Raw genomic sequence first — 70551 nt, 5'->3', positions numbered from 1 at the left:
ACGCAAATATGAACGCGACCTCTCTCGGCGGAAGTGGCATGCGTGGTACGAACAATTTTCTGCAAAATCCTCGAATTTCTCTCTCTGGCGAACATTCCGTACAATGGAACGCGGTCGCCGTTCGACTGACGCAGCGGCAACCGCATGTTTCGCGGCTAACTTGTCGCCAGATGATTTCGCCAAAGAAGCAGCGCGAAAGTTTTTCCCGAAATACGATGCTGTTCCTTCTTCAGCCGCTAGTTTAAATATGGCAGGCATCCAAGCGCATGTATATCAAATGCTGTCTGATGTCGACGTAGATGGAATTGCATGTCCATTCTCTATGCCTGAGTTACTGGCTGCAATAGATGATGCGAAACGGAAAACAGCGCTCGGGCCGGGCAATATTCAGTACGAGGTGTCAAGAACCTGAGTAGCGCTGCACTACCTCAATTACTTGACACCATAAACAAAGTATGGTTGGATGGCGTAGTGCCCGAGAACTGGAAATCCGCTGTCGTGATTCCTATCCCGAAACCAGGAAAGCCTCCGACGGACCTCGCCAACTTGCGACCTATCTCCTTAACTCCTACGTTGTGCAAGCTGGCGGAGAGAAATGCTAGCCACACGATTATCATGGTGGCTAGAGAAGCACGGTTTTTATCACCCAGTACAAATCGGCTTTCGTCCATATATTGGTACAGAGGACGGGTTCGCTGTCTTAGCATCTGCAGTTTTGTCATCTACCCGCCGCCGCAATGTGCGTACTGTTTTAGCAATGGACGTTGAAAAGGCATATGATAACATCAGTCATGCAGCCATTCTGAACGCCATTGGCATGCTTCATCTCTCTCTGAGAGTGCGTAGTTTTGTCCAATCATTTTTGGAAGGCAGAAAATTTGCAATACGCCTCAGCGGCGAAGCGGTCGGATCATTTGTTCCTCTCTGCGGCGTGCCCCAGGGATCAGTATTGTCGCCGACGTTATTTAATATTGCTTTCATCCCGCTGGCTTGGCGCTTACATGACATCCGTGACATAAAATTTCTTCAGTACGCTGACGTCATCACGGTGTGGAGTACTCGCCAAGATCTCCGTACTCAGGAGGCTGCCCTTCAATCTGCCTTGGATGTTACCTGTAATTACGCATCATCCATTGGACTTCAGCTATCCGTGCATAAAACAACATACACATCAGACGCCAACCGCTGGGGACGCCGTACACTTGCTGCAAGTCCAATCCGCCTTTGTCTATCAGGAACCCCACTACAGGAAAGTCCGAGTGTAAAAATCCTTGGCTTAATGATTCACAATCAGGATCAGCGACTGCATGGCTTTCTCAGGCAAAAAGGCAAGCTATTCAGACTTTGGGTTTGATTAGAAGAATTGCCCCTAAAACTGGTGGCGCAGGCTCGTTCGTTGCACAGCAATTGGTGAGGGCAGTTCTGCAGCCACGTATTGTTTATCAAGCCCAGTTTTAACATCTTACAAAAGCCCAATGGGATCGCCTTGAAGCCGTGAACCGAGAGGCTATGAGGACCATTACGTGCCTTCCACGCATCACACCGGTCATAGCTTTACAAGAGAATGCGCAGCTCAATACCATTGATGAGCTGGTGCAGCAGTGCCGTGAAGCGCGCAGCCTTAAGGCCAGTCTATCGCACTCCACGCATGAACTGAGGACTTATGCAACGTCCCACTCCATTCTTCAGCCGCCAACGCCAGCTCTTCCCCCATGGAAGTTTGTACAGCTCAGCGACAACAAGCCAACAGATAATCGCCGGTCGACATCTGCTCATTCGGCATCATTGCTTCGCCAGAAATTTCAGGAACAAGATGTTTGCCTGCCTCAAGGATCCATTGTCGTCTACGTAGACGCAAGCGTACAAGACTGCAAAGCAACAACAGCTATCTACTGCCCGTGCAGACCTTCCCTGAATCAAACCTCTTTGTTTCAGTTTACGGAACCCCCTTCGTCCTTTGTGCTGAGCTCGTTGCCGTTCAAGAAGCACTCTGCTCTGTGGCCGACATAAATATGCTCCCTGCGGCCCGCGTTGTCATCCGCACTGACGCCCTTCAAGTTGTCTGGTTGCTACGACGTGTTAGCCGGTGTCCAACGATATGTCAGGACATCCACCGGCTCGCGGCACGCATCCCGCAGCCAGTACGTATTGAGTGGGTCCCACGGGATCTGCTGACCTGTCAAGGGCAGGCAGATTTAGCGACCCGCATTGCGAATCCCAAATAATCACCGCCTCGGCTCCTTCATTTGGACAATTTTACCCTCCTTTCATCAAGAAAGGAACTCCTCCGGCGCCGCACACGTGCTCTCATCCCTCCGTGTGCGGTAATTCTCCCCCGCGGTCTTACCCGTGCAGAGGGGGTTGCGCTTAGGAGGATCTGGGTCGGGGTTGCCCTCACACCAGCCATCACTCGCAAGTGGCCTCAGTACCGAGAATTGTTTCCTCGGCCAGGGTGTCCGATATGTAAACACGAGGACATTAAGGCCGACATTCGTCACTTACTGTGGGACTGTCCAGCTCTTAAGCCTACAAGGATCCGGCACCTGATGGTATAGTAGGATACAAATTAAAAAAACAGCAGTTGTCAGCACTGTGCCACGGTTCGCGGCGTCTTGTGTTACTCCGCTAGTCAATCACAACAGTAAACGAAATCAGCTTTTTAATGTTTGACTTTATTAAAAGAGCCAGCTATCAAAACTTTAGAACTTGCAATTTTTTCTGGTGATTTGCTTCTTGTTTAGGTAACAAGAAAAGATTTAACAACGGACTACTTTCTTGCCGTGGAGTAATTCTGTGCAGCGGCCCTGAATATGGGCGGAGCTTCACTGCAGACTTAAGTTGTATTCGACTATAGCAGGTCTTTCACCAAGCAACCCTTCTTCATACATTGCCTGGATGCAGGGACCGTACCTTCGTTCTCTACTGGACTTCATCAAATCACATAACCTTTTTCCATTCATTTAATCTCTACTATATCATTCATCACACCTTCACCCATCATTGATGCCCTGGGGCAATAAATTTTGCTTTAAAAAATGAGCATATTCTGTTATTCTACGATGTGCGAACATTCGAAACAGCAAACATGTCGTTTCTACCAAATACGCAAACAGTTCAAAAACCAGTGATTATGTGCATTCTGCAGATTGGTAACGAGTTTCAGCCATGGAATGACCCGCCTGTTCCTCAGCGACGTACTATGTTGACGCCACGCCACCACGGTGTCGTCAATGCATTGCTATTCGGTGTTTTAATCATGCGACCAACGTAGCCTATTACAGCTGCATGAAAGTGCAGTGCTTAAACAATTAGCTGATATGGAGTATTTGGTTATAAAAATCGCTGTAACTTCAGTCTTGAGAAAGGACGTCGACTCAAAATAAATCTGTCTAAATGAAGCGTTTCTCAATTTTACACACACACACACACACACACACACACACACACACACACACACACACACACACACACACACACACACACACACACACACACACACACACACACACACACACACACACACACACACACACACACACACACACACACACACACACACACACACACACACACACACACACACACACACACACACACACACACACACACACACACACACACACACACACACACACACACACACACACACACACACACACGCACGCACGCACACGCACACACACACACACACACACACACACACACACGCATATATAGAGCGAGAGCCTGAGAATTCTCAAGACTGAAGTTACAGCGATCTTCCTCCCCTTCTTGAGGAGTTGGAATTGGCACACATGTCTGCCACATGAACAGAGCAACAAGCAATCGAACCCTGGAAAGAATATGGGCACAAAAGAAAAGTACTACACAAGGGAGAAAGAGAAATAAAGAGAAAAAGAAAAACGCGCTGTAGCCCTCTGTCCGTCGAGCAGCCGTGGAGAGCGGGCAGAAAAAAAAGAGAAAGAAGAAATGGAAAACGAGGAGCGGGAGGGGAGAATAGGCACCCCTCAAGGCAGAGCGGCAGCGAGTACAGAAACAGACGGTGGCGGAATCGCGGAACAGATAAGAATTATAGATGCATGTACTCGCGCGCCGCTGGCCAAAACGAGTAAACAAATAAAGAGAATAAAACGCAGACAGGGCAGGAGACTTCCCTGGAGCCTCTTCAGCACGAATAGTCAAGGCGGAATCAGCGGCACAGTTAGCTTAACTAGAGACACGTGCACTGTCCGAGTTCGGGAAAGTGTCGTGTGAGGGGTAATTGTGAATGGCGGAGCATTTAGGCAAGGGTTCTTCAATTGCACCCCGCTCGGCAAGGTGTTCCATCGAACTGGGAAGATATGGGGGGGGGGGGGGGGGTAAAAAGCTTTGAGTAAGCGGATGGCCGGCGAATCTTGAAAAAGGTGCCGCTGGTAAGAAACGACCGAGGTTTGTCAAGCCGGCACTCCTAAACGTCAGCACTGGCCCTGCAAGGGACGGATGGAGGTCAATACACAAGACTTTCATTAATGCCGTGAGGAATTCCCTCAAATTTGTAAATAAAGTACGCGTCTCGCGTTGCTCTCTTTCTCGGGTGTTGTGGAACCCACCCTGCAGGACTGTAAACTTAATTGCATCAAATGGGTGGTTTCTGTCATTAATGTGTTTTGACAAGGGAAGGTTGGGTAGGGATAAGATATGCACGCGGTGGTTATTAAAGTGAATTCGTAGAGGGTTAACGGTCTGCCCAATGTTGTGATGACCCCCATAATGCGCAGGTCCACACGGGACGGAGAGGCAAAGAGACACCGTATGGCTCAGTTTAAACAAACAGGTATATTCAATAATTACACATGATTAAGGTTATACATCAGAGGCTGGGGCGTCCGAGCTTACGTGCCGACGACTTCATGGGGGCGATGGAGTGGCTCCGGAGTTGGGCTCAAGCGGTTGCTGGCAGAAGCTGCACGCCGTCGGGCTTCGGCGCTGAAGGCCCTCTTGGCGAACGATGTCTTCCTGAGCGTCTATGCAGTAGAATTTCAATAGTCGTCCGTTTCTTCGAGGATGGTTCACAAACCCTTCCTCTAGTGTCGTTCGGCTTGGAAGATGAACAGGAGGCGAGCTTGTAGATGATGACAGCAGAGCATATTTTACAACATACATATGCAGAGAGTTAAACTGGAAAAAGCAGAACTGAATTTACAAAAGAACAAACTTTGCACTACTTTACTCATCGACCGGGCAGGTTAGTGCCTAAGTAGCATCACATTACATGCTAAGCATGGAGCCCCAGCTCAGACTGGACTGCATCCGTTTACATGCGCTTTTAAGCACTTGATTAACAAAGGACTAAGGGCGGTCATTTCCAGTGGCCCGCCCAAAGCATCAATTCTCCAATCCAAAATAACATGCGAGATGGGGACCACCCCTTGGGTTGGGCTTAGCCTCGAACCCAGAGTCTGTTAACAATACAAACTAAATAAACAACAAAAACGCCACCACTCTCTCTCAAGTGAGAGTATACACAGGCTCTCTCTTCGGAGCTAATTCACTAGCGCCTGTCTTTCCACATTCTTGGCGAGTACTGCCTGTCCGCCATGACAGGTGTCCGTCACGGCCCTTCTGGGAATGCGCTTTTGTTCACGAGGCACGGCGGGAAGCTGTGGGTGCCTTCCCGGCGATAGCCCACGTCGAAAGGGGAAGGAGGGAAAGAATGTTGTCTTCGCGGTAGCGCATAGCGTCGGCTGTGGTACGGCGCGCTCTGGCCCGCTGACAGCTTCTTGTCCTGGAATGTGCCCGGAAATTGGGGAGGATAAAGCCTGTTTCCCCGCGGCGGCGGCGGCGGGTCCGGTTGTTCTGGTCGTCACTCAAAGAGCATGGCTGGGTAATTGATGATGCCGCTGTCACGGCGGCGGGTCCCTTCGTCTACGCCGCGCCGTCGAACGTGGATCCTCGTAGCACACACAAAGAAATACCTGGGTTTCCGTCTACGCCGCGCCGTCGAACAATGTACCTCGTAGCACACAAGGAATGTCACACTCGCTCACCCTCCAGAAGAATGTTCTCCGAACATTTGAGTCCCTGCAGCTCCCCTTGTCTTTCTGAATCGCCTCGCACAGTGCGTCCGACAAAACACTTTTCGCTGCACTCAACACCACTGCACAACACCATATGCCTCCGCTGTCATAACTGGCGTCTCCAGGGGCAGCACTGATCTTCTTTTACAGATAAACATAAAACTCAGCACCCAAGCCTCTCCTTTCTAGTCCAAACTGGACGAAATAAATTTACCACAGTTACAAAGGAGCTCCCACTTCTAGCACGATCACGGCACAGACAAAAATATAGATAACGAAAGGAAGTAGGGCAGGTTCTGCATGCGCTCCGCATGCTCTCCTGTGAAGGTGTTACTTAATGACAGAAAGGTTTAACTACCAACTCCGATAACTTAACACATAAGCACATAGCAATGTTATGAGCTGCGGCATTACACAATTCTAACCAGTTCACAACTCCGCTCTGTTTACGCCATTAGTCCGACTTAGCTTTCCGATTTCGCAGCGGATATCGGCCTTCATGAGTCATACTAAGTAAGTCTGTGCCCCTTTGTCTGCTTTGGGACTCGCGAGGGCTCGTGGCAGGAGCCTCTCCTGGCGTTATCTGCGCGGCAACCTCGCGCGCTTTTTCTTCTAGCAATGCATGAAGTAAATCCGGTGGCATTCCGGCCGTCACCTCGGGCGCCTGCCGAACAAATGCAGGAGAGGGCGTTTCTTGCGAACTATCTGCGCGCTCCGCTTCACTTCTGTCCCCATCAAAATCCGCGCTTTCCCTTTCCTCATTTCGTGAATACTGAACCGGTGCCGACTTGAGGCGATTTGCGTGTATCCTTATCAAACGCCGGTTCACGTCTCGGACTCTGAAGTTTACCGGAGAAAGCTTCTCGACAACCTCGCACGGTCCTCTCCACATCGTCTGGAACTTACGAGCTAGCCCAATCTGCCTTTGGCAGTTTTCAATGTACACGCTGTCCCCCACATCAAACGGCGCGTCTCTAGCACTGCGATCGTGCACCTCCTTCCTGCGCTTCGCCGCTTTCTTTAAGGACTCCTTTGCGATGTCCCTCGCCACTTGCAAGCGCGATTCTAGCTCAACCTTATAGTCGTCCAGTGAAGCGTATGGGACACGACGGGGGCCCTCTGGCACTTCACTAGGCTGGTCCGGGTCTCGGCCGTAGAGAAGAAAGAATGGCGATTCGCCCGTGCTCTCGTGTGCTGCGGAATTGTAGGCAAACATTGCATACGGGAGCCACAAGTCCCAGTCCCGCTGGTCGCGCGAAACAAAATGCGACAGGAACCCGGCCACGGTTTGGTTCAGTCGCTCCACCGCGCCGTTGCAAGCCGGATGGTACGGTGTTGTCTGCTTCTTAGCGATCTTAAGCAGCTCGCAAACTCTCCTCATTAGCTGCGACACGAAGTTCGTTCCCCGATCTGTGAAGAGTTGCCTCGGGGGTCCATGTCGGAGCACGATCTGTTCGACAAATGCTCTTGCAACCGTGTCTGCCTTCTGATCTGGGAGTGCTACCGCTTCCGCGTATTTTGAAAGGTGATCGACAAATACTAAAATGTACTTGTTTCCGGAAGTGGTCGTGGGCAATGGGCCCATTATGTCCATACCTGTCCGCTCGAAGGGAGCCGAAACCTCAGAGAACGGCTGAATTGGAGCTGGTCTTCGTCCCTTGGGTGTTTTTCTTTCGAGACAGGAATGACACTTCGCACAGTAGTCTCTAACATCCTGTCGCATGCCACTCCAAAAGTACAAACGCTCCACACGCCTGCGTGTCTTCGCTACGCCAAAATGACCGGCGCATGGCGCATCGTGAAACGCGCGAAGAACCCTTTCTGTCCACGACCGAGGTATGACGACTCTCTCCCAAGCGGTTTTCTCTAATCTCCCTTTCCTGGTTGGCCTCGTGCGCCGACACAGGGTGCCGTCTTTGTCAATGAAATAACCTAGCTGTTCGGGGTGAGACGGTGCGCCCTCTAAGCTTTCGATTATTCGCTTCAGGTCAGGATCTTTGCACTGCTCTGTGCGTAATTCGGCAGGGTCGACTACGGGGACAAACTCATCTATAGCTGCCACGGCAGCTGTGCGGCTGAGTGCATCAGCATTCAGATGTGTCTTTCCTGACTTGTGCTCAACTTCAAAGCAGTATTCCTGCAGGTGTAGATTCCATCTAGCGAGTCGCGAGCTAGGGTCCCTGACACTCATCACCTATTTCAGAGGATGGCAGTCTGTGACTAGCTTGAATTTGCGGCCGTAAAGGTAGCATCTGAAGTGCTTTACTGCCCAGACAACGGCGAGGCACTCCCTTTCCGTAGCTCCGTACTTTTGCTCTGTGGGGCTCAGCTGTCGGCTAGCAAAAGCAACGGGATGTTCTTTGCCCTCGATAACCTGAGATAGCACGGCACCAACTGCGAACTTTGACGCATCTGTGGCCATAACGAAGGGCAAATTAAAATCCGGGTGGCGCAACAGCGGTGCACTCATTAGCTTCCTTTTCAGGGCCCCAAAAGCATTCTCCGCGTTTTCGTCCCAGCGAAAGGCGACATTTTTGGCTGTTAAGGCGGTGAGCGGCTTAGCGAGCTTGGCGAACTCCTCTATGTGCCTTCGGTAGTAACCGATCAGGCCGAGAAACTGCCGGACCTGGCGGACGCTAGTCGGGGATGGAAAATCCGAGACACACCTTAGTTTCTCAGGGTCCGGTCGCATGCCGTCAGCTGAAACAACGTGCCCGAGGTATTTCACCTCGTTTTTGAGGAATTGGCACTTAGAGGGCTTCAGCTTGAGACCCGCTGCTCTTAGTCGCACCAAAACCTGCTCAATATCGCGCAAATGGTTCTCAAAACTGTCACTGTATATGATAATGTCATCCATATACACGAAGCACAGCCTCCCCAGAAGACCTGCCAGGATAACATCAGCGGTTCTCTGCCAGACAGCAGGGCTGTTGGCCAGACCCATCGGCATTCTTTTCCATTCATAGTGCCCTGAGGGCGTGTTGAATGCCGTTTTCTCGGCATCTGCCGGATCCATTGCTATCTGCCAGAATCCCGCCGCCATGTCCACTACCGTGAAGTACCTGGCAGAGCCCAGCTGAGAAAGCGTCTCCTGTATATTGGGGATGGGGTATGGATCGATGCAAGTTACGGCATTTAGTTTGCGGTAGTCCACTACCAATCGATACGAGCCATCTGGCTTTTCCACCAATAGTGCTGGTGCTCCCCAGGGTGACTTTGAGTGTTCGACAATGCCGCGATCAATCAGGTCCTGCACCTGCCGCTCCATCTCCTCACGTTGGGAGTAAGGAATCCTGTACGCACGCTGGTAAACGGGCGATGAAGTGCCGGTTTCTATCCTGTGCTTTATAACGCCACAGCAGCCCAAATCCAGGTTGGACGCGGCGAATACCTCCGAGTAGTCGTTCAGCAAACCAGCCAGAGCCTCCCTCTCCCTGGAGTTTACGTGAGAAAGATCGAACGACACCTTTGGAGCAGCCGAAGGACTAGCATGCTCTACAGTTGCGAGTACCGTATCGGTGGGCTCACGTTGCTCTATCGCAGAGTTGAAGAAAGCCAATGTTTTGTTCTTGGGAAGGCTCAGTGGCTGCTGGCTACAGTTAACCACCCGTAGGGGCACTCTGTGGGCGTCATTAACTGTCACGAGGCACGCGGCTGCCTTCAGGCCATTGCTGAGAGAGTCGACCGGCTCAAGCACTCCCACGGCGCCGCTCTCTACATCTGAAGGCACAAACGCGTACAAAATGTGCTCCGACCAAGGAAGGACGACCGCCTCATCGACCAGCCTGACGGCAACCCGCGAATATACCTTCTCCAATGATCCCACTGTTTGACGGGTGTCAATATCGGTAATGCGAATCTCAGCCCCTCTCCTGTTCAAAAACGGAACTTTTGAGCCGCCCGCATTAACCTCTTCCTCAGAGAATGAGACTACTACCTTCCCTTTTCTCAAAAAATCCTGCCCTAATATACCTGACACTCCGTTTGGCAGAGACACCGTGTCCGGGCATACGTAGCAGGGGTGCTCCAATGCAATTCCGCCGAGAGAAAAGTGTAACCGGTAGAGTCCACTTATGCCAAGAGGATCCCCCGTTATGCCTACAAATTTGGTTGCCATACCACCCGACGCTTCCAACACCTCGCGGTCCCCCTTCCTTCGAAGCGTGTTAAAACTGCTCTCCTTAAGCAATGTCACCTTTGACCCCGTATCTATCAACAATTCCATGCAGCAACCATTAACTTGCAACGCACAACAGGGCATGCCTCGTCGGCCACACAAACTACCACCACCTCATCATCCACTGCTCCCTCCCCACGCTCCTCAGGCTGGGGAGGACTAACTAGTTTTTTGTCTCGGTATCTGGAGCCCCGCTGTAGGCTTGCTTAGGGCGTGTCTCGCCTGCTTCTCTTTGTGGCTCCCCACGGCGCACGTTTTGGCAGAACCTGGCGATGTGTCCGCGACCCTGGCAAGCGAAGCATACGATTTCTTCAAAATCTCGCATACCGCGCCTGTTGCTTTGTGGCGGTCTCCGGTTTCCAGCGAATGGGCGCTGTTGAGCGCGCGCTTCAACCTGGCGTTCTACCTGCTGAGTTAGCAGCTGTTCCAAGCGATCTAACCGCTCTGTCAAGAGAGCAACCTCAGGGTTGAGCACCGCTCTCTCTATGACGCGTACTCTCGCTGCGGCTGTCGTTAACGCCTCATTTCGTTCCTCATCCAATGCGGCCTCCACGGCTTGGTCGAAATTGCTCGGCTTGCGCGAGAGCACGAACCGGCGCACGGGGTCTTGCAGACCAGCCACGAACAAAGCGGTCATTTCCTCTTTAAGTATATCCTCCGCGTATTTCTTCCTTAGCTGGTCTCCTTCCTCCTCCCTGCTTAACGTATCGCGTGCTAGGCGCTGAAGCCGCGACGCAAATGTTCACACGTCCTCTCCTACCATCTGTCCAGCGTCACGGAACCTCTGTACCCGCACGTGACGTGGTTCAGTGTCGAAATGCTCAAACGCGAGCTTCTTAAATTCCGCAAATGATTTTGTGGATTTTACTTTTTCGTCTCGCCAGGCAAAATCATGAGCAGCTCCTGCCATCTTACACCTCGCCATTCCCAGCATTTGAGCATCGGACCATCCCCCCATTTTCCCAATCTCTTCTAGCATGGAAAAGAAATCGCAGATTGGAACCCCTGTCTTATCTCCCGTAAACGTCGGAATGACGCTTCCTAATGCCAGCATGCTTGCTCCGAGCGACGGCTGTGGAGTGGGAGCTCCCTCAGATACAGTCATTTTTTTTTTCAAGCCCTCCAGTGCCTCAAGCCTCTCAAATGGGGGTAAAAGTCCCACAATCAGTCCCGTGATTCCCTTTTGATTACAATTTTGAAGTCATGAATGTCACAGCATTCAGAGGACATTTGCTTTTGAGACCCCACTTCTGACACCAGTGTGATGACCCCCATAATGCGCAGGTCCACACGGGACGGAGAGGCAAAGAGACACCGTATGGCTCAGTTTAAACAAACAGGTATATTCAATAATTACACAAGATTAAGGTTATACATCAGAGGCTGGGGCGTCCGAGCTTACGTGCCGACGACTTCATGGGGGCGATGGAGTGGCTCCGGAGTTGGGCTCGAGCGGTTGCTGGCAGAAGCTGCACGCCGTCGGGCTTCGGCGCTGAAGGCCCTCTTGGCGAACGATGTCTTCCTGAGCGTCTATGCAGTAGAATTTCAATAGTCGTCCGTTTCTTCGAGGATGGTTCACAAACCCTTCCTCTAGTGTCGTTCGGCTTGGAAGATGAACAGGAGGCGAGCTTGTAGATGATGACAGCAGAGCATATTTTACAACATACATATGCAGAGAGTTAAACTGGAAAAAGCAGAACTGAATTTACAAAAGAACAAACTTTGCACTACTTTACTCATCGACCGGGCAGGTTAGTGCCTAAGTAGCATCACATTACATGCTAAGCATGGAGCCCCAGCTCAGACTGGACTGCATCCGTTTACATGCGCTTTTAAGCACTTGATTAACAAAGGACTAAGGGCGGTCATTTCCAGTGGCCCGCCCAAAGCATCAATTCTCCAATCCAAAATAACATGCGAGATGGGGACCACCCCTTGGGTTGGGCTTAGCCTCGAACCCAGAGTCTGTTAACAATACAAACTAAATAAACAACAAAAACGCCACCACTCTCTCTCAAGTGAGAGTATACACAGGCTCTCTCTTCGGAGCTAATTCACTAGCGCCTGTCTTTCCACATTCTTGGCGAGTACTGCCTGTCCGCCATGACAGGTGTCCGTCACGGCCCTTCTGGGAATGCGCTTTTGTTCACGAGGCACGGCGGGAAGCTGTGGGTGCCTTCCCGGCGATAGCCCACGTCGAAAGGGGAAGGAGGGAAAGAATGTTGTCTTCGCGGTAGCGCATAGCGTCGGCTGTGGTACGGCGCGCTCTGGCCCGCTGACAGCTCCCTTGTCCTGGAATGTGCCCGGAAATTGGGGAGGATAAAGCCTGTTTCCCCGCGGCGGCGGCGGCGGGTCCGGTTGTTCTGGTCGTCACTCAAAGAGCATGGCTGGGTAATTGATGATGCCGCTTTCACGGCGGCGGGTCCCTTCGTCTACGCCGCGCCGTCGAACGTGGATCCTCGTAGCACACACAAAGAAATACCTGGGTTTCCGTCTACGCCGCGCCGTCGAACAATGTACCTCGTAGCACACAAGGAATGTCACAATGTACTGCATACTGCACACACTGCATTCTAGGAGGTATATTACGTTGCAGGAATCAATCAAAGTTGTCGTTAATTTTCCATTTGAAGCCTGAAACTGTGCACAACTTGATGTTGGTATATGTTTGCAGACCTGGTATCTACTTTTTCATAGGGTCGACACTTCAAAACTGGCTTGTTGTTTGTTTTTGAATATATTTAGAATGTTTCGAATGTTTTTGGTCTTCTGTAGACTGCAAGAGGGGGAGCAGTGAAAATTTTGTAGAGGCGCTCGCTTCGTTCGAAAATGTCGAAATGTTTTCTGAGGATTTTGATTACGTTAGGCGGGTTACTGGTGAGGGTAAGTAAGAGATTTGTCCGGCGATCTGTTTGCTCACTGTATCGATGTCCCTCCAGTATTTGCTCTCCGTTGAGTTTAGGTGCCCTTTTTATTACATCGTCGACAATGGGGGGGGGGAATTCTCGCATGCATTTGCAATTCTTACGAAGTCTTCATCTTGGGAACATATTCTTTTAAATCGATGTTCCTGAGAGTATAGTATGCTTGTTTTAGAGTGATGAGGATGGCAGCTTTGGAATTGTGTAGGCGGTGTCGACAGTTCGTCGGTTTTCTATATACACCGGTGGTAAGTGAGCCTTCGTTTACCGAAATCTCAACATCTAGGAAGTTAATTGTAGTGTGGGAGTACGTGTAAGTGAAAGATATGTTGGGGTGGACGAGGTTGAAGTTTTCAATAAAATGTATGAGTTCTTGCTCTGTGTCAGTCCAAATTAAAATGATGTCATCCAAGTAGCGTTTGTATAGGGTGGGATTAATGGGCAGGTTTCGTGAAGCTTGCGCTTCATCGTGCCGGTTTATCACTGCCCTTCTTGCTAGTGAGGCGATATTTTTTAATGTTCTCTTTATGCTCCGTTTGCCATCTGCCATTTTTGATCGTGCCATCTTCTGGGCAAGTACTATGTTTGCGATCCGAGACAGAAGCAGAAGCGATCACGACCGTAGTTATGCAAACACGCGAAACACACATACACAAAGACAAAACACGCTACAAGAGCACCACTAGCGGCACACCTGCTATAAAAGTAAATATTTACAAAAATATATTATCTCTTAGTATGCACCATTTACTTGCCGTACACACACGCAAGCAAAAAACATCACGCCATAATGAAGAAAATCGCCAAAGATAACGATAAACAAACCGGCCACCAAACTGCATCCGCCATTTTTAAAAGCCAGGGCACGCGGCACACTTCAGCGCGGCATTTAAACCGCTTTGAGCGGGCTCTCGAGGCCGCACTTCCGCAGGATTGTTCCGGATAGTGCAGTCAATTTTTCTGTGCTAAAATTCCAAATTAGATTTTTTGGGGGGCCAGGTAGTCCATCAGAGACAGTGTGCTGCCGATAGTGACCCTAAGTCCAACTGCTGTAGAGTTGGACAAGAAACCACCACGCTCGCGGGCGTGAACTTCCCACTCGCAAATGTAAGCCAAAGATGAGAGCAACTTGTCCTCAGAAGGGGAATCCGGACGCAGAACTTCAGCGGGATATCGAGACGTCACAATTTCAATAAGGTCCCTCATCACTCTGGAAGAGGCAAAACATAATATTAGAAAATGACGTGGAACATACTTAGGGAGAATAGTACCCGCAGTCGTACTTTTTTCTTACCCAAAAAAAGTCAGGACAGGCTGAATGCTTCCACAGTGGTGCTCAATCTCGCTCTTGTACAGCTGGAGGCCATTAAGAACGCTGTCACCAAAGGGCTGAAACGGATATGTTACTCTCATTTTTTCGAAGTTGTTCGGCTGTGTGTGGCGTGCAGTGATGCCTGGTATGGCCTGGAGCGTCACGTTGGAGCCATCTAGTTTTAAGGCTTCTCGAACTGGATAGATAGACACCTGAAACAAATAAGATAACAAAAATATTTCTGCTCTCTATACTGTATTGAGATAAACAAAGCGAGCAAGAATCCGATGTGGCATTGCAACAGACAACGTGCAGCATTTTAAACAGTTAAATAGCACGCACGTTCTTTCACCGACAACGAAAGTATCCAATTTTCTCTAAGCAATAAATATTTTCTTAGTGGAATGCTTGAATATGCTTGAGCACTTACATGTCCGGCTGGCGTATTGAAGGCTGAGTGCAGAAGTCCATTTCTTACGCATTTAACCAGATGCGGAAAGTCAGAGACGAAATGAAGAAACCCCTTTCCATCAACGGGATGTTGTGCTTTGCATTTTGTGCTCGATGCAGTTGCCTGAATGCCCATTACTGTCCACATCTTGCGATTTTAAGTTCCTCCATCAGAGGCAATGACGTCAACAAACAGGCCAGCATTTTCTGCCAGTATTACTGCTTCCAGCATGACTTTTGTCAAAAGATCTATTTTCGTGTTTCCCCGAGTAGCAAAACATGCAAGTATATGTGTCCACTTGCCAGCAAATGGCACAAACATTATAACCATCTCGTGGTCAGCAACATTGTGCATTTCACTTCTTGGGGTAAACTTTGACCTGTCCACAAAGCCTTGAATATGTCCTGAAGAGGAGACGCAAAGATTTTCTGATAATTTCATTTCGTCCACAATGAGTCCACCATGTCTCTTGAAGATATCCATGGTGGAAGTCTTTTGCTTCAGAATGTTCAGGACATTTTCGTTAAAGCCAAATCCTGTCCTGTATGACTTGAGATACCTCTGCAATGTCACTTTGCTTGGTAAAGTGAGGATGTTTTGCCTGCGCATGTGCTCATAGAGCCGCGGGCTTTTCATTTGCATAATAATGCATTGTAGGATCCACGCTTTTGAGTACATCATCCCTCTCCTGCTTTTTCTTTTCGATGCTTTAAACATGTGCAGAGCTGCTTCTTGCTGCTTTGTGGTTAGTGATTCAATTCTACGCTGGAATGTCGCTTCGCTTGTTTTGGAGTTTTCTTCTTTCATTGCAGTTATCTTACTTGCAAGGTTCCTCAAACGTAGACTGAGCCGTTTTGTTTTCTGACTGGTAATTCTCAGTCGCTGGGACAAATTCCTTTTCACGGTCTTGGTATTTAACTTTGACTTTCTGGTGACAAGTGCTTTTCTTAGGTATCTGCAGCTAACACAGATCCCGCCTGCAAAACAAAAGCAAAATACACAAAGTTGGTTGCTGATCCATGTACTAAATATGAAAACAGGGCCGGTATATATAAAGAATCTTTCCAGATTTCATTCCAGTTTTGAATTGCCCGCCCCTCACCATTGCTTGAAGCAGCGTTATTGAGCCAATAACGAAATGCGGATGCGGGGCATCGCTTCAGCCAGTGGCGAATGGCGGGAAATTAAAAAATGGAATGAAATTCTTTAAATAATACGCCGACATAGCACGTCTTCGATCTGCTCAAAAAAATAACTGAAACGTGCGCTTTATGATAAAAGAAGCACTTACCTTCAGCTGTGACTACACCAAGGCAGAACTTGCTAAAGATTTTGCTGTTGAGAAGATTCAGCGTGTTTTTCATCTTGAAGGTCAGCATCTCATTCAGTTCGTGATACGTCTCTGCACTCATAGCACCTGCGCAAATCCGTGCACAGTCAGCTTCTTTTAGAATATCTCCTGCCTCATAAAGGTAGGTGATTCCTCTGCATTCCTTTTCTTTTCCATTGAAATAGCATTTGGCCACAATTCCACTTGCCCCATCCGAGCTGAACCACACCACTTTTTCATGGAATACAGTAAACGGTGTCTTGCTGGCGTGTGTTGTTGCATATAGCAGAGTATCAAGATCCGCTGTGTTCAGCCTCGTGCACAACTTCGGTACTGTTACATTCTCAGCGATGAAATGAAGATCGCCTGATTGCACGACTTGCTCAGCTTGTTTGAAGTCACCGATCGAGTTGGAGCTCCTGTCCGAGTTTTCGTTTTCGTGCTCATCACAACGAGACAGCCGAGATTTCTTTCTGGGTCCTGGTGCAGCGACCTCGCGGCGCTTTCTTTCTGCCCTCGGTTTAGAAGAAGGCTTCGAGAGGTACTTAGACAGACCTGGTAGCAGTGTCGGCACCGCATCTGGAGCTAGGGCAGGCTTGCCTCGAGGAAGCCGGATTTCTTTGCCGTCAATCACATGTATGTAATCCCGAAGGATGAAATGCTCTTCAAAGTGTCTCGCAGATCGCAGACGTTTCAGCAAGAGGTTTGTGGTCGCGCTTCAAATTTCTCTCCCAAACCTTTCGACGTTCCGCATCTTTGGGTGCTGCAAATACAGAAAGCTTCCGTCCGTTTTCCACTCGATGCCTGGGATATCCAGTTTTGCAAGCCGGTGCAAAACAGCGAGTATCTGCTTTTTTCCCTTTTTTACATCGAAGAAAACGCAAAACCGAAGCACTACAACCGAAGCACGTGCACGAAGAGCAACCAACGCTACCTCCAAAGTACGTCTCTCTGCCTTATGTTCGAGATGCCAGCGAAACCACCACCCGAATCCTGAGAAAAGGGGTCTCCGGGTTGCGCACAAGCCCACAAACACTGTTGCGCTTTGCCTACATGTTCCCAAAGACCGGTCACGAGGGAAAGAGCCTTGCGGCGACTGCGACGTAAGCTACATCGTCGAAAAAAAACTGAAAGAAAGAATTCGGCAACAAAAAAACGACGTCCGCAACTTCGCAAGAGAGCGCAGTCCTGTGTACCCGGACATTCCGAAGACTCAAACCACAGAATCAACTTCGACGAAACCTCGTACGTGCGTGCCATCTTCTGAACCAAAAAAAATTCTCAAAAAACGGCTATTCCCAGAATCCTGGCACATTCCTGGGACATCGAGCGCACAAAAGGAAGCCTGCCCGCAGTATATGTGCAGGGAGCTTAATTCGCTCTGCAGTTCAAAGGAGACAAGTCGCCATTGACAGCCATTGACCGCGTCAATCCGACAACGTACCATTGTTCTGCACACCGTAATGTGAATTGCAGCCATAACCCCCACCCTGCCCGCTTCTTTCGCATCACCGCTTTTCTTTTTTCGGCCTCCTGCTGCTCTCATCCATGCATACTTAAAGACGCTAACTACTGCCCCCATTCACCCCTGAAGAAGGAGCCCAGCTGGCTCCGCAACGTTGGGTTTTAAAATTTGTTTTTGGTTGAAAATGTGCCTGAGTTTATTAAAAAGCACTAGCGTGGCCGAATAAAGAACAGGGAGAAGCCCACTATTCCACAGAACACGCGATGCAAAACAAGCCTTGTTCCAGCGATGAGAAGACAGCACGGGAGAGACACAACACGGACACACTGACGAGTGCTGGCTTTCAACTGAGCATTTATTTCCATGTAGCGAAGCAGGAGGAACGGGGAAGGCTAGAAAAAAAAAGATTGTACAAACAAGACGAACTCACCACGATTTGAAAGCTGATCAATTGTAAATTTATACACAATTTTTGAAAGCTGGTTCATTCTTTTTCCTCTTCTTCGCACCCTTTCTTTCTTGTTCTACCGCGCTTTCTCGCTGTTCCTATGTGATTTCGCAACCCCTCCCCCGCTTCATTCCACCCAACTTCTTCCCCTTCGCCCCTCTGCTACCCCTCACTTTTGTTTGTCAACTTTTGAATTCGTTGGCCGCCGAGCTTACTATGCACTGCCCTTTCTCTGTCCCATACGCTTTTTCCCTCTCTGTGCCTTTGGGCAGCAATGTTTCCTCAGGGTGTCTCGTTCAGCGTGCGTGTTCGCAGGTGGCTTTTAATGGAGCGGGGCCACATGTCTGAGGGGCGCTCTCCGAGTTTTGTTGTCTTTTTGTACATTTTTGCGTCCACCAAGGAATATTCTTATCTGCTGTTCTTACCCCAACTACTCTAAGCAGCCGAAATCGCCACTTTTTTTCCAACGGCAACGCTCAAACCCGCTCAATACAGCGACGCGGCGAAGCAGACGGCTCGCTTTTCTCCTCCCGTATTCGACGGCAGCGCCCCGAGCGGCCGACCGCTTTTTTTGCTTCAGCTCCTCCCGCCGAAACCCGCTTCGCTCTTGCCACTACAAGTACAACCTTTTAGAACACAGTAGTTATTGCACAGTCTTCTGACGTAAGGCAAAGTTTTGTGGTTTTGCGGCCTAGCAACCTTGCCCAAGGCGGATTTAAAGTGGTGGCGAAGGCTGGGCCGAAAAGTGGTTTAGCGCGACTGCAGCACAACCAGAGGATGGGGGGCAAAACACTCATATAAAGAAATGATAAAGCTACAAAATTGGAATGTAATCTGCCACTAGAAAAAAAATATATTAGCACCTTGTTTTATGAAAGAGGTAAGTCATTTTCTTAAAACCTGGCAAATTTTGTATTTTTGCAACACTCTTGACCTGCCCTCTATTCATGAGTGTGCGGTGCATTACAGCGCGTCTTTGCAGGCCTTGTTTCGATACCCCGGCTAACCCGGCCACAGTGGCGGGAGCTTACGAAGCGATTTCTTATCGCCAGCTGTCTGCGATGGCGCGCCTGGTAAAGCGTATAAATTTAGCTCGCCGGTCTCAAAATGCTCCTTTTGCGAAGTTTTCGTCGTCCTTGCACGTCGCTTCTTTGTCACCGTTCGGTAAGATTTGCACCCCGCTGCACCGCTGCGGCAGTTTTCTCGGTTTTGTCGTTTCCTTCGGCGTGCGGCCAGTGCGAAGTCTTTTTCCGTCTTTGCACGCTTCGCGCTCTTCTTTTGAAGCGCTTAGCGCTTCATTTCAAGATGAGCTTGCGGCATGTGAAGAAACGATGCTCCGTGGTACACTGCGACAGCGTGGATAGTACCATTGGTGTCACGCTACACCGATTCCCGCTGGACTTTCACAGGTGAGCTCTTGACAGTGTCGTCTGCTCTAGGTATGCGCGATAGTTTCGATATGGTTTCGCCGGGCTGTTCGCTCGTGTTTCATAGCTGTAACCCGTTCGTGCGTACTTGGCTTCATGTTTTCGGGGATATTTATGTACTACACTGCAGGGCACACACTTTCAGTGCTGAGGTGTGCGAAAGAGGCCCACATTTTTCTAATTTATAGTGAGTTTCATGCAGCTGACTATCACCAACGTGAACTTCACACCGGGCTCTCAGGAGCAACCACGTGCACGCTACTGACCGGGAGGCCCATTTAGAACAAAGTTTGCTACCTGACAGCTCTGAGTACGACATTGTTTAGTTTTGCAAAACCATGAAGCCAATTTGAGGATCCCCTCGCAGCTGGGAGTATCGAAACTCAGCCTCGTGTATGTGCGCGGCTTTGAGGAGGCTTTAACTGGATTCGCTCAGCAGGAGTTATTGCCTGCCTTGGTATTGCTGTCCTACATATACATGACTGTCAGGGTAATTTTAAACGCACTTCACTCTCGTCACTCGTTGAGCTTAGAAAAGCAGCTAGCCGCGTGGCATGAGGATGAGCGTTACCGCACTCTGGGGCGCAGAGAGCTTGGCGCGAGCATTTACTACCATAGTTCAGATGTAATGCAAGTATAATTTACTGCAGTTAGCAGTGACAGGAATAATGACGCATTGGCGTTTCGAGTATGCGTATTCCTTTTGGCGCAGTTGTATCTAACGTGCATGTTGCATCACGTCCAGGTGCCGAGCGTGGGCGCAGTTCTGCCGCAACGTCAGCCTGGAGAAGAAGGCACCGTCGCAGCTACGAGAACTCAGGATTTGCTCGAGGCACTTCGAACCATCTGTGTATCTGCCGTCAGGAAGGCTGTGACACGATGCTTTGCCTACTCGAGCAAGCATTGCCGGTAATTTTTGTTATCAAACTTTTAAGGCATTCGCCGCTCTTGAAATGTCAGGTTTTGTGAAAAGATGAAATTTTTCATTTTTGTCTTAACCGTAAACAGTCTAGCGTCTTTTGCAAAACGAATTATGTATCTGTCTTGCGGCTTTAAAAATTTCAGTAAATTTTTACCTGCACCCTGCTAAGCGAAAACGAAAATGGAAGTATCGCTTTCACGTGAGCACATATAATTATATACATATCGTATATATATATATATATATATATATATATATATATATATATATATATATATATATATATATATATATATATATATATATATATATATATATACATATATATATAAATATATATATATATATAATATTCGTTTTACGTCTCTTGTATGCACTGTACACTGTATGTGAGGTTCGTGACAAATGTCCAACATAGCATAGAATTAGGTTTGTGCTTGTGGTAAGCTAATGGCACAAGCTTAGTAGGCGAAGGGTGCTCAAGCGAATTTCTATGCACGGGTGCGGAAAAAGTACACTGACGGTGTGAATACTCTTGCCTGATATTTCCGGTAAAAAAAAAGGATAATGGAAGTGGGATATTCGGTAGTCTGGTATGGCAAAGGGCTCCAAAGGATCTTAACGTGAGTCTGTCAGTCTTCCGGTTCAGGCTGTTTGATGCCGCTAGCCACTTCAGCAACGGAAACCAGGCGACTCTACATGTTTTGCAGCAAGTGGGAGTTGAATCTTTCATATTCACCGTGAAACCTTGTCTCTTGAACGGTCCCTGTCGTGTCCAGAGGGCATTCTCGTCCTTCCTTTGATAGCTCAAAAGAAGTGAGGGGGAAAAAAGGGTGAGCCTTCCTAAATGTTTGATGAATTTTAGTACTCCAGAACTTTGCTTTCTTGTATGCAGAGCTTCTTTTTTCATCTTCAGTCTTATCAGGATGCAATCTTATGCCGACTTGGGCAAGGTACGCTTGGTGAAAAGCTTCTCGAGATATTGTGTGCTCATGTGTTATGTATCAAATCATGCACTGAACGATTATAGAAATGCACTAATAATTGTTTGTGTTGTTGCCTTTTACCTCAATATTCATGCTAGCGAAAGCCAATGTTTGTACAGGTTTTTATTTTTTGCGATAATTGCTTACGAATTCATTCTTGTTGCATCTCATTGCGTAGGCCATAGGCTGACCTGCATAAATCTGTAAACAATATGGGGCACGTTACTTGATTTGCGAGCTATCGTTGTTTGTGTGATAGGCGAATTTCGCACTCTTCAAAGTAAAACATAGCATATGAAGATTGCAAATGATTTACTGGTGCTCCACAGCTGCTGATGACATCAAACTAATGTGCCTAACGATTAAGGGTGGTAAACAGAATTTTATTTCATTGGATAAGCATTTTTCTTTCTAGAGTGATGACAATGTGAACCGCATGCTGTGGAAGCTATAGTTCTTTGGAAATTATTTACTATAAAGGTACTGAATTCTCTTTTCTCTCCGCAATAATGTTGCCATTTTTGAGACACCTCAAGCGAATGCAGCAGCGACATGGACTGTTCACAATCTCCGAGCGAAACTTCGGCATCAGTGCGCCGGGCTGGAGAACCAGGTGAGCAGGGTTGTATGCATAACTGACATAAATCTTTTGAAAATGGTGACGACTGAAAGCTCATTGGACTGCTTCCTATGATAGCTGCTGTCTCCGGTGAACCTGTTTCCAAGGGGTACGTCCAGAGTCGGTCGTCCCAGTCGCTGCTACTCTTCCAAAAAGGTGATTGTTATTTCGTATCTGCTCGAACAGCCTGAGGAGGTATGGCTCAGAAATATGCTACAATTCCTTGTCTGTGCGCTGTGCAGATGCAGATGGTGCCAGCCCTACTGGTTCTACGCTGAACCAAGCTTGTTCCCACGCCAGTGGCTTCATAATGGTTCAGTGTAAGTGTTAATTCCGCCTGTGGCGCTTAGTTATTATTTGTGCATTGTTGGGTTGCTGGCTTCCCTGTCAGAACTGTGCTGTCACTATATTTTGTTCTTTATACTCTGTGGGCGCAGCTGACCACACATATGCAGGACCAAGCACTGAAGCAAGCGCTTCATCTCTGGAACCTGGCACGGCAGGGGTGGCCGCAACACTGTCAGTGAGCGCTGATCTGTCACCAGGAGCTCCGTTCAGCAGTTCGCCTCTTTGTTGTGAAGGTTAGCAATTTTACAACGCTTTCGCAATATTGCGCACTTTTTGGAGCTACAGGATTACATGCAGCTATGACTAAACCCGACGTAGCAACTTATTGCTCTTCCGTCGACTCTGTACGTTGCAGGATCTTTCACCAGCCCCATCAATGAAAGGCGGCCACTGCAGAAACTTCGAGCCAAGCTCAGGCAGCTGTGTAACCGCAACAAGAGGCTGCAAGGACTGCTGCTTCAGCGCCGTCGCATGAAGACCACTGCCGAATTGGTAGATAGTCTGCGTGAGCATTTAACACCAGCTGTTGCTGCTTTTGTTGAAGCTCAGTTAAAGATGCACAATGTCAGCAGGTTTGGCCGTCGATGGTGCAGCCAAAACAAAACCTTTGCTTTAGGTTTATACTTCCACAGCCCAAAAGGTTAGATATTGCAGGAAACTCCTGGAACTTCCATCTGTTAGGTCACTGCAGCTGTGGCTTGCACGCGTACCATTGAGGGTTGGATTTTATCCTGATGTTTTTGATTTGATCGAGAAACGGGCAGAGTCTTTTCCACGGCAAGACAGGGCTTGCACCATAATTTTTGATGAAATGCATGTTTCAAAGGAGCTGTCGTACAATCCAGTGCCGGACAGATTTGAAGGCCTTGAAGAGTACAGTGCAGCACAAGGTCCAAATCTTGCAAACAAGGCGCTTGTGTTCATGGCCAAAGGAATATGTACCCGTGGAAGCAGCCTCTTGGCTACTTCTTTGCAGATAAGGCAGCGCCTGCAACTGTTCTGTATGACCTCCTCTTCAAATGCCACAAAATGTTGGTTGGAGCTGGATTGCAGCCTGTGGCTGTGGTTTGTGATCAGGGGAACCAAAATGTTTCTCTGTTTTCGAAACTTGTGACCCCTGAAAAGCCGTACTTAAGTGTGAGTGGTGAACCGCTTTTCTTTATTTTTGATCCACCGCATTTGCTCAAGTGCTTGCGCAATATGCTCTTCAAGTATGACTTCAGGGTAGGCAGTGACACAATTAAAAGCTCGTACATACGACAGGCTTATGAGAAGGATCGAGAAATGCAAATTCGGTCCATCCCAAAGTTGAGTGCCCGGCACTTTAATTTAACTTTTGCTTCGAAGATGTCTGTGAAACTCGCAGCACAGGTATTCAGCAATCATTGCGCTGCTGCATTGTGCACATTGGTAACATTCCAACAGTTGCCATCAGAGGCTATCCACACAGCCAGATTTGTTGAGAGGATCGATAGACTCTTTGACAGTCTAAATACTTCACAGAAGCGGGGAAAGTCTCCGTATGCATCTGCAATTTGTGCAGGATCTGTGCATGAAGAGTTTTTGGAAGAGTGTATTGCAGTTTTCGAAAACATCGAAGTTCTAGGCTGTGCGCGGCAGCCTCTTTGCATCCGTGGCTTCTGCCAAACTATGAGGGCTGTGCTGCTGTTATGGAACCACCTGGCCTCTCGCTATGGTTTGACATACCTCCTTACCGGGCACCTGAACCAGGATGCACTTGAAAACACCTTTGCTATTGTTAGGTCGAAATCTGGATCGAACAGCAACTCGTCTTGCCGGCAGTTTCAAGCAGCATTTAGGCATCTTTTAGTTAGCAACCTTTTCAAACTGTCGGAAAGCAGCAACTGTGCTGGAGACGTGTCTAGCCTTCTAGCCACTCTCCCAGTTTGTTTATCTAAGTCTGCTCCTTCTCTCTGTACATCTACCTTGCCTTGCCCGCGAATCTTCCTTTTCCTCAACGCTCACGACGGCGACTCACGACCAACGATTCAACGCATGCTGTTGTAGCGAGCCCGCCAGTCACGCAGTCCTGCTTGCGTTTTAGTTTACGCGCACAGTGAGCTTCTAGGCACACCAATCGCCATGCCTCCGGTTTCGTGCGTTGTTGACTTTTGCCTCAGCAAGTCCGACACCGAAGAGGCGTTACATAAATTTCCTCGGGATGCCGCGCAGAAACAAGCCTGGATAGATTTTGTGCGTGCAGCTGGGCGCCACTATTGGACTCCGAGCAAGTATACAGTGTTATGTGCTCGCTACACTTTGACAACAGCAGCTACGAATGCAACCTGGCATACCTCGCCGGATTCGGCATTCGAGCAAAACGTTTCCTGAGCCCTGGCGCCATGCCAGCGTTGTACTACCTCGCAGCAGCGCAGCGTCTTCTCGCTGCGGAGGGCTGACAGAGCGGACCAAGAGTGCCAAAGCATCAGGTGTGTATCGCATGCTTTCTCAATGATGTCTGTTGGTGTGCATGTTCGTGCTGCAGCGCCAGCTTGTGCAAAATTCTTGCGCAGTGCGTCGTCGATGGTGTCAGCGGGGTTCCTGACTCCTGTGAGTACGCGGGCTTAGGCGAGACTCCAGACTTCTCGTCTTCGAGCACAGGTTGGCATTTTTCGATGATCTGGTTTACTTGGGTTTTCTCATGGTGCCGGAAATTGACGTTTTGGTTGGCTGCTTATCTAAAGATCACAGTAGCCCCGAAAACGCACAAAGAGGATGCAAAATAAATGGTACTGGAACCTGGTGTGAACGCCGCAACTTGACTAGAGCTTCGTATGAAGATGACCTCGCTGTTTCTACCTCTGCCCAACCACCGGCTTCCGCTATTGTGCTGTGCACGGAACGCCGCTGCAAGCTCTACGGTTAAATAAAATGAGCCGCCCTCGAGCCCAAAAATCGGTTTTCCTCTCTCCCTCTCTCCCAAGCGTATTTTGGTAATACAGGTAGCAGGTGGTAATAAGGAGCTTAGCACTGCAATACATTCATGCAGCAGAAATTGCTCCTGACATTGTAAGCATTGTTACTGAGCTACTGTATGGTTAGTCTCCAGCACTTCTAAGTGGGTGCAATAGGAATGAATGACTGAGAGGAATTATGATAGAAAGAGTGGTGCCAGACCTTAGTTTTGAAAGTGCAGTGCCTAAGGGCAAAAGAAATAAGCCAGAAACCCGGGCAGCCTCTACCTTCTCAATATTGTACAGCACAACACATGGACGCCTTGGAGCACTGTTGGGAGTGGCTTGGCGTACTAGGAAGCTTATTAGTCGTGTAGCGCTACTTTCATTTTGTGCACTTCATAGACTAATTGTTGACTACCAAAGTGCAGAGTTGGACATTATGTCTGTGCGATGCACTCCAGTATAGATCTAGGAGGTTTTTGCTCATTATATTTGAAGCACACCAATTGCCATACCTGCAGTTTCCTTCCTTGTTGACTTATAACATAGCAAGACAGGCATTTAAGCAGCTTAAATTTGTACAAGTTTCCTGAAATGAACCGCAGTGTTGTTGGAATACCAGCATTGGGTGCTCACTGTGAAACTTAAAATGATGCTGTACAAGATGAGAAATGCAGAGTAAAATTTTGTGTGAGGAATGGTGTTATAAATCAGGTGAAAACATTGTCACTTAAGGCGTTCAGGCATCAATAAAAACAGCCTTGACTCAAAATGGAAGGAAATGAATACAAAACTAGTATGCGGTCAACTGAAACAGAAGTAAAGAACTTTAAACAGAGTCAGAAAGGAAGGCTGTGGGCTTGCATAGGAAATAGAAAAGGAAAATTGGGAAAGAATCATTCCATGATAATTCAGGATGCTGAGCCCTACTGTTTCAAATGGCAATTGCAGCTACAGAAAGATAACTAATTATGGAAATTGAGGGTAATTTAAGAAAACAAATGGTCTATCCTCCTAGGATGTGGCAGTAGTCATCCAGAATTGATACATGTACAGGCTTCAGAAGTAATGAAAGTAATGTGAAACGTCCATCGTTGGCACTATCCAGAGACAGTTGCAAGGTTGTCCGCTTAAAAGCAGTGCAATGACCTAGTGATACAAGATCAGGATTCAGATTTGGGATAACTTAAACAATAGCGAGATTTCTACCTGAAATAAAAGTTACAGAGATTGATTAGCTTAGAATTAAAAAAAATACAAAGCATATTGGCATCCACTACAACCCTGTTTCAGTGAAGGCCCTCGGAAACCATTGATTCATCCATTGTTTGCTTGTACATATCAAGTCTTGATACATGGGTTTTAGGGCAAGCACTTGACAAAGAGCCTGTATGACTGTCTAGCATAAGTTTGTCATGGCCTATCTGTATAAATGCCTGTTTGTGTACTCTGAAGCCTTGCCATTAGTTTTCATGCACAATTTTGTTCATTTTACTTCAATTTTAGCACTTACCCTTGGCCAAGCGGCACCGCTTCTCACAGTGCCAGAAAAACCTACACCTACCAAGTCTGATGCACAGGTTCAGGCACAGCCCCAGTGGCATGGAAAGCTATGCACGTGGCATTTATGCCTAAAACGAAAAGTGTTGGTGTGCAAACAGGGCATGCAACACAGGAAGCTGGTATCTGTGCAAAGGAGTACTTGTCTCCTTTTTCAAAAATAAGAAACATATTGTAATGCGTGCATTGCAATTTTCAAAGCAGTTGGTGCTGTTAACCTCTGTAACCGCAGCACTAATTATACATTATTGTGCCATTACATGTGATTTTCTATCGTAACATTCTTTTCGTTCTTGGAAAGAGTACTAAAGATGTAGTCATTAGCCCGGCTGCTGACCCGAAATACAAAGGTTCGATCCGGGCCTCAGCAGTCGCATTTCGATGTAGGCGAGATGCTAGAGGCCCATGTACTTTGCGATGTCGGTGCACATTAAGCAACCCCAGATGGTTGAAATTTTCTGGAGTCCTCCACTACGGCGTTCTTTATAGCCTGAGTTGTTTTGGGACGTCCATAAACCAAACCAGCAAGCACACTAGCGTGAGGTCTTCTTTGGAATCCTGTAACAATTATGTGAATTGTTTGTTGAGCAGCACTCTTCTCTGAGAGAAACGTCAAGGTGGTTTACTGTTGGCGAGCCAGACATAAGTTTCTTTTAAACTAGCTGTAAGTGAGCTAGTTATTCAGTTGACCATTACCAGGGAGCAGCCTCAGCAATAAAAGTTCAATGTTTTCCAGCAGTTGGAAACCATTGTACTATGCCTCAAGAAGGAGAAATCATATGCTTTTGTGGTGTAAACCTACAAGTATGCACACAATAGGCTGGTTTTTTTGCACTGAACAGTCGAGGTACACTAATGCAATGCATCTCTGATACTAGACACACGCACAGCTCATCTGTGGTACAACTCTGCCTTTCTGGCCGATTTCTTTCGCAGTGTTTGCAATTCCACATTGCTCTTAATTCTCCTCCCAATTGCTGAATCTCGGACAGACCTCACAGTTTCTGATATTATGCTGCAAGAGAACACAGCTCCGAGGTGTTCGTCGTCAAACTGGGACGGTTTGTCTGCAACATTTGAAGAGAATCCTCATGACAGCGCTTACCAAGTTTGGACACCTCAGCAGCGTAAGTGTATTAATAAGCAAGGCATAGGCACACATAAAAGCTCAGCAGCATGTAGGCATCTTCGTTAATGGCCAAATTTGCTTCAGTAGAACCTGTGTGTAACATCAACATGCAATTATTTTTGTAGTAGCACCTGATGGTGATCATTCTTTAGAGTTTATGGTAGTTGTACATTGAGCATATTGTTTGATTATTTATATGACAGTACTAAACTGCCTGCAGCTCTTCCCCTGAACCATCACCACCTCGGAGGTTCATTGTTTATGAAGACTGCTTGCTGCAACCCACCAATCTCTGCAGGAAGTGCCATCACCCAGCACAATCTTCACTGAAGGTGTGTAACTGAGTCTCACTTATCCATTGCGGCGGTGGCAGTAATCTTTTCTCAGTTGATCGTAATAAGCTAAATATGCTGTTTTATATCTTCCTACCATCATTAATTGTTTAACCTTGCCTGTGTGTGTTTTTCTAGGTCATCGGCTCTCTTGTTGTGGTGACAACGTGTCCAAATATGCCCAGCACAAAGTGGTATAGCCAGCCAACACAGAGGCGGATTGGACATGACAACGTGCTTCTGGCCGCTGCCATTTTGTTCACAAGATGCAGCCCAACAGAGCCCCTGCGACTCGTGGAGAATGCCGGCATTTGCTCCTTTTCAAAGTGCACATACGACAGAATCCAAAAGGACATCTTGTTCCCAGCTGAGTATAAGGTTTGCATGATTAAGGGGGGAGCCTGGTCTTAAAAACAAAATTTTATTAATGTAGTAATAATTATGAAATCTTCAGGAAACATGTATTTTTGCATGCTGATTCTAAATATGTAATTTAATTTCATGTAAAACAATTTCTTGGGCACTTATATAATTTTTATGCAGTTATTTTGCAAAGAGTGTGGAAGAAAATTTTCCGTAGGAAAATCGCTGAAATGTATGCCATTAGGTCTTCTTGATACTAAGGAATGCAATAAGGGTAAAATTATCATCCTGGCTAATATAGAACTTGAGTTATAGGGTATTGAAGCTGCCACTTCAGAAATGAGAGTACATACTTTTCTTCGCATTTCTGAAGCAACAATTTGAAAACCCTATAACTTAAGTTCTATGATAGGCAGGAAGACAATTTTACCCTTATTGCATTCCATAGTATCAAGAAAACCCAATGGCATACATATCAGCAAGTTTCCCACAGCAAATTTTTTCAAAGCTCTTCACAAGATACATTCATAAAAATTACATAAGTGCTCAAGGAATTGTTTTGCATGATAATAAATGTAATATTTAGAATCGCACACAAAAATACATGTTCCCTGAAGGTTTCTAAACTGTGACTTCATTAATAAAATTTTTTCAAGACCAAACTCCCTCCTTAAAAATTAATGCCTGGATTTCTGCTATTGTAAATGTGGACATTATATATTCTTTCTTTAAATATGTTTTCAAGCACTCTGTGCTGAAAATTTAGTATGTCTGTGTGGTATCTTTTAGATTCTGCTAATTTACTTGCTGCCATGAATATATTATTCACACCGCTTTACCATTCTTTTTGTATTTGTTCTAGAGTTAGTGTTTTAGCTTGAGTAGTGTTAGATGTACAGTCATGACCACAGCATGCTTTGATGATCTAACTCCTTTTACTGCATAAGAATTGTATGGCACCTAATAGATATGCATGAGGATGCCTTTTGGCTACGAAATGCAGCGCAAACCTTCCAGTGTTTCATTGACATCATTCTTTGAGGTTTTTCATTCGTATTCACACACATCGATGATGTCCTCATCGTTAGTTCCTCTCCCACCGAGCATCTCCATCATCTGCGCCTCGTCTTCGAATGTTTTGCCGACCGCGGACTCAATCTTAACACTGACAAATGTGCGTTTGGAGTTTCATCCTTGGCATTCCTCGGGCATTTCATCGACGCCCACAGTATCCAACCTCTTCCAAACAAGAACAAGGCAGTCGCGGATTCCCCACCCCCCCTCCCCCCCCCAGACTCACTGTGTCAGCTCCAGCGTTTTCGTTGGCCTCGTCAGCTACTACAGATGTTTCATTCCTGGATGTGCTGCCATTCTGCAACCGCTCAAAAGTTTACTTTAGTTGGCACCTGCTTTCACCTGGATCGAGGCTGCCAATGCTGCTTTCATTGCTGTCAAGGAGCGTCTCACCTTTACTACCCTTCTTGTTCACCTGCCACACAACGCACCCACGAGCATCACGGTCAGTTTCAGGTTCCGCTGTTGGCGGCGTCCCGGAGCTATTTCTTGACAGTGAGTGGTGTCTTCTCGGCTTTTCTCAAAGAAGCTCTCATTTCAGAGCAGCAGTACAGTGCTCTTGGCTGTGAGCTGCATGTGGCATACATCGCTGTGAAACACTTGCGTTTCTTCATGGATGGCTGAATTTTTGTAATCTTCACAGACCACTCACGAGCGCTTTCTCTTCATCCGAGACCACCTACTCACCCACGAAAACTCGACATTTAGCTTCCTGTTGGAATTTTCACTGACATCCGGCACATCAAGGGGGCCCATAACATTTCTGCCGATACCCTCAGCCACGCATCTTTCTTGCAAACACCTTCTTTTACCCTGGAAGTCCTGGCCCGTTAACAACAGCAGGACGAAGACCTTCAAGCAGTTTGTTCATCATCCTTGCACCTACGCCCTGTACATTGTCCTGATCCTGGAGTCGACATTATTTGCGACGTGAAGCCTCCACGCCGCACCCTTCCCAGTGATGTTCACCGCCTTTCTTATCTCGTTATCCGTGCCTCTCAGCATCTTGTTGCGGAGCATTTCGTCTCGCCTGGCCTCAACGCCGACGTTCACATTTGGGCTCTGGCGTGCCTTGTTGCCTGCCAGCAGTGCAAAATTTATTGTCACACTATGACCCCGCTAGGAAGTTTCCAGCCTCCGGACTCCCATTTTGCAGTTATTCACATCGATCTGGTCGGACCATTGCCATCATCGCACAGTTACCATTATATACTCACCATAATTCACTGTTTTACGCGCTGGCTGGAAGCCAGTCTTATACCGGACATCACTGTGGAAACGGATGCCTCCGCGCTCATTTCCATGTGGATTGCCTGTTTCGGTGTGCCAGCAGAGATCATCACCGACCGAGGCTGCCACTTTGAGTCCACACTTATCGCCAGTTTGACCCAGCTTCTCGGCATCATCCTCCTCAAAACTACAGCTTACCGTCCGCAAGCCAACAGTTCAGTCAGGAGGTTACATGCAGCCGAAGGCATCGCCACTTCCTTGTCAGTTGTCCTTTTAGATCTTAGTACGGCCATCAAGGGAGATCTCGAATGTGCCTCTTCTCATCTTGTCTATGGTGGATCGTTGCGTCTACCAGCTGATTTTGTGTGCCCGCCTGCCCAAAGCATTGTCTGTCCTGTCCTGGAATACTTTATATGGAACGTCTAACCTCTCTCCTGTCCCGTACCACCGCCTGTCCGACACGTGCTCACCAGTGCAAGCTGACTTTTGTCCACTGTGATCTTAGAGCCAGCGTCTATGTTTTCTTATTTGTGGATTGTGCTTGCCATCTGCTTCAGGCACCCTATACTGGACCCCATCTCGTCGTCGTGCGGGGCGAGAAAATGCCGTGTGTCATCAGTTATGACACAGTCACCCCCCTCAACTACATAAAGTTTGCCCACATCGACAACACCATGCTTCCTTCATCAGCTGCCCTCTCACTTCTCTTTCCACTTTTTCTCAACAAGACATCTCTCTGCCCTCTTTCACCTAGCCGGAAGACTGCTGGGACGACTCTGTCTCCTGAGGGGGAGGCCTTGTGGTGGCATGTTAGTGCCATGCGTTGTGAGGTGAAGAACTAAACGAAGAGATGCACAGTGGCTGGAATAAAACAGTTTGGCTGCAGCTGTTGTGGAAGCAATATCTTCTAGTGTAGCATAGCAGCCAGCCACGCTGGATCAGTGCTGTGAAGAAGACAACTGCAAAGTGCGAGGGACGCTTGCAGACTTAACATTTGGCTTGAACTGTTGTTCGAAGTTGCAGACTATGCAGTTTGAACTTGGCCAGAACTCCCTCTTACTCATTGAGTGTAAGACAGCAGAATCTTGTGCTATGCTTTTGTACATTCTATAGAGGCAGTAAAACTGCTCAGTGAGACATGTAACTTGATCCTTTAGGTGCTCAGCCTTAGCACTCCAAGGATGAGGCGTGAATATTTGCACAGAATGGTGGATGCAGGACCCAAATACACGCAAATACAAGTAGAGCACAAATACTTTCTGCAGCTGAAGCTTCACAAACATTTTCTAAAAATCAAACAGCTGTAGCAGACCTAAGAGACAAGAAAAATCGTAGCAGTAAAAAGTAGGAGGACCACAGAAAAAGTCGGTCTGAGTAGTACCGACAGAAGACCGGATGTGTTGGGGTCAGGATGAAGTAGCACTTATAAACAGTAATTTGTCTAAGCTGCATGATAGCTGCTCTCTTCATAAAAGCTGTCTTTTGCTTTCTTTTTCGTTGTAAAGTTGATTGCACAGTCACAGGCTTAGTGACATTTTGCCCCGTTTTCGTTGTGCAAATTGTTCTGTCCAATCAAAATTCCTGAAGTCTGTCATCCTTTTGGTGTGTGTTCATGTCCTTGCTTAGTATAGCCTCTGAAAGTCCCACAGGTATATGCTTTCCAAAGTAATGTCCTGCATGCGTGCTTATTGTACTGCATCAGCAGGTTCTTTTAGATTTTAGGGTGTTGGGTAAAAAGTATGTTTTTCTAACCGTTTATAATGCAGCTCAGCCCTCCAAGTAAAGGCCTGCTTCCTGCATTACATTTTTCGTATTGTGACACGTTGAATAAGTGCTACGCATCTGATGGCCAAGGCTTTTTTTTACAGACTCGAAGATGACTGGTGCTATGGAGCATGTCTTTGTGTGAAAGTTGTTTATATTTGTGCAGTGCAGAAAGTTAATGACAAAAGACAAAAAGGCAACACAAGTAGTTTCAGGTGGAGATGTTTTGGAAAAAGCAGTAAATTGTGGAAAAATATTAAATGAAGTAAACGGCCAAAATAACAATAAAAGGAGGCAAAAAAATGACAACTAAAACCAGGTGTGGAACTCTAGGCTTTAGTGTTTGCAAATGGTTAGGGAAGCCTATCTTTTTTCATCTCTTAATGCAAGGTCGGCAAGCACTTAGATCTTACTTTTTATTTATTTGGTCAGTTTGCCCCTAAAGGCTCTCTTTCGAGGGTATCACATGGGGGAGGTTAGTGTACAGGGCATATAAGGATCAAGAACAGCAACAAAAAAATATTGTTTACCTTCTGCTCTGCAAGTGCAAAAGTCAACTTGATAGTGCCACAAGAGCAACAATGGAGAAATTAATGAGTGTTTGGCACAGCTTTAAAAAATTGAAACATTCTTGCAAATACCACGTAGTGCCCTTCATGTCTGGCAGTTATATATTCTTGCACATGCGGCAGGAACTCTGCAAACAACACTCATGCAGCACTGAGTAAAATGGGCTATGCATTTGACCTGACATATTGACGTAATGGCCCCAACTGCTCACAGCTGATTTTTGTTTTATCTAGGCTAGATGATTTAGGGTGGGCTATCTTAAACAGGTATAGACTGCACAGTGCTTGATTTTCTGGTAGCTTGAAGGTTGGCTTTTTTTTTTCATACAGTGATTGAATATCTCTGATGATGCCCCAGTGCATAATCCTGCACCTGTTATAGCGAGTCTGCAGTGGGATACATCCCTGGAAAAGTTTAACACTTACCTGCTGCTCAATTTTATTGCTGGAAGGCCTGATACTGCTGCAAGAAGAAGCCCCAGAATGGATGCTTAGCGTTATTTGAAAGTAGTAACACTTTTTGTTACTCAGTATTGTTTTCGTAACTCACCTCTTACTATAAAACACTACAGGCTCCTAGTGATACTACACCCTGGCTTTCTTGAGTTTGGAAGTTCCTTTCACAGTGAAAGCTCCTTTATACACACAAACAGTTTCTGTGTAATCGTTCATAATTTCTGCCAACTATTACCAGCCCTTTCTCATTTTCTTCCTCCATCTGCTTAATTTATTTAGCTGTAATTTGTTGCTTCTTCCAAATTACCTTCATTCAATTAGCACAAGTGTCACCTTTCTGCTGTCCTTGTCCTTCAAAAATGAGCCCACTGCAACTTGTCCAACCCTCAAGTCTTCATTACTTGCACGTATTTGCTTTGTGTGAAGTGCACTCAGGTTGTTGTGCTGTATTGCTTGTACAAAACTTCATAAGTGTACTGCTGATCAGGGTAACATTTGGTTGCTTTTCCTTTCAAACAGAGGTGAGCAAATGGGAGAAAAAAAGATAATGGGAGAGGGTTTGATTCTATGAAGCTGGTTTGTCTGGATAAAATTGATATTGAGGAAATGCTGACATGATAATAATCAGTGCTTTGCAGAAGGCAAGGCATGTACCCTGACGCAGTATGTGGGCTTTATGCACTTCTCAGGAATTTGCAAAAAGTGCTTACAACTGACGAAGTCCATTGTATAGCGATGTCTGTCATTGTACCCGCATATGCTTGGCACAAACTGGCTCGGCTGGGGTCACTCTTTATGCTTGGGAGCTAATGCAGATATAGCTGTTCTGCCATTTTACTGTTGCATATGAAAATGCCTGTGTTCATTCATAGTGTTTACAGAGCAATGTGATATTTTATCACAGGTACAAGCCCTGTTTTGTGGGGTGAATTTTGGCAGTTGTATTGTTAAAGGCAGCATTTCATGCATATGTTGTATGTGTAGCTAGGCCAGCCCAAAGTATCTATATGTATATCTATACAAAGTACACATTTGTCCGTAATATCACTTCTAATAATTAAGACTAATGTACATTTTATTTTTTTTTGTTTTACCTGGAGTTCATTGTTCTGCTGTGCATTTTGATGTGAAATAAATGATTGTACACCTTGTTACCTTTAGTGGGCGCAGTTCATTTCTGACACCGATTTATTCCAGGTAGCGAAACCCACAGTATCGCTGTGCGGGGAAAGCATTTCTCATCCCACGACACAGCTTGGCAGAACTCTGCGATTCCTCCTCCCAAGGCGACGCCAAATCCAGCGCACAAACTGTCGGTACGTGTACCTGCAACGACTGCAAAAAATAGTCGCTGCGTTATGATGGTGATGTGCAAAACACAAAAAAACTGTTAGTTACAGAACCCTGAATCAGTTTTTCCATTAGTTGTTCAATATCAGTGGCAAGTGCCAGAAATTGAGGTGCCAGGCTAGGTGTACAGACAGAATAAGAGAGTATGTAGCGGTATTATGTAGGAAGATATAGTTTCATTACTTTCAGCCTTGCTGTCAGGATTGCGAAAATTTCAACCAGTCCTGAAACTTTAAAACTTGGTTCATATGAAGGTGGCTGCATTCAAACTGTATAGCTGCAAGCGAAATGGTGGCGAAGCTAGGTTTGAAGATCAAGACAAATGTGTAGTTTAATGCAAGAGACAAATATCATTGAAACATACAGCAGTGGAGCATGACAATATCGCAAGTGCCTCTCATATATGATCGAACATGCAACATCCAGTTCCTAGTGGATCCCTGGTGCATTGACAAGGGCCGGTCTGTCTTCCAGTAGTGCCAAATATGCAAGTTGCAGTGCAAGTACAAACATGTTGCTGCTGGTGATGCACAGCGCACACTTGGGGATGTGGGCAGCTACTTCAGGGATTTCACGGCAGCACATAGACTCGAGCACGGTGTCCATGGCGCGACAGCGGCCACATTCACACCTAGGATAAACGTCGTTATTATTATTATTATTACTACTACTACTACTATTGCAGCACGCAAAAATGCACTTCCAAGTCGTCGCGCCCGGAGCCGAAGGCGATTTCGGAAAGGCCGCTTTGTGCATGCATTGGCCACGTTTTTGCGAGTTTTCGAATTGGCGCACGCTCGCCGCGAAGCATGCGACAAGCGCAAGATCGTGTGTTTCACGGAGCACGAACAAAGAAATAAAAGAGACGAATAGAGGTGTGCGAATGGCTTGCTGGAGCGGCAAAATTATGACCCTCAATCACACAAAGCCTACGGCACTGTACATATACGTGGGAGAACACGTGCAAACAGTTAAGAGAGAAATGGCATCCAAACGGCGTAATGGGTGCTCGCGACAAAATATATACGCATCATTTACGCACAGCAAAGACCGAGCTACAACATGCGGGGTTGCACGTGTTAGTGGCCTCGTTTAAATTTTGTCCGCGATATGCTTGACTGGTAGTGACTGACATAATGGCAGATATCGGGCACTGCAGTTGGGACGAAAACAAAGAGCAGCAAAATAACACAACAACACTGCTTACCAGTTGACGTTGCCTACACGCTCGGCGTCCGCTGGCACAACCTGAACTGCGTCGGGCCTGACGCCTGCCTCCTCTTCGGAATCGCTGGCCAGCGGGTCAGAAATAAAGTTGTTGTTGCCTCAAATACGATGGCACATACCCACGGTGGGGCATTGGCCAGGGTTTGGTGCAGATCCAAACAGGCAAACACTCATCCAAATTTATCTCAAGCGGTGTAAAATTAAAGTGGTTGTCGGAGTTCGCAAACGCGGCGTCTTCTTCATGGTCTGTGTCGTCCTCTGATGCCTCATAATCAGTGTCCTCGCCAAAATAAAATGATTCGCCTTCTGACCCGGAGCTATTCGCCATTAATTTGCGACTTGCCCTGCTCCCGTCTCTCCGTCGTCGGCGTGTTTACGCACGTGCGTGTCAAGCAGACGACGTGCCCACTCGACGTCACGGTTTTCCGGGCCCACGTGACAGCGCATTGTCTGGTTTTTGACATCGTGTAACAACCTGGAAACTATGAACCGAAACCGAAACTCGTAGGTACAAATAGTACGATTATTAATTATGTAATACGAGTTCGTGCTTCTAACTTCGTGTACCATGCTTACAGAATCGCTACACATTATTTATAACTGAGGGGTGCAACACAAAAATGTGGTGTCTCTACCCATTTAAGACATCGAGCTTCGGTTCCCGGTGGAATCTTTACAAAAAAGTTCCAAATTGGATTGCTGGCCGCATGCAAGTCCGCCATGGTGCTCTCTGGAGTGGTCCAAGACGGCTGGGATTGATCAAATGGCGCCGCGGCAGAGACAGAGTCACCCACTAAAGGCAATCGACCACACCACCACGCTCACGAGATGCGTTTTTGCACGCCTTCCGAGTATAGTTCTGTTTTCCTGGCGTGGAAAAAAGTATTACTGAATACAAAACTGAAACTTCCGAAAACGCGTTCTCCCTGCCGCGTGTGGCTATTCGTTCGAGCCGAATACTTCGAAATTTCCGAATAACAAAAATTGAATCGAAGCGAATATCGAGTAGCGCATTATTCGTTCAACTATTCAAAATTATTGAATATTCGCACAAGCTTACTACCACCCACAGCCATAAACGCGGGAAGATCTATGTTTTTAAGCGGAAGGCTGCAAATTGTACTGCGCTCCTTCTGCGCATGCTCCGAATTCAGCTCCTATAAAACAACGCGCGGAGGGGGACTGATTATTCGTAACGCTGTGTGCGGCGGTCGGTTACGGAGGTACGCGCGGTACTGAAGAATCGTCAAAAAAAGTTTGCGGTAAGTACACCTTCTGGATTTGGTTCACGTAACATGTATTATCTCTGTCCTGCTAGCTAATGGTTCCTTAGATATTTATTATATTGGCCCCAGGAAATTTGAAATAGACTTTGGGAAAAAAATCCTGAAAAACCGTTGCGCTCAACGGATGCACCGGTCTGAGTACATTTTTTTGCAATAAAAACGTAGTTCTTAAGATGAATTTGAATATTTAACCTCCCGTAATGTCGTTATTGAAACTGGTTGCTTTTGCTGCGTGTTTCTCGCAGCATTTGCGCCGGTTGTCGTCTGAGAGAACAGGGACGCCCGCCCATGTGGTTTTTAGCATTCGAGTGTACATAGGTTTGATTCCTTGGTTCGCTAAATTAAGCATTGCTGCTGACTCTGAAAGCGTTCAGTGTGTGTCTGGCGAGCTGTGTCTCGTTCTTCCGTTGTCGTTTTTGAGCAGCGGTCAGGTTTTGTTAAATTTGTAGTTGCAGCGGACTCTATTTCGAGCGCGGTTTTCTTTGTAAGGAGCCCCTTCTAGGTGTTGTGAAATCAGCACTTGTTCTCAGTGTTCAAAATTTATCCTCGGCGAATGGAGAAACCGCTTGCGCTTGTGCTGCATCCCCAGCCTTTGCATCGATCGCCGTTTTTTTGACTGACGTTCGTCCAGGGGCTAGTAGCGTACACACGAACGTTCGTGCGTGCGTACGTTTTTTTCGTTCTCGTAGTTCATGGATCGTCGTTGGCTTGAAAACTGTCCGGACATTTTTTGCTCATTTGGTGTCGAACGCATTTCGTAAAGAAGTCACGGCGGACTTGAACTAGAGCGGGTTTAGAAGGAGCCCCCTTCTGCGTGGTAAGTGCGAACAGCGCCTGTTTTCATTGTTCATATAGCCTTCACACTGAACATAGAATTCGGCGACGAACATTCCGAATTTAATCAGATGCGCATAGTACGATGCATGTTATCGTTGATGCAATTTGTTTAGGCCGAGGCCCGACGCGAAACGCTTAATTCCGAGCAATATCATAACCCCTTCAGGTGCTGTGGCCACGTGTGAACGCGACCTAAGCCTCCTCATATTTTAGCACGGAATGCGAATTTCAGGGTGTCTGCCAACCATGAAAACTGCGAATTCTAAGGGAATCTGGATAATCTCGAACAACTCAGGGGATTTGTGCTTATATCAGGAAAAATTAGCTGCAGTTCTACATAAAATGAACTAAAGTCGCGATAATGCTGCCTCTTGTAAACAATGCAGACTGGCATCGCACGGATTGTCCAGTGCGGCGTTAGTGTGGCCGCAGTGCGATTTTCGGTCACTGCTTTCACATGCGACACCGACACAACGAATTCGGTCGGAAGAACCGGCAAGGTTCTTTGATGCGTGTATAGGCAACCTATCATTAAACGCGAGAGAAATGTCACACGGAATGTGTTGGTAATTTTATGACCAGTGTATTTTTAGATGCAGGGCAATATTTCGCATGTTTTGATTAGAATAAACAGTTTTGCTTCCACCGCGGCAACAGCTCCCACGTGACCCCACGTCGCACGCCGTCTCGGCGCTCCCCAATGGTCAGTCGCAGAGCGAACACACCGACGCTGCGACTGAATTCCAACAGGACGGAACTCGATCGCAAGCCGTCGGCGACTAGATCGACGGCCCTCCTCAGTCGCAGACCGACAGAATTCGCAGTGTCGCAGGCGAATATCGCATGCATGTGAAACGGGCCTCACGCGGCCTCTCCTCGGCGACCGCTGGCCTCCAACGTTGTGCTGTCAAGTGGAGCATCCCAGCAAGGCGGCAGAAAGCTTTTCGGCGCCGGCGGCGCTTCCAATTTCGAAGCGTGCTACGCCGAGAGCGGACACTTTACCGCGCATCCCCGACGCTGTGGCCGACGGCAGAGCGCGCGCTTCCTATGGTTCGCGCGTGCGCTGTTCGACGGCCAGCGGCCTCCCCTTGTTTTTCTGCGTTTCCGAGTGGACAACTCCAACATGGCGACAGAAAACGTTGTGAACTTGCGATGGTCCCAAATGAACTTTTCCTCCCTTCGCATCTTCTAGATGGAAGCGTCCACTTCTGCCGGAGGGGGTGCATGCAGGCGGCGCAGCTTTGGGAGAAAGGGAAATAGTTTCTCGCGCCTTTTCGTGAGCTGCCCACGCTAGTAAAGCAATGCATTTTGTCCGTACTTAGCTGCGCCGTTTTGAACCGACTTCGTATAATTATTGCTGTAGTGCTGCGGCAAGCTGTGTGCGGCGTGTCAAGCATGACGGCCTTGAAGTGCACTTTCGTTTAGGAGTGGACGAATGCGAAACTTTGCGAGTTTGCAGCCTAGATTAGGCCCGTCGAAAGTAACCCGAACACAGCGTATACTGTGCGCTATGCAGAAAGCAGTTTTTGCTCAGCAACATGGGAAGAAGAGCGGTGACAATTCACGCTGAAAGTAAGAAGCACCGGCTGGCTAGTACCGGAGCCGGGACACCCTCTGTAGGCTCGTTTTTGACATCGCCGGTCACCATTGTAACCAATGCCGGGACACCCTCTGTAGCCCCATTTTTGACTCCGCCGGCCACCGTTGTGACCAATTCCGGGACATCCTTTGTAGCCTCATTTTTGACACCGCCGACCACAGTTGTGACGAATGCCGGGTAAGTGTCGTCAGCTTCCGCGCATCCTTCAAGTGCTTCAACTACTGCGACGGACGTCCAACCCGATCGTACAGCAAAAGATATCTTGCATCGTGACTTGGAAGTCATAAATGCCTCAACGCTGTTATGAGCGCACATCACTCCGTGCTGCCTTGGCATCGGCTTCTCCGTTCCTTTTGACGTTCCCACCATCAGTTACAGCCAAGAAAATGCAGTTTGGCAAAGACAGGGTAGGACATACGGCAATGCGACCACGATTCGTACGTCTTCCGCGGGTAAATACGTCCCCAATCGCTTACTCTGCGCGACGCAGCAAAAGTGGAGGCGCAATTCGTACTTAGGGCCACGACGTCTTTCTGGTCGACCGTCGCCAGCTTCAACGCCGTCGTCAGTGGTTCATGAAGGGCTCTCTGGCTACATAAATGCGCGCAGAGTCGCGTTTTTGCTCGAAAGAAGCGCACAGAACACGCTGGACCACGATTCCAACGTGTTCCGCGCACGTAAATGCGTCCCCAATCGCTTTCTCTGCAGCGGCGCCGCTTTCGTGGGCGAGGCCGACAAAATGGATGTCCCGCGCACGCTTACGAACTCTTCTGAAACGCAATGGCGAAGTGGCCGGTCGGGCGGGAGCTCGCGATGGAGCGAAGAGCGGAAAAGCTGTGAAAGAAAAGAGAAAGAGGGGACTAGGCGAGGAGAAGAGCAGAGGAGGAGTGAAAATGGAGGAGGAGGGGCGGCGCTGGGGTGAGGGGTTTCGGAACGCCAACGAGGAAATCGCCGGATATACTATTGTCTATGGCCTCGCTCCTTTCTTCAAGGAGAACCTCATATGGGAAGTAAGGCAAGCCTCTCACCTCATCGTGGTGTTTAACGAATCGTTAACATTGCACAAAAAGAGCAAATGGACGTGTTGGTTCGCTTTTGGTTGGATGCAGAGCAGAGAGTGAAAGTGCGCTACTTGACGTCATGCTTTCTGGGGCTCACGTGGGCGGAAGAATTGGTGTCCACTTTTAAAACTTCCACAGATGGACTTCCACTTTAAAACTTCCACAGATGGTGAAACAACACTGAAGCATTGTGCACGAACTTGAGGTTGACTTTCCAGCGTTACTGTGAGGTCTGTCGCTCGGTGCCGACGTGAAGGCCGCGCATCTAAAGCCAAGTTCGGTGCTCGAAATACCGAATTTTCATCTGCCTGTCATCACAAAATGACTGCTGCTAAAGTCATGGACTACAGAATAATTCCCTGAAACGTATATTGTCACAGCTAAACATTTCCGAACATGTCTAACGATCAGTTAGGAAAGGCAAAGAAATGTATCAGTGTTTACATTCATGTATCAGCTTAAAGGTGCCATGGCCACAAATGTGGATGGGAATAAAATATGATTAAATATGAATATTTTTGCATAATTTTTTGCACAGCACTTCTCTTTAGTCTACTGATCGTCATTTATGCAAAAAAAATTTTCCTTCCAGCAGATTTAATTGGTGCCTGAAAGGGATAATTTACGTGTTGGGGACTTATTTCAACTTGCATGGTGTTGTCTTTTAGCGTGCTGAACTTGAGCCCTGCATTGCTGCTGCATCCACAGTTCGCTGCTGTGTAGTGCCCAGTTTCATAGCTTTAAAGTGTTGCACAATTGTTGCAAACTTCTATCATAATTTGCACATATGGGGGCCTTCTTCTACTAGTTGAGGGGAGTTTTAACATGCAAAGTTTTTTTAGACTATAAGCGCACACATACTTCTTTTTTTCTCTTTTAAGATGGAGTATTATCCGAAAATTGTCACACTCAGAAGGAATGGAACTGGATTCTCCGTGCTCCCACTTATAACGGGACGTTGCTCGGTTGGCGGGTATGTATATTTATTCTACAGTTGTGGTTGTTGTATAAGGGATCACATTGTCATTGTGCTCAGCCTCGAAAGGTGGTCGAATTTCGACAGAGGCGAAATTCTAGAGGCCCTTGTATTGTACGTTGTCAGTGCCCGTTAAAAACCCCCAGGTGGTCGAAATTTCCGGAGCCCTTCACTATGGTGTCCCTCATAGCCGGATCAATTTGGGACGTTAAACGCCCATAAACCAAACCATCAAAACGAAAAAAATATATATACTGCTTTTGCTAGTTGTTACCTTGGAGTCTGGCATAATTACTCTGTGAAACCTGCATCCGAGATGAATGTGCAATGACTCTGGTGCTTGGCACATTATGACCCAAGTTGCTTCTGTGCCGTTTCCCCATATACTACTACTGCAGTGAATTTCGATCGCATTCTGCCTTAATATCGATGTCATGTTTCTGGGGCTCCGAAGTGCCGCAGGAATTTCTATTATCAGCTCACTTATTCAAGTTTCACTGGCCATTTTGGGAAAGGTGTGCTTTGCATTGGTATGTACCTACTACGAGTATTTAGGGTCACTTGATAGGAAGCATATGTTAAGATACAGTTGCTGTGTAACCCTAGTGAACATACTGAAAGAGCAGAAACTGGGCAAGTTTGTATTACATTTTTAATTGCAGCACGATAAACCAAGCACGCAGGACTTTTATTGTCTTGTCTCTTCATTCACCTCAGTGCATTTTGCAACAAATGTTCTGAGCAGCAACAGTTGCGGTAAACATTTAACAGGTATTATTATCACAAATTTTGGTGCTAGTTTTACAGCACTAGCTAGCTGTTAGGGAAAGGATCCCAGGCAAAGTGTGTTGTCGTGGTCGCCAAAAAGCGTCCGTGCAGCCAAGCGTGACCAGAAGGAGGAGAGTGGGACATGCACCATGCACAGGGTGCGACATCACGGAGGCAAGATCATGCAGCGATGCTGAACACAAAGTTCATGCCTGCGCTAATTTTCTCAAAACAAACATTGCAAAGGTTCTGGGAAATGCATGTGTCTTGTTTGGAGTTATTTTGCGTCCTTGGAGCAGAGTCTGATGGGGACCCCTGGCCTGCATCGTCCTGTGCATAATGTATTATTGCATGGTATTGACACGGATTTTGCACGTTACCAGTTGTGTAATTACCATTCAATTTTTTTATTCGGTAAAAAGCAGGAAATGATGATAGTTTCTTGACCTTCAGCATTTAAAGTTGGCATTTGTTACAAATATGCCTTTAATAATGAATAATGACAACACATTAAGCTTTAAGGGAGAGCTAATAACTGCAAGCAAGGACTATTTTCAGCTGTACAGGAAGAAAGTGCATTTTCTGTTCTGTAGCTTTTGCTGCCTTGCCAGAGAAAGTTGTCCTGGAGTATACTCTCTGCACTGGTGGCATGAGCATTAGCATGTTGTGCACACAACAGGCATGCCCTGAAACTAATTCTGTCTTGGTTACTCTAGCGCTGCTGGCTGTGACATCCGCATACCGAGATCTGGTGCACACTGCTGCTTGTTCCTTGTGGGCAAAAATGAGCAGGTGATTATATGTTTCTGTTTACGAACAGTTGCTTTAATTCAATTCTGTGGAGAAACGGCAAGGATTGATTGGTGTTTTAGTTGTCCCCACAGAACTTTGTGGACTAACATTTTGAATATAGAGCTGTTTTTGTGCACCTATTTGTCATCAGTATAGACATAAGACAGCAGTTAAAAATATCTCCTTTTGCTCGCTATGGTTCCTTTTATGCTGCAGAAGAAAGCGCTCTATGTATAAAATTTCCAAGCTTTTTAAAAATTAGTACTCTTTAGCATGTCTCATTTTGATGGGACTGCAATGCTTGTAGCGAATTTGAATCACTTTAGCAACTGCTGCCGTAGTCACTCAGTGGTTATTGCTCTCAGCTGCTGGCCCAAAAGACGCGGGTTTGATCCCTGCCGTGGTGGTCGAATTTCGATGTAGGTAAAATTCTGGAGGCCCGTGTACTGTGCGATTTCAGTGCCCGTTAAAGAACCCCAAGTCATCGAACCTTCCTGAGCCCTTCACTATAGCTTCCCTCATAGCCAGAGTCACTTTGGGACGTTAGACCTCCATAAACCAAAGCACTTTTGTGACTAGAAATTGCATTAAATATAGTATAGCTGCATTCTGCATATAGTACAGCATATTCATACCAAATTTCATTTAAAATTTCAACAAGTGCAAGAATGTAATGCACAAGCCCCGAGGTAGCATGAGAATGATGAAGAAAAATGCATACCAAGTGATTTAAAGTGACACTGGTGATGCAGCTTCTGGGGGCATCAGAAACACGAGTGTAATGAGAAATATGACTCTTCAACCTGAAGTGCTGAAAACTATGCCATGCATTAGGCCCTGTGGCACTGGTAATACCTTGCATTGTATGCATTATCAATAGCAGACAGGATACTACCATGCAACGAACTGCCTCAGATGAGGTGTTTGTTGATGCTTGTCAGACCTGCTCACCTGGAGCTTCAAAATAGCAAATGATATCCATTTCTTGCTCCCTGTGCTGTGTGACGACAGTGTGCAATCACTGAGCAGTTAAGGCACTCAGCTGCTGAGCCCAAGGACGTGGGTTCAATCCCTGCCGTGGTGGCAGTGTTTGTATGGAAGAGAGAGAGAGAGAGAGAGAGATGGAGGGAAAATGCATAAGGCACTGTGTGTGAGGTCAGCGTTTGTTACAAAATCCCAGGTGGTCTAAATTAATCCAGAGCCCTGCACTATGGTGTCCCTCGACACATTTGTCACTTCAGGGCATTAAGCCCTGCAATTAACAGCTTGTATTGTGTGACTTGCTGAGTATTGGGGGAATGTGGGGTCTGTCTGATGCAATCTACGCTGATGATTGTAACAATTTTTTTTAGTGGAAAAAATCTAATCGATATTCTACCACTCGCAAGTTCAGTTTGTTTTCGGTTGCTGGAGTGGTCTGAGAATAACACCCTCTTAATAAATGAATCAAAAACAAAATGTTTTGTTCCATGCACCCGGTAAATGTGTAGAAATGCCAGAAAGCATTATCATTGGTCTATATAAAATTAATAGAGAGACATCTTTGAAAACGCTTAGAGTTGTTTTCTCTGAAGTCATGCTTTGGAGCGACCATGTCGATCATCTTTGCGCAAAGGCGCGAGAGGTAGTTGGCATTCTCAGCAGAAATTGCTATTTATTTCCTGCCAAAATTAAACAGCTTTTATATAAATCCTTGCTCCATTCCGTGCTCAGCTGCTGCATACTGGTGTGGGGAAACACCAGTGCACAAAATTTAAACAAGCTGATCTTTCTAGTAAAAAAAAGCTGTTAAGGCAAAAGAAAATGTTCCATTCAACCCGCATACTAAACCTCTGTTCTACAAATGCAAAATAGTGAAAGCCGATAACATATACAAGTACAAACTAATAAAAATTTACACTAGAGCGATACAGGGCAAGTTAGATACACTGCTCTCACTCGCTAATCTCCGCAAACAAGAATACGTATACCCTCACTGCCATAAACTGCCCTGGAAAGGTCCTGTCACGCACACAAGTTATGGCTGCCAATGCATTGAATACACGCTTCCCCACACACTCAGTGACTTCGCGAAGCAAGATATAGACATTTTGGCGCTTAACAAAGCTGACACAATGCCGTTGTTTGTTAATGACCATTAGTGTAGTTAGAGACTACTCTTCATACTTTCTTTTTCACTGTGATTTCTTTTTTTTCCCTTGTAAAATGAACAAAATATTGAACTGTTACAGTGCTGTCATTGTTCCCAGGATGGTTGGAGCTTTGTCAAGCTGCTATTGTGCAGCTTTTTCTCCTACCTCCTTTTTCGCCATGTATACATTATTTTGGTGAAAATAAATTGAATTAAATTGAAAATTGAATTGAAAATACTAGAAGATGGCAGTTGGTACCACTAAGGTGCTGTGCACTGACCTTTGCTGCATTAGCAAACCTTTAAGTTATATTGCTGGTACTCTACATTGATGTATGGTGTGCTTTGTACGGGAGCTAATTCTAAGATTTTCATGCAGGCACGTATTATAAATTGCACTGGCACTGCTGATCTGAAGCTCGATGGGAAAGATGTACACGATCATTCTGTCCTCAGCCATGGGGACATTGTTGAAATTAGTTATCGGAAGTTCCGCTTTGACTACGGGGAAAAGCGGAAGAAAGAAAATAGTTCTAAAGTTGCTGCTGCTTCTCATCAGCCAAAAGGTAAGGTACTTTACTTGACTGTGCAGAATTATACTTACTGCTTTATACAGACAGCATGCAAAAGTTTAATGGAAATGAAATTCTAGAGGCCTGTTTACTCTGTAATGTCTGTGCACATTAAAGAACCCCAGGTGGTCGAAATTTTCAGAGCCGTTCACTGCGGCGTCCCTCACGGCCTGAGTTGCTTTGGGACGTTAAACTCCATAAACCTTTACTACCTCAGTTATTTCATTTTATGCTATCATTACCATAGCATGCAATAATGACATTGATTAGTAATGGATGTTGAACTGTTAGAGTCAGGTTTGTTAGCTGCCCCTCTCACAGCTTTTATAACTGCCAGTGTAGACAGCAGGAGCTCTGCCCTCTGCCGTTGATAATGTGGTAGGTCTGAAAGGGCTAGTAGAATTGTAGCAGTCAAGTGAGTGGAGGAGAATGGATCCTGGGTGTTTGGGTGCTTCAGGTCACTTTAGTCTAAGGTTGCAGGTTTCCCATGAAGCCGGGACTGGTGGAAAATTCATATGTTGGGTGTGTGCAGAAAGTGTTCATTTGATGGAGTGTTGAGCACCTGGATATTCTTGCTAAAGTATTTCAGCGTCTTAAATTTTTGGGAGAGGAGCGCTCTTCAGTGATTTTACACTAGCATGATATGGCGGACAGTTTTCACTATGCATTTTAAGGCCGTTTAGTCTGCCATATAATTGTTGTTGGATATTGTGGTTATGCAGCACACAATTATTGTTTGAACAAAGATTTTGTGGCAGTACAGTAGTGATTTCTATTAGAGATGGGTCGCTCAGGAGTGAGCCGGATCTTCTGAGCCGCTCTTTTAAAAGAGCGGGTGAGCCGTGGCTCAGTAAAAGTGAGCGGCGGTTCTTTTGGAGATCCGGCTCACTGATCCATAGGACCGTAGTCCCGCGTAGTGATCCGTGCCGAACGGCGAACTGTCTGTTCTGTCAGAGCTGGGTCGCTGGGTCTTCTGCCGGGTGCGATTTGCGCGCCATCTGTTAGCAGTGCGAGAAAGCTGGTTTGCCGTTCAGTTAGCCATGTCGAACCGTCCGTCAGAGCTGCTGGGTGCGATTTGCGCGCCATCTATTAGCAGTGCGAGAAAGCTGGTTGAGTGAATGGGTCGCCCGCTCGCTGAACGAGAGATCCGGATCTCCAAAGGAGCCAATCGGCTCACTGAGCCGAAGACCCGGCTCTTCAAAAGATCCGGATCTTTTGAAGAGCCGGGTCTTTGGATCAGTGAGCCGTTTGGCTCCTTTGGAGATCCGGATCTTTTGAAGAGCCGGGTCTTTGGCTCAGTGAGCCATTTGGCTCTTTTGGTGAACTGCTTCTCTCGTGCAGTGAGCCGTGTGGCTGTTTTGGAGAGGCGCTTCTCTCGTTCAGTGAGCCATGCGGCTCTTTTGGAGATCCGCTTCTCTCTCGTTCAGTGAGCCGTTCGAAGAACCGTTCAATCAGAGCCGGGTCTTCTGGCAGAGAGCGTATTTCTAGGCGAGTTGGTTGAGATACATTCCGAGCAAAAGAGCGCTCGCAGAGCTTGTCCTCGCTTTGTGTTGTCCTGCGGTGTTGTGTCTTCCTTGTTGTCGTCCGTTGTCTGCGAGCGCTGTTTCGCTCAGAATGTGTCTTCTGGCAAATCATTGGCAAAGGATGGCGCCGTTCGTTGAAAGCTGTTGTTCGAGCGATGTCTCACGACTCCCACCGATCGTGCATCGTGAGCTGGTGCAACATTTCGAAGGTATTAGTAAAAATACCTATAACACGGTTATTCTACTAATGCACATATCGTTTTTTTTAAAGCCAAATAACTGAACTCTATAGCAGAGGTTACAGTGTAACCTGCTAGTTATTTGGCTTTCATGAAAACAAAACGATATATGCATCAGTAAAATAGCCGTGTAGTAAATTCAGGCATGGTCTCTTCCTTTTCTTAAGAGAGGAACAAGGCCTCTCCAGGCAGTGTTTGAAGATGGGGACGATTGTCGAATGCAGATGATGAAGAGAGGAAATATATCTACATAAAGGTACATAAATGTACAAAGGCAAACTGAGTTACAGAAACAGATCTCACACAGACGGCCGAACTAACTGTAACTAAAAAAAGGTAATTCTCACACAGAGAACATACACTACAAGACCTTACTTATCGACCCACGTGTTAAAGCCTAGGTATATTTGCAGAATTACAAGCCACTGCACGGAGCCTCTAGCTAAACTAGGCAATACCGACTTGTGATTTGTAATGCATTTGCTTGCGTTTTTGTAAGTTTTATAAACAAAGAAGTTAGAGCGGCCGTATTTCGAGGCCCGTCCTAAGTTTCGATAACCAATGAAGGTAGCCACGTCACGGGGGAGAGGGGGTTAGAGTGAGAGAATGAGGCGGGGTAGCAAGGGAGAGAAAAAAATAAAGAGCTAGAGACGCGCTTGAAGGAGCCGGTAGAATGCGGAAGGAAAAGAAAAAAAAAGTGATGGTCCCTGTGCCGCACTTGTGGAGAGAGGGAGTGGAAAGGAAAGAACCACGGCTCACTCGTTCTTTAAAGGAGTTGCTCAAAAGACCCGGCTCTTTCCTGAGCGACCCAAGTGAGCGGGCGAGCCATTCAAATGATCCGGCTCACTTCAGTGAGCGGAGCCGTTCTGAGCCGCTCACTGAAGTGAGCTGTTTTGCCCATCTCTAATTTCTATTGCTGTGGGATGTCTTTTCTGCTGAAGGACGAATCCCAACATTAGAATGTAACAACTGTATTCGATTAGCGATGGCAGTGGACGAGCATACCAATGTTACGCACGTCTCGGTAGCGGAAGGAAGAAAGGCGCTCTTCCCAGCCGGGCAGCCTGTTTTTGTAGCCACCGTCAGTGATGCATGCCTCAGGTGACTCAGCATGTGGCCGTGTTACACTGGGCCAGATAATAACAAGGCGGACGCTGCACGAAACTATGTGCAGAGTGTATCGCCACATTGCTAATGGTCTCTCATGTCATGACTGCCAATTAAGCACCAGTTCAATTCAGGGTACAGCCTCTGAAGGGATTGGGTAGATGCAAAATATTTTTTTAGAAGTAATGATTTCTGTGCAGTCAGTGTTTGTTTCTGGCAGAGTTTATAAAGAATTTAAAACATTGTTATTTGGTGTGTAAGGCAACTTTATAGGTTACACACACCTTGTGCACTTGCTTGTAATTGCTGATGAAGGACCAAGCTCTTGGTCCTTTTTGTCACTGCTTGTTGCATCTAAGATGAGCTGCTTGATATCTTTAGACAACAAGTTATTTTGTTAAGAAAAAAGAATGGTTGGCTACTAGCAAGCATGTATCATGCATCTGCGAAAACTTTTTTTTTAGCCGCAGGGGATGCTACACCTACTTCTAACAACAAAAGCAAAAAGGCAAGTACAGAGCAAGCAGGTGCAGTTGCTTGTGAGGAAGGGGATGATGAGGAAGAAGGTGTACCACTGCAATCTGCACGAGACATATCACAATCTTGTCAGGAGTCATTGGAACACATGAGCGTCGTGGCAGAATCTCCCAAGGTGACTGTCAGTAAGCAAACCTTCCAATATTCAAGCCAAATATTGGAAATCAGTCGAGAAAGTGCGCCGGAGAAGGCCACTTTGCCTACCAGGAGTGGAAGGTCAAGCCAGACGTCTTCAAATGAGGGGAAACTAAAAGTCCAAGAGAAAGAGAAGGAAGCCACAGTAGGCTCAAATCAAAAGCCTTCTTCAAAGCCTTCAAAAGCCAAGAGGACACCAGCATCAAAAAGGCCGACTGCTGCAGACGTCACCACAGAACTAGAGAAAGCTGGCATGTCAGCATCAAAGAATCTGGCTTTTGACAACACAGATGTTACAGCGGCAGCATTTGGCAGGGCCACAAGAGCTGCCAGGCCCAAGTACGTGGAAACTGACAAAAGAACTGACGTGAAGATGCCAAGACAAGAAGCAAAACGCACAGTGAGCCCCTTGATGACTTTAGAAGCTGAACAAAGGCCGGCTTCAAACAAGGAGCTTGGGGAAACGCCAAAACAGGAAGCAGCAGACACTAAGAAGTCTTCGAGAAAAATTCTGCAGGCAAAGACAGCACGGTCTACGAGGAAAATGAATGAAGGGGAAGAGGTCCCTGAGCTAGGAACTGCAGGTGTGTCCCCATCAAAATGCTCATCTGCAACCAACGTACATGTCTTAGATGAACCTGCCAGACTTACAAGAGGTTGCCGTACTCGGGGTTCAAGAAAGGACATTGTAGAGGCCCCAAAAGAAAAGAAAGTAGACCAGCCACAAAGTACAAAAGCAACCAGAGCAGAGCATACTCAGGGTTCAAGGAAAGTTTGCAAAGAAGGTGAAACACTGCAAGATGTTACTGGCAGTAGCCTGGTAATGGCCAGTACTACTCAAAGGAAGGATGTGACATTTGACAAGCATCTGCAAGGGGAGGCATCCCCAACTAAAGAGGTCTCTGTCACAAGGAACACCCGTGCCAAGCGCAAGGTTGATTTGAAGGAAGAGTCCATAGCAGAAAAGCATACTACTGCTGAAGACTTAATTGGTACTGTTGCTGAAAAAAGCGGCGGCCACCAGCAGCGTGTTGCTTCGGGCGAGTATGCACCACAGGAGAATGATGTACAATGTTCAAACAGCGCGAAACAGGTCATTAATCCAAAAATCACCAGGGATAAAGAAGTGGTTGATGATGCCCCTGCTTCCCCAAATGTTGAGGTGGCTACTGTGGAACCAGCAAGTGCCGGAGGCAAAGCATTAGCGACAACCATGGAACCGAAAAGAAGCAAGCGGACGATGGCTGCTGTGAAAGTTGATGTGGCCCAGACAGCAAATGAGGCTACTCCAAGAAAGACCCGGGGAAGACGTGCCGAAGCACTCAAGACTGCCCTTGGTAAGCATACTGTTGAAGCCTATTCTTTTATGTGCTCATCTTATTGGGGTTAGTCCTTGTGGAACAGTTCTTTGTTTTGCAGACCCGTAGGCAGATTTTGCTAGTGCTTTTTGCTTTTCAGTTCCAAGAATGCACATGCAAGTACTTGTGTGCTAGTGCTAAAATTGTTCCAAGTGTGCTATTCATGTTAATATCATGCATGATGTAATGCTGTGCATGTTTATACCTGATGATTCTTATTTTACAGGTTTATAATAAAAAAGTGACACTGATAGTCACATAGATGCTGCTTTCAGTGAGTGTATGTTGGGTTCGGAAGACTCTGGGTAACAAGGTAGTGGTCATGGTTATGGGACTAATTAGCCAAAATTTCCTAATTACTGTTGTGTCTGCATTTCATTTATTGCACAACTAAGAACATGGTACAATACTGACACACAACATGGAAGCCATGCCGCCGGCACAACACACACAGCGTCGATACGCACGCATGCAGCTTGTGTCCACAGTTGCCAACACACGCACGGTACGCCGCTGCTTTTGGCACACAACGCTTCCTCCCTTGTAATTTTTTACAAGTCCAGTTTCGATGGTGGGCGACCTGTGACAGGATCAGGGAGGCTCACGGGAACTGCTACCCGAGGAGTATTAAGTTTGTCTTCTGGTGCACTCACACATGGATCACGTTGAGGTGATGCAGATTTGTTTTCATCTGGAACACAAGCAGGTGATGTCTCGTTGTCCGGGGAGGTTTGCATACTGGGTAGGAATTCAGGTTCCGGATCCAGATGGCGTTTGTCGTCGGTGTAACCCTTGCGCAGTTGATCAGTGTGACATCTCCAGGTTGTTCCTCCAACTTCCACTTCATATGATAGAGGCCCTGTTCTGGTTGTGATTGTTCCGGGCACCCATTTACTCGTACCCCTATAGGAGCGCACAGAAACTTCTTCCCCCTCAGAAAAGGAGCGCTGAGGCTTACTTGGTTGAGATGACCCTTGTTTCTCATACGTACATCCACTGGGTTGTGGGCGTAATAGTGCCAGTCGAGTGCGTAGCTCACGCTTGAGATAAAGGTTTGCTGGTGTCTCACCAGTAGCACAGTGGTGTGTCGTACGGTATACCAAAAGGAAGTTTGTCAACTTCTCGATGATGGATCCCTCTACTTTCATGGCCTTCATACTGTGCTTGAAGGACTGCACGAACCTTTCTGCAAGACCGTTCGTAGCCGGGTGACATGGCGCGCTAAATGTGTGTCGCACACCATTCTGCATGAGAAAGGTTCGAAGCTCTTCCAATGTGAATTGAGGACCATTGTCCGTGACAATGCATTCTGGAATGCCGTGAGATGCAAACATAATGCGCAGTGCATCCACGGTGTGCTCTGCCGTAGTTGAACTCGTCACAAGTATTTCAGGCCATTTTGAGAATGAGTCAACAGCAATAAGAAACATTTTGCCCAGGAATGGCCCTGCAAAGTCTAAATGAACTTGGCGCCATGGTCAACTCGGCATTACCCACGGGTGCAGAGAGACCTTTGGTGGCATGTTGCTCTCGCTGGAGCACCGTGCACATTTCTTAGTGATGGCTTCGATATCGGTGTCAACAAATGGCCACCACACAAACGAACGTGTAAGCGCTTTCATTTTCACAGTGCCTTGATGTCCAGAGTGCAGGTCGTTGAGGACTGCTTCTCGCAATAGAGCTGGAATGACAGTTCTTATGCTCCAAACAATGATGCCGTGGTGTAAAGAGAGTTCCTCTCTACGCCTGTAGAATGGAAGGATTTCGTTGTCTTGTTTGCACGAGTCCCACCCGTTCACAACATGGTTGCGGACTCTCGATAGCAGACGGTCACGCTCTGTGGCTTGTCTGACTTGACGAGCTGTTACAGGTAGTTGCTCCATTTGATTCAGGTAGAAAAGTTCAGATTCATCTGGTTTGTCTTCAGGACTGTCTGGAAGAGGAAGGCGTGACAATGTATCTGCATTGGCATTATCCGATGACTTGCGGTACTGTATCTCGTAGTCGAGCCCAGCTAGAAACAAGGCATAACGTTGAATGCGTGCTGCTTGCATCGCAGGAACACTGCTGGTTGGGCCAAAGATATGTGTCAGAGGCTGATGATCTGTGATCAGCTTGAAGTGTCTTCCATACAGGTATGCATAGAAGTTTTCTATACCCCAGACAATGGCTAGTGCTTCTTTATCTATCTGAGAGTACTGCTTTTCCGAAGCCTTCAAGGTTCGAGATGCAAATGCGATGGGTCTTTCACTCCCATTAGGCATTTTGTGCGAAAGGACTGCTCCGAGTCTGTGGGGGCCAGCATCACATGCTAGACGTACTTCCAGGTTCGGGTTGTAGTACACAAGGACAGTTTCTGAGGCTATAATCTTCTTTGCTCGCTGAAATGCCACCTCACATTCTTTTGTCCACTTCCATGGTGATGATTTCTCCAGAAGTGCATGCAGTGGTCTGAGAAGATTAGCACTGTCTGGAATAAACTTCCCGTAATAGTTCACAGGGCCAAGGAATGACCTCAACTCAGACGTGGACTTGGGTGTAGGGGCACGTATCACTGCCTTGATCTTGTCCTCTGTCTTGTGTAACCCAGTTCCATCGAGCTTGTAACCACAGTATGTTACAGAGTCTTCAAAGAACGAACATTTCTGGAGGTTAGCTCTGAGCCCATACTCTTGCAGTCTTCTGAGCACTAGCTCTAGGTTCTTGAGATGAGAATCTTCTGACTCACCAGTGACAAGAATGTCACCTTGAGTAGCATGGCACATTGGGATTCCCTGCAGGATTTGATCTATTGTTCTCTGCCACACATCTGGCGCAGGAGAGATGCCAAAAATCATTCTGTTGTACTGATACAGCCCTTTTTCTGTGTTGATGGTCAAAGCGGCTTGGACTCATCGTCTACTTCCATTTGTAGGTAGGCTTGTCTCAGATCTATCTTTGAAAACTTCTGTCCTCCTGCTAACTTTGCACAGATGTCCTCAATGCGGGGTAAGGGATACTGGTCCACCACCAAGTGAGGGTTGATTGTGGTTTTGAAGTCTCCACGTATGCGGACAGTTCCATTTGCTTTCACTACAGGCACTATGGGCGTGGCCCAATCACTGTGATTCACTTTTGTCAGGATGCCGACTGCTTCCAACCGTTCAAGCTCAGTGTTCACTTTCTCCTTCAAGGCATAGGGCACTTGTCGTGGCCTGCAGAACTTCGGTTGCACACCACTTTGAAGACGCAGTTTCAGTTTGATGTGCTTGAGTTTTCCAATGCTATCATCAAATGCTATCATCAAAGACGTCCCTGTGTTCTGAGAGGATCTTGTTCAGTTGATATGCACGTGGCCCCAGTTGGTTGTCAATCCTCAATACACTGCTCAGCTCGAGAAGGTTGAAACGATTAATCCAGTCTCTTCCAAAGAGCGGAGGTCCTGGAGTGTTGACTACAAAGAACTGCACGCGTTGCATTGACTTCCCAAACGTGACATTGGCTGTTGCCACACAGTTAGGGCTGAAGGCTTGACCAGTCAGCGTCTTGAACCGTACTGAAGTTCTCTCCAGAGGCAGATGAGAGAGATGCGCTTCGTACGTGATTCTTGGCACAAGAGAATACTTGGATCCAGTGTCCATCTCCATTTCCAATGTGTGTCCTTCAATCTGTGGCTCCAGCCAGATCGGACTGCTTTTGTTCCCATCGTCGACATGTGCCAGAAGTTCAAATGCATCACTGTCTTGTTCAATGGCATGCACTTAACTGTTTGAAGCCTGCCTATTCTTGTAAGTAAGGCTTGACCAGCGTGGTGCTCTATTGGCGCCACTTGACTTGCTTTTACACGCGGTACTTATGTGGCCAACTTTATTGCACTTGTGGCAAACACTTGTGAGAAACTTGCATTTCGACGGTGGATGCCCCTTGCGGTCACACCTGTAACATTGTCGTGCTTCCTTCTCGACATGAGCCACGGAAGCCGGCACTTCTTCCCTGCTTTTGAATTCGGCGATTTCCTTCACGGCAAGTTCATGTGCTACTGCTTCGTCAAGGGCGTGCTCTAGCGTAACCTTTTTTGCGGTTAGCAATCTCTGCTGGACTTGCACGTAGCGAAGACCGCACACAAATTTATCCCGCAGTGCCTGGTCCAGAAATGACCCAAAATTGCGGTTCTGTGAAAGCCGCCGCAGTTCTGCCATATATTCGTTAGCAGACTCACCTTCTCTATGAAGTCTCTTGTAGAACCGATGTCGCTCAGACGTTTCAAGAGGCACAGGTGAAAAGTAGTCTCCCAGGTACTTTTTAATGTCTGCGTATGTTTTCTCTGAGGGTTTGTTCGGCGTGGTCAGCTTGCGAAGGATAGCGTAAGTTTACGCTCCCATGCTTGTAATTATAGCCGCTACCTTCTTCTCTTCTGGTAAGCTGTTGAGCGCGAAGTATTCGTCCGCCCTTTCTATATACAACGACCAGTCTTCAACAGTGTCATTGAAACTGTCGAGTTTACCGATTAGCGCTGCTTGAGCTGCCATTGTTCTGCCCAGCGTAGGGCTTGCAGAGTTAGGCCTGACACTTCGTGTTTGTCAATGCTCTTCTTGCGGCTGCCAGTTACTGTTGCTTGATATGGTGATCTTCAGGCCGTTCTTGGAGCGTTCTTGATCCTGTCCTCGTCGCCATTTGTTGTGTCTGCACTTCATTTATTGCACAACTAAGAACATGGTACAATACTGACACACAACATGGAAGCCATGCTACCGGCACAACACACACAGCGTCAATACGCACGCATGCAGCTTGTGTCCACAGTTGCCAACACACGCACCGTACACCGCTGCTTTTGGCACACAACAATTACCCTTTTAATTGTCTTAATACAGCATGGTGAAATTGCAGCCTTGAAGGCTGTTGATTCGAGGCAAATCTAATTTACAGAACTCACGGAAGTGCAAAACCCTGTATGTCAGTCAGTTTATTGTTTCCTCCCTCCCTTTTTTTTCCCTAAAGCTATGGTTCGCTGTAACCTCTCTTCCTCCGTTTTTTGTTTAATGAAATAAACACTACTACTTACTATTCGAATTGGATTTACAGACAAAATGTTGGTACAGGATTCTCTGCTATTAAGTTATTTTTATTCTTTTACATCTTTATTTGAGAGTGACAGCATAAGGTGGCATTGTGTCAGCCTCTCTTGGCATTAAACTTGTCTGTTACTGTGGGAATTCTACAAAAATTCAGACTATTTGATCATCGAGAGTAAATGTAAGTATGAAATGCCCTTCAGCAAATGCATACTGTAATTTAGGATTTAAAACTTCTAGTGAGCTGTGTGGCAGTCCTGGTGCGACCATGATCCGTGACAACATAAACTGACAGTCACGTGCTTCCTGGCGACTGAACTGTGCAATGTACATATAGTGAGTGTAAGGAAGTGGGTTGTTCGGACTAGGGGTGGAGAAGGGTGAAGGGAGAAGTCTTGACAAGGGGACAAAGGTGACAAAGGTGTGTGTCCTTCTCTTTTCTGGCTAGCTTCTCCCTGATCTCGGTGACCTCACCACAATGTGTCACGGCCGGAATCAAATAGGCACGCGGTCTGCTTCGCACCGACCATGTGCGCAGCAGTTTTGCAGCAGACGACAGCGCTCATGCTGCTTCAATATGGCCTCGCTGCCAGGGGGAGAGGCTCAGAGCCGACTACTTCTAATTACAATTTCTAGCTGAAATGCGCGCATAGAGTCCTACTTCTTTTTCAGTAATGCATAACGTCATGGCTAGTACCTGCAATGTAAAACCACAATTTGTGGGTAGACCATGTCATGACACTTTTTAGCGTACTCCGAGAAAATTTGGTGAATTTGTTAGACACCCTAGGGTGATTACTAGAATGGTACAAAGGAATGTCATGCAGCTAGCTACACCATGCAAATATGTATGAGTGCACGTGAGACTGAAATAGGAATAGCTACGTCTGATCCACTCATTTGTGTCTTTCTCATGCAGAGTGGGCAGATGACAAACCCGGTGCCTCTCGAAGGACAGCAAAAGATCGCTCCGAGGAGGTGAGAAAACAGAATTGCAGACATTTCTGAAGACATGCTTGCAAGTTTGAAATACGGTATTGTTGTCCTTATGGACAGAACAGAGTAATGCAGCATCACGTTGTAATGTTTTGCCAAACGCATTCAAGCATGGTTATACACAGGACTGGCTGAGTGCCTGCTGCTCATGAGCAGCGACAGGTGTGTCCCCACCTGGACATCGCACATGCACAGCAGGCACCCACCTTGTCTGGCATACATAGCTTGGATGGGACGTCACTTCAGCAGGCTTGCTGTTACGGCAGCCATGTTTCTGAAACACTCAGCTTTTGTGCACACTTCAGGACCCGGATAAATGAATGTGTTCTGTGCTGCGACCAGGCCCTTTTCGTTTTTCATTTGAAAATTCCTCCACTTTCGAGCGAGCAGCTGGTTGGATTGGCATGTGTTCAGTGCGAGGAAAAGTTTTGACAGTGCAACGAGCCCTCATGATGCGCTAGAGTTGGCCTGCGCCTGGATTTTGCATGGCGACATTGTTAGCTGCTTTGTGTTTTCTGTCTATTTTGGGACCATCAAATTGGTGTACTAATCGCTTTCATCGCATATTTATTTGTGCATGGGTAAAGAGCTTGTCACGAAAACAAGCCCTTCTTGGAGAGGTCAGCACACTTTTTCCTTGAGCTTTTCTGTCTGGTTGAATTTAGTTCGAGGCATCAATGCAGCATTCCCTGCCCATTTCCTTTTACTTTCTGGGTGTGAAAGCTCAGTTTATAGAAACATTGATTTCTCCACAGGAATATGGATGGTGGCAGCTATGGTGGAACAGTGCATAGCTAAATCGTTGTTTCCACCACATCAGTCTCAGCATGCTGTTTCTGGGCCTCAGCTTGCATTTTACGCTGCATCGTTTTTCACTGGGTGCTGATGGCATGTGGAATCTTCAAGCTTGGTGCTTTACTCAAGGAGGAGAAGCTGTCAGGATTTGTCTTCTCGAATTACTTGGGGGGAGGGGGGGTCTTCATTACAATGCCAACAGTAGCATTACACAGTGATGTTTTCTGTTTTGTTATCAGCATGCCATCAGCAGTCAAAATTGTGGGTTTACTTGTCATGAATTGCATGCCACAGAGTTGACATGCTTATTGCATGCTGCACGCAAGCTTCATTGTTTTTGCTGAAGGCATTAGCTCGCATTCTCACATCAGTCCTCTGTGATCTGTGAGAAGCTTGTGTCCTTTAGCATTTTAGAGGGAAAGCTGGGATACTCCGAACAAGTTCTTATGAGAGAACAGACGTTTCGGTGCCAACTCAGCATGATCTTCAGGTTTGACTTGGTGGCAGCAAGAAACACGCTTTTTCTAATCACTGCCACTATGGGTTGTTGCCGTGCAAGTCACTATAGGTCACAATGAAATTGCGGGGCTCTTTCCGTGTGAGTCACATGAGTTGGGCCATACAGTAAGTTGTTGCAAAGGCCATGTGCATACACTGATGGAAGAGAGCCTTGAGCGCAGTTTACATTTCCGGGTATGTTTTGGATGTGCCAGGATTCTATGATCTGATGCTTGAAGGGATCTGGCTTGGTGTCTACAAGTCAATGCGGTATTCCAAGTCCTTAGAATGCTCCACAATTGCACTGTGCCCTCGTTTGAAATTCTACACATCGTGTGTGCTTGCAAAGCTTTTGTAGCAAATTCTTTGTCTCACCGATGTAGCTGGCAGAATAGTCAGCACTATTGCTGCTGAAGCAATGAAGTATTGCACCCAAAGCCATGCTGAACGACAGCCTTGCAAACTGAGCAGGCGGTTCATAAACATGGCGGACCCATATCATGGGATTCCTTTCACTGATCGCAGTGCAACCTGTATATGCATCTACATGAATACTTTTCCGCTATGGTAAAATTATCCACACATCATCGACTCTGCAATCGCTAGTCGCGCTGTATGCACAAGGAGTAATGAGCATGGGCACGCGGCCCGCACATCACTGATGTCGCGATCGCCAGCCGTGCTGTACACATCGTGAGCAGTGAGCTGTGGTCATGCGACCGTAAATAATTGCTGTCAGCTGAAAACAGATCTCTGTGAGTACATTTTCCATGCTGCTTCATACTGATTTTGTTCATTTTGTATGATACAAAACTTCGGATGATATGATTTTTCTTGAGACCCCATAGGATTTGCTTCACCTAGAATGAGCTGTATGCTCAAACAGCGTAAGATCTAATACAAAGCTTCCAGTTGCAACTTGAGTTAGCCATGATTCAGCGGTAGAAATGTCAGCCAGCACATACATAGACGTCTATAAAAACCTTTGGGGAGTCCACGCCAGTTCTCATGAGAACGGGTACGTGCTACTCTGAATGTGCGGGCCAGCTCCAAATAAAGACGTGTCTTTTGTGGCATCCGTGTTACTCCATGAAACAGTGAGACAAGCTCGGTGCAATGCGTTCTCACAGGAGAGGATGCCAAAGCCGGGCAGGGGTTGCACTGCTCTCCTCCATACCACTGAGGAGAGTTTGTTCAGTGCAATACTTTTAGAGGCCTTGCTTGAGAAAGTGCAGATGCTTCCCACTGTACTTTTGGGGGTAGCTTAATCGTCGTCCACGTTTTCTGCCTCAGTGTATCACAGAATCATGCTGCGCTCAATCTTTGGATTACGGAGTACTGTAATTGGCAGTCAAGTTTTTTTCTGTAGTTGGCTTGTCTCTTTTTGCTTGTTATTTGTGCTCTGTGTTTTGCATCTGGGAATTTGAGTACAGTGAAAGCTTATTGATCTGAACTTCATGGGACTAAAAATGTTCCAATTATCTAATAAGCACCCAAAAAGTGTCAAGAACTGCTGCATCAACATATATTTATTTGTCAAAAGACTGGGCAATAGTTGCCGAATTCTAAGATAAAAATGGTGCAGTAGTGAGTGTTTTTTATGTTTCTATTAATGCTTTATTGCCTGTATATTAAAATCGTAGGGGCCCCTCACATCCTTCACGGTGTAGCACAGTGAAGTTCTACCGCATCACACCCATCATAAGCAGCGCTGCTGCGTGTGAGGAGGCTTCACTGTGTGAACACCAAGTTGTACACAATAAACATGCAGTTTTGGCACATTGGAAGAACGGAACCACACAGGTGCAAGTGAAAGAAACTGTGCTGAAGTGGTGAGAGAAAAAAGAAGTAACAGTGTAAACCGGGCTACGCCTAGAATACCCCAATGAGGGAATGCATGCGTGCTGAACCGTGTTCGTTGCCATAAAGAAAGAATGGTTTTTGAGAAAGTTTACTTTTAATTATGCGTGCGTTTTGTCCTGTTGGCCAGTAGGGCGAGTATTGACATGACAGCCGATGTAGGTTTTGTAATTCATGCTGGCCTTATGTCTCTTGTTTAAGATCTCACCTCTTGTTTCAGACGGCGATTAGCAGCGGCACTTGTGGAAGGTTCCACCGATGTCAACGCCATTGTGTCAGATCATAGCTGTACATTTAGCGAGTGAAATTTTCAAGGGGTGTGTCAGAATGTTCAATCCATGTGGCTGCTTCAAGAGGGTTCACCAGTGCGAGCTCCCACAGAGAATAATACATGAGCACTTTCAGAAACTCTAGCGCGTCCAAATTTGTCAAAATTTTTATGCGGCTTGCAGTAGCATTTTCATTTTTGATAAGGGGAGGAAATGTTGTGGACAGATTGTCGATTAAATCTTTCTCTTTTTTTTTCAAAAGAGTGGTAAACATCCAGAAAAATCTTGCTTTTAAGCATGTCGCTGTTGATTGTTGCGTACTGAAAAAAAAAATTAGTGTCAAAATTTGGTTTGCAACATTTCATCTTTTTTTTTCTTTCTGTATTGTTAAGGTGCAATTTTCCTACAATATTGAGCCTGTGTGTGCATTTGCTATGTTCTCAAAGTGTTGTGTATACATTCTGGATAAGGTAAAAATATGCACCAAGTTTGACTCTTGCGATGTGGCTCCACCTGGCACCGGGATATTTTCATAATACTATACTCTAACACCAACCTCTTCACCTGCTTCACTGTGTTCATGCACGTGAGATTTTTCGGATACAGGCTTGAATGAACTTGGCCGCATACTCTCCCTCCCTCCCCCTTTTTTTTTAGTTCCTTGGGCTGTATTGGTACATCCTTTTTTTTTCTTTTTTGTGAGTCAAAGAGCATGTGGGACCCAAGGCTAATCAGTGCTGGTGGCATTCGTTTATTGTACGCGGGTGCACAGTCTGCAAAGAAAGCTGCTTGCCCACTGTCTAATTTTGATAATCACGTTTCACGCATTTTGTGCGGTTATGAAATGACAGTAGAGACTTTTAGAATAGGGGGACCCTATCAGTTAGGGGAAAGGGGAATAGAGGGGTGCCAGTGCGCATGCTCAGAACAATGACTTGAGGGGTGTTCGTGTCCTGCACTGGTCCCCCACTATTTTCCTATCCCCCTTCCGATAGGGTCCCCCTATTCTAAAAGTCTCATTTAAAAAAAACACGCGGAAGCGACTCTGTCAATATGGCGAGTGTATAAAAAGCAAGTAAAATATGCTTGGTGAGGTGGAGCTATGACGAAGACAACTGGCGTTCACTTAACCTTCCTTTAAAACTGGAGGAAGGAGGAAAATTCCACTTCTGAAGGCATATGGCCCACAGGGATGAGAGAAACGGACTCAGAGGGGGCACGCGGACAGAAGCTTGGATAACATTCTTGGCGAGCAGACAAGCAAGCATGTCCACCGCGCCGCATAAGAAGCACTAGAACCAAAATGGAATGCTTGCACACTTAGTATAGCAGTAAGACTTAACAGCCTAAAAGCCATGTTAGCATTTGAAGATGCACCATCATGAACACACCTCAAGTGGCACACTACGAAGCTGAATCACGTTAAGAGAGTGCGTCATCATCGTCATCAGCCTGATTACAGCCACTGCAGGGCAAAGGCCTCTGCCTTCTCTCTCCAATTAACCCGGTCCTTTGCCAGTTGCGCCCACACTATGCCTGCGAACTTCTTAACCTCATCCGCCCACCTAACCTTCTGCCGCCCCCTGCTATGCTTGCCTTCTCTTGGAGTCCACTCCGTTACCCTTAAGGACCAGCGGTTGTCTTGCCTTCGCATCACATGCCCTGCCCAAGCCCATTTCTTCCTCTTGATTTCAACTAGGATGTCATTAACCCGCGTTTGTTCGCACTCTGCCCAATTCCGGTCTCGTAACGTTACACCTATCATTTTTCTTTCGATGGCTCGCTGCGTAGTCCTTAACTTAAGCTGAACCCTTTTCATTAGCCTCCACGTTTCTGCCTCATAGGTCAGCACCGGAAAGATACAGCTGTTGTACACTTTTCCCTTGAGGGATATTGATAAACTGCTATTCATGTTTAGTAAGGCATGTTGCCAGGCTAGTTGGTTTAGCATTTTTTGATGCTTGGAAAAAATTCACTTTGGCTTTGTCTCCTTGTCTCTTTTGTCTGTGTGAATTTATTTGCGCCAGGGTGAATTTTTTCCAAGCTTCAAAAAATGCTATTCATGATCTGAGAGAACCTGCCGTATATGGTCCACCCCAACCTTATCCTTCTAATTATTTCCCTCTCATGATCCAGATCAGCTGTCACTACCTGCCCTAAGTAGATGTATTCCTTTACCACTTCCGGCACCTCGCTTCCAATTGTGAACTGCTGTTCTCTTGCTAGGCTGTTGAACATTACTTTGGTTTTCTGCATGTTAATTTTTAGACCCACCGTTTTGCTCTGCCTGTCTAAATCGTTGATCATGCTTTGGCAATGTCATAAGTGGATCGCAGATTATTTAGGTATTCTCCATTAACTCTTATCCCCAACTGTTCACAATTCAGGCCTTGGAATGCCTCCTGTAAACAGGTGGTGAATATCATTGGCGATATCGCATCTCCTTGCCTGACGCCCTTCCTTATTGGAATTTTATTGCTGACTTTATGGAGGACTGTGGTAGCTGTGTAGTCGCTACAGATATCTTCCGGAATTTCACATAAGGCTTGTCTACACCCTGATTCCGCAATGCCTGCATGACAGCTGAGGTTTGCACTGAGTCGAATGCTTTCTCGTAATCAATAAAGGCTATATATAGGGGTTGGTTATATTCTGCGAATTTCTCTATCACGTGATTGATGGTGTGAATATGATCTAGTGCTGAATATCCTTTACGAAAACCTGACTGATCATTTGGTTGATTAATTTCTAAGGTTGCCTTGACTCTATTAGTGATTACCTTAGTAAATACCTTGCAGGCAATGGACAATAAGCTGATCGGTCTGTAATTTTTCTAGTCCTTGGCGTCTCCTTTCTTATGAATTAAGGTAATATTTGTGTTCTTCCAAGCTTCTGGTATGGCCGAGGTCATAAGGCATTGCGTGTACAGGGCGGCTAGTTTTTCTAGCACAATTTCCCCTCCGTCCTTCAGGAGATCAGCTGTCACCTGATCTTCACCAGCTGCTTTTCCCCTTTGCATTGCTCCTGAGGCTTTCTTTACTTCCTTTTTCGTTACTGGCGGGTTGACTAATTGATGTGCGCTACTGTCTCTCTCATTAATGCTCTGATTACGTTCACTACTGTATAGATTTGTGTAGAACTCTTCGGCTACTTTAACTGTCTTATCCATATTGCTAATGACATTGCCCCCCTTGTCTCTTAACGTATACATCTGATATTTACCAATGCCTAGTTTCTTCCACGCCACTTTCAGGTTACCTCCATTCTTTAGAGCATGCTCGATCCTCTCCATATTGAACTTCTTTATGTTGGCTACCTTGCACTTATTTATTAACTTCGATATCTCTACTAGTTCTATCCTGTCTGTAGGGTTAGACGCCCTCATGCTTTGGCATTTCTGAATTAGATCTTTCGTCTCCTGAGATAGCTTACCGGTATCCTGTCGAACCGTCCTACTGCCTACTTCTACTGCACACTCCGTAATGATAGCTGTCAGATTATCGTTCATTGTATGGACATTAAGATCGTCGTCTTCAGTTAAGGCTGAATATCTATTCTGCAGCGATATCCTGAATTCTTTTATTTTCCCTCTTATTGCTAATTCATTAATGGACTTCTTCTTCACTAGCTTCTTTTGTTCCCTCAAGTCTAAGCTAATTCGAGACCTAATTTCACATTTGCAGAAAGATGCGTGCACCAGGGGGTGCAGGCAGAATGCCCAATGGGCAAACCCTTTCCACTTATTTGCTGAAAGCGGCCGCCGTGTTTTGCCACAAGAAGGGTTTGAGGCTATTTGCCATGTGCTCCCATGTTCTTGCTCATGTTGCTCATGAGAGTACGTGCACATTGGCACAAAAGCCTGAACTTTTGATTTCCTAGGAGTCGCTTGATCCAGCCGCAGGATTTTATCCCACGATATTTCTTTCCAGCTCACTCACACTCACACACTTGCTGAATATGCATTCGAGTACATGCTGTGGTTTCCCTAAACATTGCAAAGAATCTCATACTGAGGCGATTCTCTTATAACTTGAAACCAAGCCTTCGTGCCAAATGCGTACTCCACCAAGAGCTTTGCTTTTCTTTCTTTAAACCAAATGCTCCTGACACCATCAATTATTGTAAAGTAGTGGCCTAACAACAAAATAAGAGTGTGTTTGCTTACATATTGAGAGGGCATGTCACATGGCAAGGCAAGGCAAACACAAGGTGTGCATGTTTTGAACACGTCATTTTATCTTGTCGAGCACCTATTTCGCATAATTTGTGATTGTCACTCAGCTGAAACGAGGCAACGTGCTAGCATTACCCATCTTATACTTCTCGTTTCATGCAAACATCTACTACTCAACATCTTGAAGCAGAAATCATGCACTATATTGTTTGTAAAGGACAGGCATTTCAAAAACCTTTGATGGACATGTAACAGATGTCAGCTTAAAAAACCTGGTGTATTTTAAAAAAGTATCTTAGTTGTGGTATTAACATGCTAAAACAGTTCTCATAGAAATGTGCCTCAAAAGCACTCAAAGGACAACTCCATCCAATTATTTTTCTGAGCAGAAACTGATTCTTTGGCTATCTTAATGTTCGTCGGGCAGCAGAAGACTCATTTGTCACCAAGAAAATCGCTTTTAAAAATCTTCTTGCTAGAACTTTCAAACTCGTGATGTTCTTGCTAAAAAGGACAGGTTTGGTGAACAGGGCAACACTGCGTGGATCTTTGTGCATTACATGGTAGTACCATGCAAGCCTTTCCTGCATTTAAGTGGGGATGTAGCTTTGAAATCTGAAAAAAAAAGTTTGCTTTTTTTTATTAATGTATCCGCTCATATGCCTCTCTCTTTGCTGTTTCAAAGTTCAATTGCTCAGTTCAAGTGGGAAGCACTAAAAAAAATGTTTCGTGATCAACCAATACGTCACTGCTTATCTTTACCATGTTTGTTTTGTTACACTCACAGAACTCTACTGTATGCGGTGGTGGTAACATTGACTTTCCATTTCGATGGATTGCAGATTTTTGGTGTGACATCTTGTTTGCAGTTTAGACATGTCTATGCCAACTGCTTTGTACAAGAAAAAAACAAAAAACGTGTTGTGCAAAAAAAAATCAGATTGTCATCACACGCTGCATGCATTCAGAAATGCAGTGAATGTTGAACCTGTATTCTACCCATTTTGTCCAATCTGCAGGTGTTCCACAAGATGTAGAAGGGGCGAAAAAAATTTGTAGAAAAAATTTCTTCAAATATATTGCTGAAATTTTGTGCACTTAAGTTTAAAGCAATGCTAGCTTGCAAAATAAATTTCATCAAAATCCATGGTGTTGAAAGCCACGTCCCTCATAAATATTTAGCACTATTAGGCCAATCCTTAGAGCTTTCCTCTGGATTTCAGGTATTTTTGTGCTCGTCCTATGTGCTTCTTCACTCTTGTTCCATCCTTTTTGCGGTTATTTATAGTTCTCATAAGGTCGTACCAACTATCACCTCACCGCACTCTTCTAGATTCCAAAAGATGATTTTTTTCCCTAAAACATCATGTTGACGTCTAAGATGAGTCGCAGTGGTTTTGTGTGAAATAAAAAATATTGAAGAAATGCTGCAATTAGACTTGTGTACGGCACACATGAAAAAAGCCATTACAGCCGTGCTGCAAATGCTCCAGCACTTCACAGAGTCAGCGTAGTCATGAGGTGTTTAGCTTTTCTTTGCATAAAGTGGCCTCGCACAGAAGGTGTGAGGCAATCGAACAGGCAGAAACAACGTTGGGCTAGCTTTGATGAGCGCTGTTATCGAGGGGAACCGTGAGAGTACGGGCAAGGTTTTCCTCAATTCCTTTCATCCTTGGCACTGAGGTGGACACATTACCTTTCGCTCGAGAAACAAACTGGGCATATTATGTGTGGTGGGTGAGTGCTTGCAGTGCTGTGCTTCAGTAGCGCAAATCAGTATCTTATTTTTGAAAGGTTGTGAGGTATATGCAAAGTTGAGGGGATGTCAACCTGAGCCTTTTATTTTTAAGAGCCAATGCAGACCATTCAACTTAAGCGACACTGAGAACAACTGCATCAATTATTTTTGTTAGTAAATTTGATTCTCTGGCTTTTTTGGGCGTGCTGACACTTGTCTACACCAGAGAGCCCATTTATGGCTGCGAAAAAGAAATTAAAACTTTTCCCACCTCTTGCTTCAAAGTTGGGACGCCCACACCGAGAGGAGGCCTGGTCGCCACCACTGTTCTGAAATGAATGGCAATGTAGAGGTAGTTCTGGGAGCCACGCTGAAAACTCGGCGGCAATGCACACAGTTTACCTGCAAAATCAGCTGGTATTGGCAACAGCTGGGTTTCATTTCTTCGTTTTTTCTATATATCATCATCATCAGTCTGACTGCGTCCACTGCAGGGCAAAGGCCTCTTTCTAGGGTCTCCAATTAACCCTGTCCTTTGCTAGCTGCAGCCACCATACCTGCAAACTTCTTAAAGCCCACCGAACTTCCTGCCGTCTTCTGCTACGCTCGCCTTCTCTTGGAATTCACTTCGTCACCCATAAAGACCAGCAGTTATCTTGCCTTCGCATTACATGCCCAGCCCAAGCCCATTTCTTGCTCTTTTTTTTCAATTAGGATGTTGTTAACTCACGTTCGTTCCCTCACCCAGTCTACCCGCTTCAAGTCTCTTAACATTACACCTATAATTTTTCTTTCCATAGCTTGCTCTGTTGTCTTTAACTTAAACTGAACCCTTTTCTTTAACCTCCCAAGTTTCTGCACCATAGGCGAGCACTGGTAATATACAGCTGTTGTATACTTTTCTCTTGAGGGATATTGGTAAACTGCCATTCATGATCTGAGAGAACCTGCCATATATGCTCCGCCCCATTCTTATTTTTCCAGTTATTTCCCTCTCATAATCTGGATCAGCGGTCACTACCTGCCCTAAGTTGACGTATTCTCTTAGCACTTTCAATGCCTCGCTACCTACAGTAACTGCTGTTTCCTTGTGGGACTGTTCAACAGTCGCTTGACTTTCGGACCCCCGCCTGTATACCGAATTTATGTACTTATCCAGTATATACCCTAGAAAATTCAATAAATTCAAATTAAAAAGAAATTAGACCCACCTTTCTGCTATGCCTGTCTAAATCTCTGATCATGCAGTTCATCCCCTGAGTGACTTAGCATGGCAATGTCATCAGCGAATCACAGATAACAAAGGTATTCATTAACTCTTATCCCCAGTTGTTCCCAATCCAGGTCTCTTGAATACCTCCTGAAACAGGCGGTGAATAGCATTGTAGAGATCGTGTCTCCCCACCTGACACCCTTCCTTATTGGAATTTTATTGCTGACTTTATGGAGCACTATGGTAGCTATGTAGTTGTTATAGGTATCTTCAGTATTTTCACATATGGCTCTTCTACTCCCTGATTATGAATGCCTGCATTACTGCTGACGTTTCTTCTGAGTAAAATGCTTTCTCATAATCAATGAAGGGTATATATAGGGGTTGGTTAAATTCTGCACATTTCTCTATCAACTGATTGATAGTGTGAGTATGGTCTATTGTGGAATATCCTTTACGAAAACCTGCCTGACCATTTGTCTAAGGTTGTCCTGACTCGATTAGCTATTACCTTAGTAAATGCCTTGTAGGCAGTGGAGAGTAAGCTGATCGGTCTGTAGTTTTTCAGGTCCTTGACTTCTCCTTTCTTATGAATTAAGATAATGTTAGCGTTCTTCCAAGCTTCTGGTACACTTGAGGTCATAAGACATTGCGTGCACAGGATGGCTAGATTTTCTCCGTCCTTCAACAGATTTGATGTTACCCAATCCTCACCAGCCACTTTCCCTCTTTACATTGTTCCCTAAGGCTTTCGTTACTTCCTCTTTCGTTACTTGCGGGATGACCCATTGCTGTGCACTACTGTCTCTCTAACTTTCTGAGTACATTGGCTACTATATATATATATATAGATTTTTGTAAAACTCTTTGGCTACTTCAACTGTCTTATCCATATTGCTACATTGCCCTCTTTCTCTCTTAGCACATTTATCTGGTTTTTATCTATGCTTAGCTTCCTCTTCACCACATTTAGGCTACCTCCGTTCTTTAGAACATGCTCGATTCTCTCCATATTGAATTTCCTTATTTTGGCTTACCCCCTTGTGCTTATTTATTAACTTCGATAGCTCTGCTAGTTCTATTCTCTCTGTAGGGTTAGACGCCCTCATGCTTTGGCATTTTTAGATTTTTCGTCTCCTGAGATAGCTTGCCGGTATCTTGTCGAACCGTCCTACCGCCTCTTCTACTGCGCACTCCATGATGATAGCTGTCAGATTATCGTCCATAGTATGAACATTAAGATCGTCTTCCTCAGTTAAGGCTGAGTATCTTTCTGCAGCAGTATCCTGAATTCGTCTATTTTCCTCATACCACTAACTCATTAAAGGACTTCCTCACTAGTTTCTTTCATTTCCTCTTCAAATCTAGTCTAATTTGAGGCCTTACCATTCTGTAGTCGCTCCAGCACACCTTTCCAAGGGCCTCCACATTCTGCACGATGCCAGGGTGAGTGCATAGTATAAGGTCTTTTTCATTTTTAGTCTTACCATTGGGGCTCTTCCATGTCCAATGCCTGTTTTCTCATTTGCGGAAGAAGGTATTCATGATTCGTAAATTATTTCTATCTGCAAACTCAACTAACTCTTTTTTGCTATTCCTACAGCCTATCCCAGAGTCGCCTACTGCCTGGCTGCCAGCCTGCTTCTTGCCTATGTTCGCATTGAAATCAGTACAGTTGATTGTGATTTTACTTTGTTTATTGCCAATTCCACGTCTTCATAGAAGCTTTCAACGATATAGCAGCCCGTTTTTGATGAGAGTGGCCTCTTTGTCGTGTGTGAATGATGCAGTCTTGTCGATTCATGTCAGTTTCGGTTGTTGGTATGAGTAAAGTCAAGTAAATTAAAAATGCTGAATGGTAGTTTACTTGATCTTTTGAAATCTTAAGCCTGATGGGATCTGCAATTTTTTTTTCAAAAGATTATCTCCAGTTACCATAGACTTGATCATGAGTGGCAGACTAGCACACTTGTATGCACTGCTGCTCTGGCCAGTTTAGGTTTTGAAACAAATGTAATCAAGACATGTCAGAGTATCAAGAGCAAAGCTGTGGATGCCATAATGTGTGTCACAATTTTGCCCATTTGTAAAAATTTTTGAGCTAGCTCAGCCCAAGAAATGTTTTTTGTCAGATTTGTGAATTCCCTTTTTTTATCACTCAATATTTATTTTTTTGCAGGAGCCACCCCCAAAGAGGACCCGCAAGATGGTGTAATTGGAAGTGGTCTCTGCGGTTACTTCTGCATACATTTCTGACATTATTCCAGTTTTGAGTTTATAGCTTTACAGGTTGGCAGCTACCATCCCGTTTCTTTTGCAATAAATGTGCTGACTTAAGTATGCTTCATGCAAAGTTGCAACAAGCGCTTCCTTGTGGTCATTTGTGCTTCAATATTGTTTTCTATGGCAAGCACCAGCTGCCGCCTTGCACTAGCAAGCAGCCAGTGAATATCAGTGCAAGCCTGGGGCTAGACCCTAACCACCATATTCACGAGCCGGCCTTACCTTTAGCTTTCTTTAACTCGAAAGGAGACTTCCGTAAAGGTTACAGAAATTAAAAGATAAGGGAGAAATCAGCTGCAGAAAGACTGGCTCCAC

At 46.2% G+C, this 70551-nt stretch overlaps 4 protein-coding genes and 1 long non-coding RNA gene across 5 annotated transcripts; 4 read left to right on the top strand and 1 right to left on the bottom strand.

Moving 5' to 3' along the window:
- Window positions 1-15073: 15073 nt before the first annotated feature.
- On the bottom strand, window positions 15074-15598 carry LOC144132519 (uncharacterized). Its single transcript, XM_077664994.1, has one exon. The coding sequence runs from the start codon at window positions 15596-15598 to the stop codon at window positions 15074-15076; it is 525 nt and encodes a 174-aa protein (XP_077521120.1).
- A 4004-nt stretch (window positions 15599-19602) lies between these two features.
- Window positions 19603-22700, top strand: LOC144128936 (uncharacterized). Its single transcript, XM_077662798.1, has 5 exons — window positions 19603-20496; window positions 22022-22108; window positions 22193-22270; window positions 22357-22434; window positions 22552-22700. The coding sequence occupies exons 2-5, from the start codon at window positions 22048-22050 to the stop codon at window positions 22698-22700; spliced, it is 366 nt and encodes a 121-aa protein (XP_077518924.1). The 5' UTR covers window positions 19603-20496; window positions 22022-22047.
- A 5338-nt stretch (window positions 22701-28038) lies between these two features.
- LOC144112708 (uncharacterized) lies at window positions 28039-32716 on the top strand. Its single transcript, XM_077645537.1, has 4 exons — window positions 28039-28067; window positions 28290-28401; window positions 28540-28767; window positions 31626-32716. Exons 3-4 carry the CDS (start codon window positions 28579-28581, stop codon window positions 31908-31910), a joined length of 474 nt encoding a protein of 157 aa, XP_077501663.1. The 5' UTR covers window positions 28039-28067; window positions 28290-28401; window positions 28540-28578; the 3' UTR covers window positions 31911-32716.
- A 4923-nt stretch (window positions 32717-37639) lies between these two features.
- Window positions 37640-43755, top strand: LOC144112709 (uncharacterized). Its single transcript, XR_013310388.1, has 3 exons — window positions 37640-37696; window positions 42100-42191; window positions 43679-43755. It is a non-coding gene; the product is annotated as an uncharacterized LOC144112709 (long non-coding RNA).
- A 2580-nt stretch (window positions 43756-46335) lies between these two features.
- Window positions 46336-70307, top strand: LOC144132516 (uncharacterized). Its single transcript, XM_077664983.1, has 4 exons — window positions 46336-46451; window positions 49791-51335; window positions 57330-57388; window positions 70133-70307. The coding sequence occupies exons 2-4, from the start codon at window positions 49952-49954 to the stop codon at window positions 70166-70168; spliced, it is 1479 nt and encodes a 492-aa protein (XP_077521109.1). The 5' UTR covers window positions 46336-46451; window positions 49791-49951; the 3' UTR covers window positions 70169-70307.
- The last annotated feature ends 244 nt before the right edge of the window (window positions 70308-70551 follow it).

Source organism: Amblyomma americanum, chromosome 1 (genome assembly GCF_052857255.1).
Source record: "Amblyomma americanum isolate KBUSLIRL-KWMA chromosome 1, ASM5285725v1, whole genome shotgun sequence".
Taxonomy (NCBI): Eukaryota; Metazoa; Arthropoda; class Arachnida; order Ixodida; family Ixodidae; genus Amblyomma; species Amblyomma americanum.
This window is presented reverse-complemented; position numbering and strand designations above follow the sequence as displayed.

What these genes read in the sequence shown, in the direction of transcription:
- LOC144128936 (XM_077662798.1), top strand. Translation starts at nt 22,048, where the DNA reads ATGGACTGTTCACAATCTCCGAGCGAAACTTCGGCATCAGTGCGCCGG. An exon ending in GCGCCGGGCTGGAGAACCAG is followed by an intron (nt 22,109 to 22,192) that starts GTGAGCAGGGTT and finishes TTCCTATGATAG; the next exon opens with CTGCTGTCTCCGGTGAACCT. An exon ending in GCTGCTACTCTTCCAAAAAG is followed by an intron (nt 22,271 to 22,356) that starts GTGATTGTTATT and finishes TGCGCTGTGCAG; the next exon opens with ATGCAGATGGTGCCAGCCCT.
- LOC144112708 (XM_077645537.1), top strand. Translation starts at nt 28,579, where the DNA reads ATGCCCAGCACAAAGTGGTATAGCCAGCCAACACAGAGGCGGATTGGA. An exon ending in AAAAGGACATCTTGTTCCCA is followed by an intron (nt 28,768 to 31,625) that starts GCTGAGTATAAG and finishes CATCTGCTTCAG; the next exon opens with GCACCCTATACTGGACCCCA.
- LOC144132519 (XM_077664994.1), bottom strand. Translation starts at nt 15,598, where the DNA reads ATGATGTACTCAAAAGCGTGGATCCTACAATGCATTATTATGCAAATG.
- LOC144132516 (XM_077664983.1), top strand. Translation starts at nt 49,952, where the DNA reads ATGAGCGTCGTGGCAGAATCTCCCAAGGTGACTGTCAGTAAGCAAACC. An exon ending in AGCACTCAAGACTGCCCTTG is followed by an intron (nt 51,336 to 57,329) that starts GTAAGCATACTG and finishes TTTCTCATGCAG; the next exon opens with AGTGGGCAGATGACAAACCC. An exon ending in CAAAAGATCGCTCCGAGGAG is followed by an intron (nt 57,389 to 70,132) that starts GTGAGAAAACAG and finishes ATTTTTTTGCAG; the next exon opens with GAGCCACCCCCAAAGAGGAC.